This window comes from Megascapheus bottae, chromosome X (assembly GCF_031878675.1).
Source record: "Megascapheus bottae isolate mThoBot1 chromosome X, mThoBot2.hap1, whole genome shotgun sequence".
In the NCBI taxonomy this organism is placed as follows: Eukaryota; Metazoa; Chordata; class Mammalia; order Rodentia; family Geomyidae; genus Megascapheus; species Megascapheus bottae.
This window is the reverse complement of record NC_143547.1, coordinates 57,289,300-57,361,388: the sequence shown is the minus strand read 5'-3', so window position 1 is coordinate 57,361,388 and position 72,089 is coordinate 57,289,300. Positions and strand designations below refer to the sequence as shown.

At 36.7% G+C, this 72,089-nt stretch overlaps 1 long non-coding RNA gene and 2 pseudogenes across 1 annotated transcript; all 3 read left to right on the top strand.

Annotated features, from left to right (window-relative positions):
• Positions 1-5,368: 5,368 nt before the first annotated feature.
• LOC150041144 (uncharacterized) lies at positions 5,369-6,988 on the top strand (annotated as a pseudogene).
• A 4,531-nt stretch (positions 6,989-11,519) lies between these two features.
• LOC150041143 (uncharacterized) lies at positions 11,520-44,416 on the top strand. The gene is made up of 3 exons (XR_016533858.1): positions 11,520-11,559; positions 40,897-40,984; positions 44,355-44,416. It is a non-coding gene; the product is annotated as an uncharacterized LOC150041143 (long non-coding RNA).
• An 18,941-nt stretch (positions 44,417-63,357) lies between these two features.
• Positions 63,358-65,224, top strand: LOC150041142 (DDB1- and CUL4-associated factor 17 pseudogene; annotated as a pseudogene).
• The last annotated feature ends 6,865 nt before the right edge of the window (positions 65,225-72,089 follow it).

Here is a 72,089-nt window from a genome sequence, read left to right as displayed (position 1 = left end):
CACTGGCCATCACCTTGCCAAAAATTAGAGCAACTTCATCATTTGGTTGACCAACAAACCCAGTTGGGACACCTCCATCACTCTCTGAGCTCTTGAAACTCCCCAGTATTTGTGATTAAAAAGCTTAATGGCAAATGGAGATTACTCCAAGATTTGAGAAAAATAAATGAGTGAATGGAACTTTTCGGGACCCCCCCCAAAGGGGGGTGCCCTGGATACCTATCATTCCTAATGACCAATATCTTATAGTCATAGACATCAAAGACTGTTTTGTTCTCTATTCCTCTCCACCCAGAAGATACTGAGAAGTTTGCCTTCTCCCTTCCTTCATTAAATTATAAAGGCCCTGATTTGCGTACTACCTCAAGGTATGGCCAATAGTCCTTCAATATGTCAGGACTATATGTCTAGAGTCTTATCTCCTCTTACTGAGGAGACAGCCTGTTGGGCTACAGCCCATTTTTAGGAGAGAGCTAAACTTGCTATCAGTCATTTTCTTCAATGTTTTGCTACTCTCGGATTGCCAGACCAAATAAAAACCGATAATGGTCCCTGTTTTGTAAGCAAGTCTTTTGATGACTTCTTTAAACAATGGCAAATTACCCATTCTACTGGTATCCCTCATAATCCCAGAGGACAAGCAATAGTAGAAAGATATAACCATGTCCTTAAATCTCAATTAATAAAACAAAAAGGGGAAACACTCACCCCATGATCAGCTAAAGATGGCCTTGTTTATTCTCAATATTTTAAATTTTGCCAAAGGGGAACATCTCTCACCCTTCCAGAAACACTGGACAACCTCTATTCCCTATCGAACTGTCTATGTCCGGTGGAAGGACCCGCTTACTGGGGAATGGATGGGCCCCGATCCCCTCATTATAGCTGGACGAAGATTTGGTTGTGTTTTCCCCACCGATGAAACAAAGCCAAATTGGGTCCTTTCAAGGGATCTTAAATATTGTCCCCAAATAGGAAGGGACCCCAATAATACTGATGCGGACCCAGAAGGCTCTTAGCCTCCTGAGGATATATCGCTCTTTCTCTTCTTTTTCAGAATAAATAATGGACCTTACAGTTCTGATCCTGTTTCTTCTTGGAGTCGAGATACCCATCATCAGTGCAGGGCTGGACAACCCCAGGCAAGCTAGACAATCCTCCAGAAGAAGCTTGCAAACCCATGTGGTAGCGTTTGTGTACATGACACTTCCCCCACCTCAGCATTGCTATTTTTTTCATAACTTTTGCCCAGATGGAAAAAGGGTGGCCACTCTTATGGCTGGAAAGGAGGCTGGGTGCCCTATGCCTGCCCTCACTAATCTTTGCTGGCCAGGCTCAAAGGTCAAGCCTCAGGCACCTGGGGAATCTCCACCCCAGTGCCCTTGCCATGAATTTGGGATACCATACATGCTCGTTGTTATGAGTAAGTTACGTCATGTGTGTCTAGTAATAAAACTTATTGGTATGGCCCATTCATTAAAAGGGCTCCAGGAATTAGTCCCTCCTGTGATAAATTTGGTGATGATAAGCAGGCTTGTTGGTTTGCCCTTCCCACGGTCAGTGTATCTGATTGGGGCAGGGTACAAGATCAAGCTCAAAAACATTTAAATAAAATGTAGTAGATAAAATTATTGAGAACCAGACACCACCAGTCTATCATCCTCTTGCTATACATGAAATAAGAGGCAAGCTGTTTCTTGACCCCGAGACACAATCGATCCTGCAAGCTGCCTTTAATTTGCTTAACATTATAAATCCAAACTTAGCAGGGGACTGTATGAAGCCTGGACCGTTACAGGCCACTGCTATTCTTATTAATTCCTCTCAGTATAATACGCAATGCCCCCTTTTGCCACCGAGGTCTGGATTTTCTTTGTACACCTTTTCTCCCAAGAGCTCATGTTTCAAATCCGACCCATTTCCCAACAGTTCTAGTAATATAGATGTTGGGCATATTCATCATTCAGTTTGTCAAAACAATATTACCATTAATGGTATCTTCCTCTGCCCTCCTAATGGAATGGTGTCTATTTGTGGAGGGGATGCACTCAGTTTCCTACCCAGAAACTGGACTGTGCTCTGTGCCCCTGCTATTGTGCTCCCCGATATTTATGTGGTCCCAAATGATCAAAGTCTCCCTATTGCCACATTTGAGCATATTGAGGGGAGAGCTAAAAGAGCAATCCAAATTATTCCTATGATTATAGGCCTGTGAGTGGCCACTGGGGCCGCTACTGGGGCAGCGGGGCTGGGAACCTCCTTACATTATTATAAAGCTTTATCTCAACAGATGATTAATGATTTACAAGCTGTTGCTAGTACTCTTTTAGATCTCCAGGAACAACTGTACTCACTGGCTGAGGTAGTTCTGCAAAATCGTGAAGGACTCGACCTCATAACCACTGCAAAGGGAAGGCTATGTCTTTTCTTACAAGAGGAATGCTGTTTTTATGCTAATTGATCAGGAATAGTCCAAGACAAGGTTAAACAGCTCCAAGAAGACCTTGAAAGACGCAGGAAAGAGCTACAATCCAACTTCCTCTGGATCGGACTGCACAGATGGCTACCCTATGTCCTACTTTTCTTGGTCCTATACTCTTCTTGCTTTTACTTTTAACTTTTGGGCCCTGTGTTATCGATAAGGCCATACAATTCATGAAAAACAGGATAGAATCCATTCAGTTGATGAATGTATAGGTGCATTGTCAGAGGCTTGCTGCCAAAGCCAATGACCCCTATGACCAATAAGAGCCCTCGACTCCCCTTAAATGTCTCCCCGAGAGCCAATGAAGGATAAGATCTCTGGAGTGGGGACAACCTAAGACAGGCCTGGTGGTGATCAGTACCATGGAACAGAAGGCCACAGAGCACTCAATGATGGGTAAGATCCCCTGAAGGAGACAACCTAAGACAGGGGCTTTGTGTGCTTGTCCTCCCTGTTTTAACAAACAAAAAGGGAAGTTGTTGGGGGCCTGGTGTCCATCTCTGAGGCCTGTTCACCATTCTGGTTCAGTGGCCATTAAAGGACTTTGGCCAGGCATTCCTTGCATACCTCCCTTGAGGTATGTGCATTCCTTGCATACCTCTCTTGAGGTATTTCTGTGTACATGACTCTACTGAACCCCCAGCCCTCGCATGCTTTCCAGCACTGGTTCCGCCCAGTACCTAAAAGTTTGCCCTGACCCTTAGTGATAACACCTCGGCCTTTTTTCTATTGGCTGCATTCCCCTTCCCCATCCCCTCTTTACCCCACATTATATATGTATGTGCCCTAAGAAATAAACCTGAGTCCTGCTGCACTTTCATGGCTGACATAGCTCCTGGCTCAGTGTTGTTTTCTCCATGGTAATTGGAGAAGTGCTGGGTTATTGATACTTGCCATCTCACTCAGCTCCGGAGGACTTCAGGCTGGCCCTGGTGTCCCTCTCATACCCATGTTGCTCAAGATCAGCAACAGTAATTATCAAAATGAACAAATATAGGAAAAACAAGAAGTCAAGCAATTTGCTATCTTCAGACCATATGGTTCAAAAGGTAAGAAAATTAAACACAGAAATTCTACTTATTTTATTTTTAAATATAATTTTCTTGTCAAGACGATTGCAAAGGGGAAACATTTACATACATTAAGATAATGAGTACATTCCTTGTGGAACATTATTACCCCTCTTTTTTTTCTCTCCCTCATTCCCTCCCCCTCCAATTTCCCCTGCTCACAAATTGTAAAGTTATTTCAACATATTGTCTTGTGATTATCACTATTGCATTGGTTCATCCTTTGGCCTTTGTGTCACCATTTTGTTGTTCACTTCTCTTCCCCTATTAAGATAAATGTATATGCAAGACACAAAGGTAAAAACGTCAAATACAATGACAACAGGGGATAAACCAAAGGAAAAAATGAAAAAAAGAAATCATTTCACACAGTACATTAAAAACATATAATTAGTATATGTCTAGAATACTCCCAGAAGAAAATCACCATAGCTAAAATACTATGTACATAGGCCCATATGAAATGATGCCAAGTGAAATGAACTCCAAGAGATGGAAACAAGAGGTTTTTCTTTCTTGTTATTGTTCGCTGTGAAGTTATTTAATTTTTCTACTTATTTATAATACACTGTGGTGGAAGGGATTATTTGAATAATGTTGTTCAGAGAAAAAAATCATGAAAAGAAATTAGAAAAGTCAAGAAATGTGACTGGTCTTGTACCTTGAACCATGTTCCACCAAAAGATGTTAAAGGCCTTATTGTGAAACAGAATCTTCAGATAAGTAAAGATGAGTTCTCTACAAGGAATCTTAATACATGTCCTTATTAAAAAAGAGAAATTAGGCACAGGATGCACACAGAAAGAAGATGCCATTGTGAATACTGGAATCATACTGTTACAAATCAAAGAGCCAGCAGGAATAGGAAAGACACTCCAACACTCCAATAAATTGCTCTTAGTTTCTTTTTTTTTTGCCCGTCCTGGGCTTGAGCTCAGGGCCTGAGCACTGTCCTTGAACTTTTCTCAAGGCTAGAACTCTACCACTTGAGCCCCAGCACCACTTCTGGCTTTTTTTTCTATGTATGTGGTACCGAGGAATCGAACCCGGGTTTTGTGCATGCTAGGCAAGCACTCTACCACTAGGCCAAACTCCCGGTCCCTGCTCTTAGTTTCTTTGTGGCCAGTGTGGCCCTTCCAATGCCTTGGCTTAGTATCTAATCTCAGAAAACAACATGATGTGACATTAAAATTTATAGTTTAAGATACAGAGTTTATGGTGCCTAAAACAGTCTGAAGCAAATGAAATAAATATTAACTAGAACTTTGATGATGCTAAGAAATGATTGTTTAAAACATGGTGGCATTTGTCTTTAATTCTAAATCTTGGGAGAATAAGGCACACACTTGGCTGCATAATAATAAACTACTTCAAACAAAAAAGGAAGTGATTGTTATTAATTCTGGTGTGAATAATTGTCTTTTAGTCACAAAATAAAAGCTTTAACTTTATGACAATTCATATAGAGGTATTTGTACATGTATTCATATCATGTATATTGTTTTTAACATTTATATTAGCATATACTAGTTGTACAAAGGGCTTTCATTGTTACCTTTCCATACATGCATTCAATAAAAATTGGCCAATTTATTCCATTTATGGGGAATCTACTCATTAAAATGAATGACAGGAATGTACTAGTGGCTTTGTGGGGAGGTAAGAGGACAAATGGAGACTGATGAGTATATATATGAGTATATATGAGTATCAAAGTATATATGAGTATCAAAATAAAACAATTAAAACTTGGATTTGTTTAAGAAGAAAAGAAAGGAAGAGAGTGAGTAGGCTTAATTTTAAAATAATTCAAATGAGGGCTTCCCATCCCATCCTCATCTCGGGCTCCGTGCTGACCCGGGGCCCCGGCCGCTGGGCCTCTGCTACCAGCGGGCCTCCCGGCGTGGGGAGGACACCGCAAAACCGGGAGGCGGCCATGGTGAGAATGAGGCAGAGAGTAGAGCAATTCCACATGCCAAATGTAAACTAAGAAGTCAAGATTTTCTCCTGCTGAGTCTGTGACCTTTGATGATTTGTTTGTCAACTTCACCCTGGGGGAGTGGGCTTTGCTCAAGCCTTCCCAACAGCAGCCGTACAGAGATGTGATGGTGGATACTTTCAGGAACCTGGCCTCCATACAAAAAGAACAGGAAAACCAGGCAGTTGAAGAAGTGTGTAAAAGTCCCCAGACATAACCAAGAATTCAGGATTGATGCCCTGTACCAGTAGCTCACACCTGTAATCCTCGGTGCTCAGGAAGCTGAGATCTCTGGCTCCTGATGTGAAGCCAGACCAGCCAGTTAAGTGCATGAGACTTATTTCCAATAAACTCCAAAAAGCCGGGAGTGGCAATGTAGCCCAAATGGTAGAACATTAGCCTTGAACAAAACATTCTCAGCAACAGTACCCAGGCCTTGAGTTCAAGTCCCAGGACTGGAAAAATAAAAAGAAGGTCTTCAAGGTGAAGTCTTTGGTGGTACTCTAGATTCTGTTATCAACATTGAAACCCCTGCTGGAGTGGAAGCGCGTGTCTTTGACATCTTCCTTAGGCATTCATCCTTGAGTATGGCCTTCGGAACTTACACTTGAGTCCAAACTCAATGAGTATGGGGAACTTGAAGAGAAGCCGTGTAAATGCACTGTGTGCGGGAGAGCCTGCAGCAATGCCCTGTGGTTTCAGAATGCCAGAACTCACAAGTGTGAGCAGTGTGGGACTGTCTTCAGTCATCCCACTTCCCGTAGGATATACCGACGCACTCACAGGACACAGGAAAGAAGCCGTACATGTGTCAGCAATGTGGGAAAGCTTTTAGTTCTTCCAGTTACATTAAAATACACGAAAGGACGCACAGTGGGGAGAAGCCTTACATGTGTAGCTTCTGTGGGAAGGCCTTTCGGCAGTCCAGTCACCACATCCGGCATGATAGGACTCACACTGGAGAGAAGCCCTGTGTGTGTGAACAGTTTGGGAAAAGCTTCTATTTCGTGAGTGATGTTCGAAAGCATGAACGGATTCACATTGATGAGAAACCATTTCTGTGTAAGGAATGTGGCCAAGCCTTTAAGTGATTCAAGCTCCTGGCACAAACATAAAATAACTCACACTGAAGAGAAGCCCTATGTATGTAGACAGTGTGGAAAAGCCTTCAGGTCCTATGGTTATCTGACCATCCACAAGAGAACCCACACTGGAGAGAAACCTTATGTCTGTAACCAGTGTGGGAAAGCGTTTGGGCAGTCCAGTCACTGTCTCATCCATAAGAAAACTCACACTGGAGAGAAGCCTTATGTGTGTAAGCAGTGTGGGAAAGCCTTCTTTACCCTGAGTGGTCAACGGAAACATGAACCATCTCACAGTCAAAAGGAACATTTCCTCTGTAACGAATGTGGAGAAGCCTTAGTGATTCCAGTTCCTTACACACACATGAAATAACACACTGGGGAGAAGCTTTGTGCATGTGAGCAATGTGGGAAAGACTTTGATGTTCAAAATCATGAATTTGGAAGCTGGGAGCACAGCCTAGTGGTAGAGTGCTTGCCTGGCATGCATGAAGCCCTGGGTTTTAATTCCTCAATACTATGTAAAGGAAGTCATTAAATAAAAAGACATTGTGAATGAAAAAAAATAATTCAAATGAGGGGAGAGGCAATAATTACTGATTATTAATCCAAGTAAGGGATACCTAAATTTTAATGCAGCATCATATTTCCTTTGCCTTATTTAACACATTTACAATAATATAAGAGAACATAAAGTTAATTTTGTTTTCAAAATAGTCTCCTGCCGTTAATGAAGTTTAAGGATCAATATTTATCTTTTTTTGTGGCTTGGCCCAACCCACTACTTCTTCATATAGTAGAAGGAATGTAAATAATCAAATGAGTTGCATTAATAATAGGGCTTTGTATTTTAGAATAAGCATATTTGATACTGTTCCTGAAAAATCATCATTGTAGAGAAGAGCATAAATGTAGTCCATGATCACGTCAGAAGAATTTTATAGCCAAAAAAAAGATGAGAGAGAGGAAAGAAATGTTCATGTGCCAGTTGTTATAGCATGAAATTTATTGATAGTGTGTGAAACAAAAATAAAGCAAGGCATAAAGTTAAGATAACTATTACTAGTGTGAACCAATGTCTTGCTTATCTCTACAGAAAGCTTTATGTTCCAGACATCCTGGGCCATAAGTAAAGAAGACTGACATGTGTCAGAGCTGAGTAAGTGGATTTAAATAACGATCTTCCCTGTTTCCTTTTACGGTGAGTTCTTACTTTCTATATTAGAATCATTATTGTTTAAAATAGTAGAATCAGAAAACTTTACAATCTGTTATGGAAGATGTCCCTGACAATCCCTGCAATGAACACAACCTTCCTGACCTTCAATACACATAAATAGACTAAATTTCTTATGTTTTATATTCTAAGTAGTTGTATAAAGCTATTTCAATTTTGCATGTCAATTTATAAGTACAGTGTATTTTCTTTTTTTTTTTTTGCCAGTCCTGGGCTTGGGCTCAGGGCTTGAGCACTGTCCTTGGATTTTCTCAAGGCTAGCACTCTACCACTTGACCCTCAGCACCACTTCCGGCTTTTTTCTATGTATGTGGTACCGAGGAATCGAACCCGGGTCTTCATGCATGCTAGGCAAGCACTTTAACCACTAGGCCAAACTCCCGGCCCAACAGTGTATTTTCTTTTTGCCAGTTGTGGGGCATGAACTTAGGGCCTGAGCACTGTCCTTGGACCTTTCTTAAGGCTGGAGCTCTACCACTTGAGCCACAGCACCACTTCCATCTTTTTCTATGTATATGTTACCAAGGAATCAAACCCGGGTCTTTGTGCATGCTAGGCAAGCACTCTAACACTAAGCCAAACTCCCGGCCCAGTACAGTGTATTTTCATGAACATCATCTTTTCCAAAATTATTCTCCATCTCTCCCCCCATCCAAACCCTCAAGTTAACTCATTCTATTTTCGAGTGCATTTTTACTGTGAGATTCTATGCTTACACTGGCTAACGAGAAGAGATGCAAGAATATTCTTTAATATTATGAAGACCACCAGAAGGACTCAAAAGATGGAAATTGTTCCTAGTGGTTTCTGTAGGCAGAATGAGGTTGTAAAATAAGGGTTTTTTCATATTATTTTAATACATTACTTATAATTTTTGTTACTATGTATATTTTGTGTAATAAAGTTTGAGTTAATAAAACTTACAATATGCATATGGTTATACAGACATTTGTGAAATTCTATGCCCATATCAAAATATATTAAGATAGATAACTTAAGAGTCCTATGGTAAAGTAAAAGAGGAACATTACAAAGGAAATGAATTATGTCCGATCACTTATATAAAAACAGAAATGTACGTGGTATAAATGAATACATATTGAAACATATGCATTGATTGTATGTATTTTTTTCTTTTCCTTTTTTTTCTGTTGGTCCTGAGGCTTGACTCTGGGCTTGGTGCTGTACTTGAGTTATTCAACACAAGGCTACCATACTACCCCTTGAACCGAAGTGCCAATTCCAGTTTTATAGTGGTTAATTGGAGATGAGTCTCCTAGTGGCCCCAGGCTGGACCAGAGTGAATTCTGAAGCTCACCAAGACTTCAGAATGAATACAACCTCATCCTCACTCAAGCTATCGAAAACAACCAACTTTCTCCTGCAGGACACATAAATCTCACGGTCCTGCCAGCAAATTAATCTAGGTGAGCTGTTACAGAGTCCCCAACCAAATCTGTAAGGCAGAACTTTTTCTGCCCAATTAGGTAAACTGATAGGAAAAACTATTAAACCCAATTCAAAGGAGAAAAAAGTTTCTTAAAATGTCTGGACCCCAAATTCAGTAGAAACATATTTCCCCACACACAAAAAAACTGAACAACACTTTTCTTTTCTAATCGTACTTTTTTCAAATTTTACTACATTTTATTTCCATTTTTACTTCTTCACGCTATTTTTTTTGCAGTTTACCTCCATCCTCTTTTTTCATTATTATTATTATTATTATTATTATTATTATTATTATTATTATTATTTTAATTCTATTTTTTCCTTCTTTTTCTTTCTGTCATTGTGGCCATTCCTAGAAACATAGTGACAGCATTGTGTACAGACATCTTACAAATTATATTTTTATTGATTCAGTCCCTTGCTTTTTTAATCTGTCAGTTCGTAATTTCTTCTTTAAGGAATCATAATTTTGAGGTGTCTCCTTTTTTATCATTGATCTCGTTCATATATATATTCCTTTTTTCTTTATACATTCTTTGTATTACTCTTTTTATTTTTTATGACTTTTATTTATTTTTCTTTTTTTCTCCTAAATTTTATATTCTTTTCCCTTTTGATCACCGTACGTCAATTATCTTCACTCTGTCCTTTCTCTTCATTACTATAATATTCTTACACTTACATATTACTCTTTTCTTATTTCTCCGCTTGTGTTTCATACTGTTTTTCTATCTCTGATTCTTTATTCCTTTTTCAGTTTTATAATGCGTGGAGCTACCGTTGATTGTTGATGATCAAGACTGTATATGTATGTGTTCAATTGTACGGTAGGTCTAGAGTGACTTAAATATCATAGAGAATGGATTGTGGATTTTTTGGTCATAAAACTGGTGGTGGTGTTAGATTTGTCTGTAAATGCACAAAGAGAGAGAGAGTGGTAATACCAGTATAATTGTGAACTTCTATAGTTTGGGCAGCTATAGAGATGTATGTTGGTTTTATATTAAAATAGTAAACTGTGTGGTATTAGTCTTACTCCATTTTCAAATGGGCATGACAAGAAATTCAAGAAAAATAGAAAATCAAGGAATAGAAACTCCCACCCAATATAAACACGAAATAGAGCAGTCAATGGTAGAGCAAGAAGAGAGTTCTCTAAATGCTATACAAACATGATTAATGAAAAGCTTGAAAACATTCAGAATGATAAATGGAAATGTGAACAATCCATTAAGAAGAACATACATGAACATGAGGAAGCCAATCAAAGATTAATGGATGAATTCATAGAATGCACAAAGAAAAAGCTGACTGAACTCCAGCAAATGTCCAATGAGAGTAAAGCTGCTGAGCTAAAGGACTTCAAAAATACACTCAAATAAATAACAAGGAGGTAACATGACCTAAAACAATAGCTGCAAGGCCTCAAAAATGACCCACTGGATGGAAGGGAGATGATGAACAAAGTAGAAAGTACTGATAGCAGGTTAGACAGGGCAGAAGATAGAATCTCTGGGGCTGAAGATAATCTAGACATTATAGAAAAATACCAGAAAATGGGTCAAAATAAAGGACCAGAGATAGAAAAATAGTATGAAAGACAAGAGAGGGTATAAGAAAAGAGTAATGTAGAATAATATAGTGTAATAATATATATATAGTGTAAGAATAATATAGTAATGAAGGAAAGTCTATGGGAGAGATCAATGAGAAAAAGAATAAAAAAGGACATCTCACAATTAAACAAGAATTACTTTGATTAAGAACTGACATTAAAAAGCAGGGGACTACATCAATAAAAATATACTTTGTAACAAGTCTGTACACAATGCTATCATTAAGTTTCTAGGAGTGAGCACAATTACAGAAAGAAAGAGAAAAGAAAGGAGAAAAATATAGAATAACAGAGATCTGCAGAAAATGGCGGAGCTATCACCAAGATACCAGTTGTAGCATCGTAAGGGAAACTTCATACCTAAAGATCAAACCAAAGTAAGCTTTAGCACCACAGAGATCTCAGTCAGGGAGGAGAAAGACAGGAAACCGGAACAAGAAGACAATGTAGAGTGGAGCCAGCCACTCAGAGCCACCGAGGAGACAAAGCCTCCCTCCGGAACCTGAGTAGACAGCACTTCTCGGCAGCACAGACCTGCCAGCTCCAGACAGAGCCAGAGAGAGCTTGTGTAAGCCCAGAGCCATCACCCAGCCACAGTGTGGACTTGCCTGCTTCATAGAACCAGAAAATCCAGCAATTTGTGAGTAAACTCTGTGAAGAAGTTTCCACTTCTGCTTGAGAAGCAGCATTAGGAAGGAATCACCCTCCCTCCCCCCAGCCGAGAGCAGTGCCATCTTGACTGCTGGAGAGGGAAAATGGGGTCCAAGAAATGGGAAAGGGTATCATTGTTTGTGAAGTAATACATCTTCTGTCTGGTGATTATAATGTAACTCCTTTTTAAATACAATAAAAATATATGAAAAGAAATAGTGGACAATCAAATACTCCTGTCCCCATATCAGACACATAAACCCAGGATGACACACAGTCTTTAGCCTGTGGTAATATGGAAATAAAACTCATCACAATGATTCTCTCTTATGAAATAATGGTTCTTTCAAAGAGACCATTACAAATTGCAAATAAGTATTAATGCCCATAAAAATAACTATGACATTTATTGCCAAAACCTAGCTTGAGGATGTTGATGTATAATGGTGGTCTTCTTGGTGACATTTGGAAATTTTATCTATTATTCATTCAAAGAACATATTAATCATTGAAAAAGACTTGGCTGGAATATTCTTGTGGAATATACCAGTTCTTGTGGGCTGAACTGGAAAATTCTGAGAGATATATTGTAGATGAATACCACAGGCATGAATATATTATTTCTGGAAATTCTTTTCTATCACCTTGTGAATATACCCACATTAATTTTGATATAGCTAATTGTTTATAAAAATTATTTTAGAAGATCAGCAGAAGATGGCAGCAGTTCAGGATGAGTCTGAGCTCTCGCCAAGGTACCAGTTCTGGCGTCATATCAGAAAGTTGATACCTAAAGATCAATTCTAAGTAAGCTTTAGCACCATAGAGATCTCAGAGAGGGGAAAATCAGGCAGCAGGCTCAAGAAGAAAATTTATAGCCCAAATCATTGGCTGTGCCCCGGCAGGGCCCGCCAGCCACTCCCCAAACAAGCTGCAGTGGACACAAAGCCTAACTCTGCAACCAGAGGAGACAGCACTTTTTGGCAGAGCAGACCTGCTGGCTACAGACAGAGCCTGACCGAGCTGTGCACCCATTACTTACCCACAGCATGGTCCTGTCAGCTTCATGGACTCAGACAACCAAGGGAATTGTGCATGCCTCATTAGAGACATTTTTGCTTCTGCTCCCAGAAGGGCTTTTGGAAGTTAGCCCCTCCCCATCACCTGACAGCAGCACCCTCTTGACTACTGGCAAAGACCTGCCATACCAACTGGAGCCTGAGAAGTGGCACTGGCTGCACTACCTTTCAAAAGGGCAACTGTTTTTTCCAGAGTCAGCTTAGCCAAAAATCCACTTTCTGTGTGGTGGGGCCGCTCTCCTGATAAACAAAGCCAGAGGTGGCTCCACACCAGGCTCTCTGCTGAACTGGCTAAAGCTCAAGCTACAGAAAATAGTTAACTTTCTTCTGAGGAACACATGAAGCTTATCACACTGCCAGTAAATTAACCTGGGTGCATTGTCACAGAGTCCCCAAATCAAATTGGTAAGGCAGAACTTTTGCTGCCCAATCAAGCAAACTGATATGAAAAACTAGAAAAGCCAAAACACAGGAGAAAAAGACTTCTTAAAGTGTTTGGATCCCGAATTCAGTAGAGGCACAAGTTCCCGAAGCCTCCTTGCAACACCAAAAAATAAAAATAAAAATCAACTGAAGAATACTAACTTTTTCTAACCATAATGTTTTCAAATTTTTCTACTTTTTCTCATTTGCATTTTTCTTCTTTTTTTGCCATTTTAACTCCATCCTCTTTTTCCCTCTTTTTTAAAAAATATTTTTATTCTGTATTTTTTCCACATATTTTATTGTAATTGTAATTGATAGAAGGCTTACATTGTATTGACCAGATAGAAGGTGCATTACTTCACAAATATTGATAACCTTTCTCATGTTTTTGTCCCCATTTTCCTCCCCCCACCCTTGCCCTTCATCTTTTTTTCCCCCTTTCCCTATCCGATTTCAAATAACCAAAACACATATATACAATATATCAGATAACAAGGTGTAATACTGTAACAATATGAGATAGCTAAGGGACAGCAAAAGAGATGAGAGATAATATAGTACATTAAAGACAACAATCACTCATATATGTTTTTTTTCTATATCCTGGAGGTCTTTTCATTTAGCGTCATACTATATGGCCTTATGTATCTAGGTTTTGTTCTATTGTAAATCTCTACTAGATGAGCCCAAGGTTTTTACTGATTAAGGCAAATGAGGGAAACGATTGAGCCTATTTTCATTTGAGTCTGGCTTACTTCAATTAATATGATGTTTTCTAAGTCTTACCATTTCCTTATAAATGGGGCAATGTCATTCTTTCTCACAGCAGCATAGAATTCCATTGTGTATATATACCACATCTTGTTGATCCACTCATCAACTGAGGGTCATCTGGGTTGTTTCCATATCTTTGCTATGGTAAATCATGCTGCAGTGAACATTGTTGAGCAAGTGGCTATAGTATGTCCTTGTTTCTGAACGATCGGGTAAATGCCATGTAGTGGAATTGCTGGGTCATAGGGGAGCTCTATGTTTAGTCTTTTCAGGAATTGCCATACTGCTTTCCATAGTGGTTGAATCACTTTGCATTCCCACCAACAGTGTAGTAGTGATCCCTCCTGGCCATATCCCCACCAGCATCTGTTTTCATTAGCTTTCTTAATCCTGGCCATTCTAAATGGATGAATCCTGTTTGATCATAGTGTTTAATATTTTTTGACGAGTTGCTGAAGATGGTTGGCCAGTATTTTGTTAAGTTTTGCTACAATGGGTCTATAGTTCTCTTTCTTTGATGAGTTTTTGTCTGGTTTTGGGATGAGTTGTAGTGGCTTCGTATAATGAGTTTTGCAAAGCACCTTCATTTTCAATTTTTTTGAAAATCTTGAGGAGTTTTGGTGTGAGCACTGCTTTGAAGACCTTATAGAATTCAGCTGTGAATCCATCCAGCTCTGGGCTTTTCTTGGATGGGAGGTCTCTCATTGCCATTTCTATTTCAGTGCTTGAAATAAGTCTGTTTAGTTGGACTAGGTCTTCTTGGTTCAATGTGGGTACATTAATATTTGCTAGAAATTCATCCATTTCTTCTAGATTTCCAAATTTGTTGTCATAAAGGTTTGAAAATAGTCCCTCATGGTGCTCTGGATCATGGTAACTTCTGTCGCGCTATTACCATACTCATCTGTGTTTTTGTGTATTTGGGTGTGCTCCCTTCTTTTTTTGGTAAGATTTTCTAAGGGTCTGTCAATTTTGTTAATTTTTTCAGAGAACCAACTCCTTGTTTTGTTGATTCTTTCTATAGTTTTTTTGGGACTCCAATTCATTTAGTTCTGCTTTGATTTTAATAATTTACTTCCTTCTACTTGGATTAGGGCTGGTTTGTTGCTCTTTTTCCAAGAGCTTAATGTGGGACATTAAATGGTTGGTTTGTGATTTTTCTAATTTTTTAATGTAGGCACTCAGAGCTATAAATTTTCCCAAGTACTGCCTTTGCTGTGTCCCAAAGGAGATGGTATTTTGTGTGCTCCTTTTTATTAAATTTCACAAACTGTTGAACCTCTGTTCTGATCTCCTCGATGGCCCATTGGTGATTCAACGATATGTTGTTCAATCTCCATGAGTTACAAGTTTTTCATTGGAGCAGATTGGTGTTCAATTCAAATTTGATGTCCTTGTGGTCTGAAAGAATGCAGGGAATAATTTCAGTGTTTCTGAATCTGCACAGGTGTGTTTTGTGCCTTAAAATGTTGTCTCTTTTTGAGAATGTTCCATGTGTTGCTGAAAAATGTATATTGTGATATTGCTGTGTGGAATAATCTGCAGATGTCTATTAGATCTAGTTAGTCTATACATTTGTTCCGTTTTGATGTTTCTCTGTTGAGTTTTTTTCCTGATTGTTCTGTCCATAGGGGAGAGTGGTGTGTTGAAGTCACCAACAATCACTGTGTTTCAATCAATGTGTGGTATTAGTAAAAGTAAATTTGCTTGATAAAGTTCCATGCTCCAGGACTAGGTGTGTAGATAGATATTTAGGATGGTTATGTCCTCCTGGAGGAGAGATCCTTTTATTAGTGTGTAATAAACATCTTTGTCTTTTCTCCTTAATTTTAGTTTGAAATATAATTCATTTGATGTGAGTATGGCAACTCCAGCCTGTTTAGGGGGTCCGTTAGCTTGATAAATTTTATTCCAACCTCTTACTTCCAAAATATGTTGGTTTTTGCGGGTATGATGTGTCTCTTGAAGACAGCAGAATTATGGATTCTGCTTTTTGATCCAATTAAACAGTCTATGACATTTAATTGGAGAGTTAAGTCCATTGTTATTCAGTGTTAGGATTGAGAAATATTTACTAGTTCCTGCCATTTTTTAAAAGATTTCGTTATGGCCTATGGCTTGTCATTTCTTGCACTAATTAGATGGTATGAGCTTTGGGTGCCATTTCTTTGACAGTACCCCCTTTGTGTTGGTTTTCAATGTGTAGAACATCTTTGAGAATTTTCTGTAATGCTGGTTTGGTTGCTACATAATTTTGCAACTTTTCCTTGGAATGGAAGGTTTTTATTTTTACCTCAGTTATGTGTCTGTCCCGGCAGGAAAGTCCTTGAGATGCTTATCTTTAATTAACCACCAGAGAACAGGAAGTGACACTGTGAATCAAGTGGTAGAGCAGTAATCTTGAGCTGAAGAGCCTAGAGACAGTGCCCACACCCAGAGTGCATGCCTCAGTACTGAAAAACCAAATAAAACAAACCAACAATTCTAGCATGCTGAACTTTGATTTTCAAACTCCAAAACAAAATGTAAAACTACTTTACTGACAAACTATTGTACATAGATAATCCTACCACTTTATTTTACAATACAAGGAATAAATGTTTTGTTCTTAACCTCGAAAATTCAGCATTTTCAATGGGTTACTTTTGAAAAGTAACCTGAAGGTAAAATATATATTAAAAGATCATTTGTTCACTTAATATGATTTTTTCCAAGTCTTTCCATTTTCTTGCAAATGTCCTTGAACTCTTTTGCTTAAGGCTAGCTCACTACCACTATCTCTTCTGGTTTTTAAGTAGTAAGTTGGAGGTAAAAGTAGCTTGGGGTGTTTTCTGCCTGAGTTAGCTTTGAACCCTAATCCTTAGATCTTTGCCTCCTTAATACATGGCATTACAGGTGTGACCCATTGGTGCTTTTCTTTTAGTATTTATTATTTGTGGATGATACTTTACCGATATGTATTTGGAAATACTTTTTTTATATCCTAAAACCACCCCCAGGTTTAATTTTATGACTTTTTTAGTTCAGATAATTGTTGCATTAAGTCATGAGCTGGATTAAGAAATAGCTGAAGATCTAGTAAAGCACAATTTATGAGTACGTTGGACAGACTTCTTCCAAGGAAATTGGCATCAGTTGATGGGCTGAGAGGGGAAGAACTCAAAATCACAAAATATGATGACATCCACTTGCTGGCAGACTGAGAAAGGCAAAGCAATTCTACCTAACTACATATCTCTTCATATTATGTCTCCATGTATTTAAGAAACTTAGAACTGGGGCAGTCTTCCCTTTCTGTCCTTAGACATTTTGGAGATCAGACCTCAAATTGTCTGAACTTTGGACTTTATAAGAGCAGATCCCAAGTGTTTTGTTTTTGTTTATTTTAATATTAGAATTAAACCTAAGGATTAGTCTGGGAGCTATCCCTGGGTTCTTCACCTTAAGGTTAGTGCTCTCTCACCTGAGCCACAATGCCACTTATGGTTTTCTGGTGGATAATTGGAGATAAGAGTCACATAGGCTTTCATTCCAGCCTGGATTTGAACTGCAATTCTCAGAAATGAACCTTCTGGGTAGCTAAGATTACAGGTGTGAGCCATTGGCACCCATCTCAATCTTTTTTAAACTTTGCTATTTTTGACAATAATCATACTATTTTTGCGTAGAATAGAGTTATCATTCTCGTACATCCACCACCTAGGTAGCTGAGATTACAGCCATGATGCTCCTATGCATAAATTCAAGGCCATAATATTTTTCACATATTCTGCTGACTTTCACGTTTGGCATTTGTTATATCATCAATTTGCTTGTTTCCAAAGCCTTTGGATTTGAACCTAGCAATACTACCAGATTATCTGTCTAGGGTAACATACAGTATCATCTAGATATGATAAAGGTAAATGTTGGTATCTTTTCATTGACTAATTTTCTAATGAATTGCTTTACATTTCATTCCAATTAATTTTCAGTTGTCATTGACTCAGACTTGGTTAAATTTAATATTCTCTGTGTAAAGTGCTTAATAATCTACAAATGTTCACTGGAAAATATTAGAGTGACTCTTCTTTAAAATAACCTTACATAAATAGCTATAAGACTTCTATAAAATTTTACTCTTGCCTAATTGTTTTACATTTATTTATACACATAGATATTGATATAGAAATACACTTATAAATGTGTGTATCAATTTACTTATGTATATGCTCATATATACACATATGTCTATGTATATTTGGTTCAGCTTGGATAATTGTCTCATACTTGGTAAACAGTTTTATAACATGCATAAAATGCAAAGCAATAAATATATTAAGAAGCCAGTATGCATATATAAGAATAATTTTGTCCTTTGTTTTTACCAATTTTATTTACTGGTAGATATATTTGAACCCATGTGAAGAAATGTGCAAGTATGCGTGTAAGTACACAGAGATCGTAAGAAAGTAGGAATTGGGAGTATATCTAGGCCTAACATATCTATAGCCTAAGATAGAAATTAAAATAGAAGTTAAATGACTGAGGTTGTGCTGCCTGACCATTGTTGCAAATATACTGGATCTCAATTTAATTTTCAGCAGAATTTCTATTTACTTTCTTCTCTCTCTCTCCCTCTACACTAGATTTCATTTATTTTTTTTTTCAGTATATATTTGTCAAAATGGCTGCCTTTGCATACCAACACAAATTGATGGGTAGATTGTCTGGCTTCCCTTTATTCTTTTTAATTACCACTACTTGACTAGTTCAGATTAGACCCGGCGACTGAGGTATACACTATGTCTTACCACTCATTCATCAAGAGCTGCAAATACAGATTGCAATGTGCAGAGGAGGAGTACCACTAGTAATGGGCCATGGAACCAGGGTAAATGATTGCTATAAGAAATGATTAACAATTTCATTGCAGACTAATCTTAGAAGCAGCACTAATAAAGACATTTCAGTAACAGGAGAAAGGAAGGTTTGATCTGTTATTGGCCTCTGGAAGATATGTTGCTCCACTGGCCTTAATTAAAAAATCACCAAATCCACAATATCAAGGAAAAGGATATTTCCTAGTAACTGGGGAAAATCTTCAGTAGGTATTATAACCCTTAAACAGAATTATTGTACAATTTTTAGTAGTAGATATGCATTTATTTTTCATTGAAACAATTTATTACATTTCATATTTCACTTCCTATAGACCTAGAGCCAGCCTACTTAAAGAGATTAATTTATATCTGTCATGTTCTCATTTTCTATATTTCTCAGTAAAAGGGAATTGCTGTAGACAGTTATTAATGTCCTACTATCCTTTCTAACCCCTTAAGCAAATATATTACACTTTGGAAAATTATGATGGTATTATCGGGTATAATTTATTTTTTCTTGAAAATTGAACATAGAAAACTAATTTTTCTATGTATTCATCACGAAATTACAAACTATAATTTATATACATATAAATTATGACTTAATTTTGCTTCCCTTGTTACAAGAAATAATTCACTTCGGTGGGAAATATAGTAAGCTATTTATCTATTTACACTACTGGAAATAATGCTACCAATATGTTTATTCTGTTCTTGTCCAACACAAATTCATACAATGGCAAATCTTACTAAAGTAAGATAAACTTTTGTGATGAGAGTGTGATATTGAGTAGAAGAGGGAGGAATTGCTTTGATTGATCTTACTAAATTTAGACAGTTTCAGTTGAAACAGTGACCAAAAAAAAGTTTCTCATTTATCAAGTCAGTATGAGTCCCTCAAAGATCACACCAAGGGAAACTACATCCCTCTGTCATTTCTACTGAGTTATTTTATCCTCTACCTCATTCTTCAAGAACAATACATTTGTATTTTACCTTACATATAAAATTATAATAGATATTTGACTCCTTTCCTCACATTGAAATTACTTTGCTTTCAATTTTTTTAATCATTTTCCATGTAATGGCAACTCAAGAAATTAAACCCTTCACATTTGGCTTGGACAAATATGCAATAATTACCTAAATATTAAAGAAGTAACTATTTTAGTTTAAAACTTACTAAATTATTTAATTGTATTCTTAATTTTGTAATAACAATTTTGTGTTAACAATGTATCTAATTTCCAAAAATATTTAAATGTAATTTGTTTTCATGGCCCCATTCGCCATCCCTGTTATGCATATAGGCTACTTAAATTTTAGGTATAGTTTCATGCTTTTTTATGTTTTCTTTGTTTATCAAAGCATCCATCGTATAATGCCCTATCTGACCTATTCTAGGCTCTTGTGTTTTCAGTCCTGATTTTGATAATAATTCCTTTGAATAAACTTCTGGGATACTGCAAAACTAGATGCCTCCTTGATTCTATTAGTGTTTGAGTATAATATTGTGAATGGGATTTTCTTAGTCTCTTCAAATAAGTCCATTTGTTTACTTGAATTTTTAGTCACAGGAATAGTCTCCACACTTGGTAAGCTAGAAGGACATAAGTAAAAGAAAAATATAGTATAGAGAGTTAAAGTACCAGAAAAGAAGTAAAAATCCTAAAGGATGATTTGATGAAATTTAGGAGAAGGCAAACACGAGACAGCAATTAAGAAAACAGGAAAGAAGGAAACAGGGAAGACAGGTAGATAATGGAATTCAATGTTTATAGGAAAGTGATGACTGGTTCATCTACACAATTTTATCCATTTATATTAATTGCAAACACTAAAATACCAACACACAATAAATTAATGGTATATTTCAACCAGTGAAGTGAATACAAGGATCCAGTTTCAGTGTCATTTACATAATCTCGTAAGCTATAAACTTTCCCATAAAGAAATACCATTTAACATAAACACATTGAAGATACTTCTTTGTAATAATTGTACTTTTTATCATATGTATGTTCAACTGAATTTGAATACAATTTATAACTTCTAGGCATCTTGCATAGCAAGAAATTGTTAATTAAAACTTGCTTTTATAATGTTGATTTTTTTTGCCAGTTCTGGGATTGAGCTCAGGGGCTGAGCAGTGTCCTTGGACTTTCTCAGGGCTAGAGCTCTACCACTTGAGCCTCAGCACCACTTCTGGCTTTTTTCTATGTGTATGATACCAAGGAATAGAACCCAGGTCTTCATTCTGGGTAAGCACTCAACCATTGGGTCAAACTCCTGGTCCACATAATGTAGATTTTTGAAACTATAATGAAAGCTCTCCTCAGAAAGTGAAAATACGTACAATGAAAGGCGACAAAGAAACTAATTCTACTCATTAAAATAATATATGCTAACTTTGGAATAAATTGGAAAAGATAAAAATAAACTAAATTAAAAAACTGGCAAACAAGATAAATCAAAATAAAGATCTTATCAATGAATTTCCTGTTAAGTGAAAGGAAATGGAGAGACAAAGGAGGAGCAAACGCAACAGTTTACTCAGTAGATACTATGTTGCTAATGAACTACACAGCTTGTAAGCAGAGATGATAGGAAGGAGAAACTAGGAGAATGTGAAGGAAGGAGTCTCTTTTCTTTTCTTTTTTTTTTTGTCAGCTGTGGTGCTTGAAACTGGCCTGTGCACTGTCCCTGAGCGCTTCAGCTCAAGGATATCAATCTTCCACTTGAGCCACAGCGCCTCTTCTGGTTTTCTGGTTGTTAATAGACATAAGAGTCTCAAGGACTTTAGTGCCCGCCTGAATTTGAACAGCGATCCTCAGATCTCAGCCTCCTGACTAGTAAGTATTTCAGGCGTGTGTCACCACTCCCGGTTAATACTTTTGTGTGTTTGGGGTGGGGGGGCGGATCATGTGGCTTGAACTCAGTCTGAATGCTGTTCCTGAGCTTTTCAGCTCAAGGCTACCACCCTACCCTTGAGCCAAGAGCCACTTCCTGGTTTCTAGAGGTTATGTGGAGATAAGAGTATCAGGTCATTTTGTGCCCGGGCTGGCTCTGAACCTTGATCCTCAGATCTAAACCTCCTTAGTAGCTAGAATTACAGGCATGAGCCACAGAGCATGGCTAATAATATTTCTTTTATAAAAGCAAAAGTGTTATTGTAGAAAGTAAGCTCATATAATTATAGTTTATAAAAGGATTTTATCAAATGAAACATAATAGAAAACAAATTTTCATGATTCTTTTTTATAATTTTTTAACTTTAAGTATTTCTATAAAGGAGGTGCCATATAACAAACCAGTTTATGAATACCATGCATTTTATTCACTGTCATGACCTTTAACATTCTCTCCTCTACTGGCCCAGCCTTTTCCTTACTATTCTTAATTTTGTGATATATACAATGAATTTCTCCTCCCCCAACTACCTTCATTCATCTACACTTTTCCCCTTTGGTTCTACCTCTGCCCTCTTGCATGTACCCAATTCCGATGCTGATTTTCTTGGATTTTAAGTTAATCTTTCTAAAAGATTATAATGTTTGAATTCTCCAGAGTCACTCAGGTTAATATATTTGTAATTACTTGCATACTGTCCAACTGATTTTGTTATAGGTTTATAGGTACATATAATCTACCACAAATGAGTTACATTGTACCTTCTTCATGCAACATCTTAAATATAATAAAAATAGATGAATAAATTTCATTGTGTGTGTGTATATATATATATATGTATCATATTTTCTTGATTCATTGGTCCACTGAGAGGTATATGGGATGATCACTCTAACCCTGTTTGTATTCTATTGGATAAAATGTCAGGATTGGCATTGATGATTCATAGGGAAGTTTGATGTATTTGTTTGCTTGTTTGTTTTGGGGAAACTTTGCTTTTCCTTACTAAAGGTGCAATGGCATTCTTGTTATAGGCAATCTAATTGGGGTGAATTTGAAACTCATTGTTTTGGAGATTTGTATTTCTCTCAGCAAGAAATATTCAACATGTCTTCATGGTGAATATTTCTGAGAAGTCCATTAGCCATTTACCCATGTGTTAGTTGCAGTGTTGGTAATTTAAGAATTCATTTTTTTTCTCAGATGTGCCAAATATTATGCCATTGTCTCATGTAGAACTGGTAAAAATCTTCTCCCATTCTTTGTGCTTTCTATTTATCTCGTTAGTTATGCCCGTTGCCATGCAGAAGATTTTAAGTTTAATTCAATCCAATTTATCTGGAATTAGAAAAGTTCAACCTTTGTCCAGGAGCTTTACCTGTAATGGTTTCATGATTTCGGTATTGCATTGTTTTGTTTTGTTTCTTTTTTAATCCATTTTGAATTGATGCTGCTACAAGGTAATATATGAGGATCTAATTTAAATTTTCTACATGTGGATATCCAGTTTTGTCAGTACCATTTATTCAAGAGGCTGGCCAGGCTATGTTTTGCCTCCTTTCCTTAACAGACATTAGCCTGGTATTGCTCTATGGGTTCTTTTCTGTGTCTCCTGCTCCATTATATTTGTCCTCAGGCCTAATTTGTAATAATGCCAGGCTGTTTTCATTAGTATGGTGGTGTGATAAAATTTGAAATTTGGACTTCATATTCTTCCAGCACTGTTACACTTGATAAGGATTGCAGGCAACCTATAGCTGTCTTTTTTTTTTCATTCTGGTAGGATAAAAAAATCAATGTAAACCTGTTTGTTTAAGTGGTAAAACTCAACTAAGTTTACAAATACAAATACAAAATAGAATAACTTACAAATTATAGAAAGGGAAAGTTACATCTAAATAGGAAGGAAACTTACTTATAGGTATGAAGGCTGACAGAATTTAAGCTTAAGCATTATAACAATTACTCTAAAGCAGATGACACAAAACCTCATTTAGTATCAGATTAAGGGTAAAATAAATCTTTATAAGAAATACTCTATATTTACATGAAACAATATACATTTGTAAGTTTGATATTTAAATAAAAATAATTTGAAAGAGAAGTGAAAAAGTTGTATTCAGAGACAAAATTATTATTTTGGGCAATATTATTTATTGAACTTAGAGAACCATAATTGTTAGGCAGGAACTCTATTATTTGATCAAAGTATCTAACCCAGATGCATTTTTAAATACATCAAAACATATTCCTCTGTAGAATGAAAATATTAATATAACCAAAACTTATTCCTCTGTAGAATGAAAATATTAATATATTATATAATTCAAAATTGTGAATACACTCATTTTCCTGTGTCTTGTCACAAAACCTAATTTAGATTATGCCTAACTTACATTAATTTAGTCATTCTGTAATATATAAATATACCAAATGATACCATGGTGTACTCCATGGTAATTAAAATATTTCAAAGTGTATTTTTTTGTGGGTCATGGAGCTTGAACTCTGGACCTGGGTGCTTTCCCTGAGCTCTTTAACTCAAGATTACTACCCTACATCTGGAGCCACAGCCCCACTTAGCATTTTCGAGGGATTAATTGGCTATGAGTCTCTTACTCTTTTGTGCCAGGGATGGCTTTGAACCTCGATCCTCAGATCTCAGCCTGCTGAGTAGCTAGGATTACAGGATCGAGCCACTGGTCCTAGCTTGAAGTGCGTTTTTTTTTATTTGTGGGTCATGGGGCTTGAGCTCGGTATGGGCGTTGTCCCTGAGCTCTTCAGTTCAAGGCTAGCACCATACCCTTGAGCTCAGACCCACTTCCTATTTTCTAGAGGTTAATTGGAGAAAAGATTCTCAGGTCCTGTTGTGCGAGGGCCGGCTCTAAATCTTGATCCTCACATCTCAGCATCCTGAGTAGCTAGGACTACAGGCATGAGCCAGGGCACCCAGCTTGAAGTGTATCTTTATTTTTTTTCATATATTTTTTATTGAAATTAATAGAAGGGTTACATGATATTTTCTAGATAGAAGGTGCATTAACTCACATACATTGATACCTTTCACATGTCTTGGTCTCCAATTCTCTCCCCCCCACCCCCACCACTGATCTTGTTTTCCCCCTTCCCTATCCAATTTCAAATAACCAAATATAAATATATTCGATATATCAGGTAACAAAGTGAGATACTATAACAATATGAGATAACCAAGGGACAGCAAAAGAGATGAGAGATAATATAGTACCTTAAGGACAACAGTCATTCATTATATGGCTTATGTTTCCATATCCTAGAGATCCTTTCATTTAGTGTCATACTATATGGCCTTGTGTATCAAGGTTTTGCTCTATTGCAAATCTCTGCTTGGAGAGCCCAAGGTTTCTACTGATTATGACCAATAAGGGAAACCATTGAGCCTAAGATCCTTTGAATCTGGCTTACCTCACTTAATACAATTTTTTCTAAATTTTTCCATTTCCTAACAAATGGAGTGATGTCATTCTTTCTGACGGCAGAATAAAAATCCATTGTGTACAAATACCACATCTTGTTGATCCACTCATCAATTGAGGGACATCTAGGTTGATTCCATATCTTTGCTATGGTAAATATTGCTGCAATGAACATTGGTGTGCTGGTAGATTTAGAATGTTCTTGTTTCTGGATGATTGGGTAAATGCCAAGTAGTGGAATAGCTGGGTCATAGGTGAGCTCTATGTTTAGTCTTCTGAGGAACTGTCATACTACTTTCCATAGTGGTTGAACGAGTTTGCACTCCCACCAACAGTGTAGTAGTGATCCCCCTGGACACATCCTCTTCAGCATCTGTTGTTATTAGTTTTATTTATCCTAACCATTTGAACTGGAGTGAGGTTGTATCTTGGAGTTGTTTTGATTTGCATTTCTTTTATGACCAGAGATGTTGAGCATTTCTTCATGTGTCTATAGGTCATTTTTCATTGTTCTTCAGAGAAGACTCTCTTTAAGTCTTTGGCGCATTTTTTAATGGGATGGTTGTTACTTTGGAGATTGGTTTTGGATTGATTCAGTTTTTTGAGCTGTTGATATATTTTAGATATGAGGCCTTTGTCCGTTGTATGGTTGGTGAAGATCTTCTCCCACACTGTAGGGTTCCTAATTAATTTGCTAGCTATTTCCTTTGTCATACAAAAGCTCTACAGTTTAATGCAATCCCAATTATCCAGACTTTCTCTAATTTGTTGTGATTCTTAGTCCTTATTAAGAAAGTTTCGACCTGTGCCAAGGAGGCCTAATGTATTTCCTATTCCTTCTTGTAAAGTTTTCGGTGTGTCAGCTTTTACCTCCAGGTCTTTGATCCATTTGGAGTTAATTCTAGTGTGGGGTGACAAAGAAGGATCCAACTTTAGTTTTCTGCAGGTGCTTAATCAGTTCTGCCAGCACCACTTGTTGAAGAGGCTATCTTTATTCCATTCTATTTTTTTGGATCCCTTGTCAAAGATTAGGTGGCCATAGGTCTGTGGTTTAATATCTGGGTCCTCAGTTCTATTCCATTGGGCTTCAGGTCTGTTCTTGTGCCAGTATCAACCTGTTTTGATAATTATAGCTCTGTAATAGAGTCTAAAGTTTGGTATGGAAATTCCTCCTGTGCTGTTCTTTCTGCTAAGAAGTGTTTTTGCTATATGGGATCTTTTATTATTCCATATGAAATTTTGAATTGCCTCTTCTATTTCTTTATAAAATTCCATTGGGATATTGATAGGTATTGCGTTGAATTTGTAGATAGCCCTTGGCAAGATTGTCATTTTCACAGTGTTGATTCTTCCAATCCAGGAGCATGGAAGGTTTTTCCATTTCCTCAGTTCTGCTTTAATTTCCTTTTTCAGGGTTTTAAACTTTTCATCAAAAAATTCCTTTACATTCTTAGTTAAGGTAATTCCTAGGTACTTTATTTTCTTTGAGGCTATTGCAAAAGGAGTTGCTTTCCTGATTGTTGTCTCATTCCTCTCACTGTTGGCATAGAGGAAGGCAGTTGATTTTTGAGGGTTAATTTTATAGCCTGCTACCCTTCCAAAGTTTTGAATCAGCTCAAGGAGCTTGGATTTAGATTCTATAGGATTCTTTAAATACAGAATCAAGTCATCTGCAAAGAGGGATATTTTTAATGAGTTTGGTAGAGAACCTTCATTTTCAATTTCGTTGAAGAGCTTGAGGAATATTGGTGTGAGCTCTGCTTTGAAGACCTTACAGAATTGAGCTGTGTATCCATCTGGCTCTGGGCTTTTCTTAGTTGGAAAGTCTCTTATTGCCATCTCTATTTCAGTGCTTGAAATAGGCCTGTTTAGTTGGGTTAGTTCTTCTTGGTTCGGTGTGAATATGTTAATATTGGCTGGGAATTCATCCATTTCTTCTAGATTCTCAAATTTGTTGGTGTAAAGGTTTGAGAAGTATTCCCTCATGATACTCTGGATCTTGGTAATTTCTGTTGGGGTATAACCATTTTCGTCTGTGATTTTGGTTATTTCAGTATGCTCCCTTCTTTTTTTGGTAAGATTTGCTAAGGGTTTGTCAATTTTGTTAATTCTTTCACAGAACCAACTCCTTGTTTTGTTGATTCTTTCTATAGTTTTTTTTATTCCAATTCATTTAATTCTGCTTTGATTTTAATAATTTGTTTCCTTCTACTGGGATTAGGGTTGGTTTGTTGCTCTCTTTCCAGGAGCTTAAGGTGACACATTGAATTGTTGGTTTGCAATTTTTCCAATTTGTTATTGTAGGCACTCAGAGCTATAAATTTTCCTCTGAGTACTGCCTTTGCCGTGTCCCAAAGGAGCTGGTATTTTGTGTGGTCCTTTTTGTTAAATTTCATAAACTGTTGGATTTCTGTTGTGATCTCTTCAATGACCCATTGGTGATTCAACAATGTGTTTTTCAATCTCCATGAGTTACAGGATTTTTGTTGGTGGAGACTGGTGTTCAGTTCCAATTTGATGCCCTTGTGGTCTGAGAGAGTGCAGGGAATAATTTCAGTGTTTCTGAATCTATCCAGGTTTGTTTTATGGCCTAAAATGTGGTCTATTTTGGAAAATGTTCCTTGTGCTGCTGAAAAAAACATATATTGTGTTGGTGCTGGGTGGAATAATCTGCAGATGTCTGTTAGATCTAGTTGGTCTATATAGTTGTTGAATTCTAAGGTTTCTCTGTTGAGTTTTTGCGCCAAGAAGCACTGCTGCTCAGATTCAGAAGAGCCGCTTTGTCTCCGCGGCCACTCCGAGTGGCTGTAACTGGTCCCTGCTGTCCTCTTTGTACTGGATTTCTGCCTTTTTCTTCTGTGACTGAGATCTCTGTTTCACTAAAGTTTACTTAGGATCACCTCCAAAAGTGGTATCTTCACGAGAGCTCAGAAAGAGTCAAACTGAACCACTGCCATCTTCTGCCGCCTCCAGGATTCGGATTTCTAACAATAAACACTGCTACATTTTATTAAAAATAAACTAGAAAAGAGGACCTTGAGATCTCCAGCTGTAAAGCAATAAGCAATAATAGAGATGGTAATGCTGATAATCCTGATTTGATTTGTATACAATATACAATGAAATGAAACACAGCATCATTCTCAGTGAACATGTACAATTATTACTTATTATCAGACAGAATAAGTAAAACATAAATAAATGTATTCATACCAATTTGAGATTTTACATTTTAATCCATGAAATTAAATGACAATAGATTTATGAGGCAATCATGTTGCTAAAAAGGAGAAATGTAAGCTTTATGAAAAGTAGGACATTCAAACAAGGATTAGATAATGAAACTTATTCCAAACAAACCAAGGAAAAGGGTATTAGACTTTTTGGGTAAAATGAGGGTGACTACAGTGTGAGTTAGTGTTGTTTTAATACACACAGTTTCCTAGATAAAAGCTACCTGTGGCAATCTTTACCTGATATAGTTAGTAGAGTTTAAATCCCTTCTCATTTTATAAGGCAGATATCAGATTGTAAAAGTCACCTACTTGCATATAATGTATTTGAATTTTCTTTTTCAAAATAATAGATTTTTGTGACTATTTCTCCATCTATAGATTTATGCAGTTGCTCTCAAAATTTAACTCAAAATAGGCAAAGGACACATATTTAAGTGGGGTATTTTATTTTTACATAATTATTACATAGTAGCAAAATGATTAGTAATTACATCATACAGTTAAGTTGACAGTAGGTCTTGTAAGTGATAAGAAGGATGTATACAGTTAAGAAGATTTCTGAGTAAAGTGCTGAGTATCCCTGCTTTCCTCTAACTGCTTATCATAGTGTAAGAAAGAAAATTGAAGTATTGAGGGAAAGAACTATTGAACCAAATTGAACCAACATAGTAGAATTTTGAAAATACTTTCTTGAGGTGGCCAATACGGTAACAGTAAGAAAAATCTATGAGAAGAATGACATAGAAGATTGCTGAGTATGTGTCTCTATAATCCTTTACTTAATTTTTGGGAACATTACAAAATCAAAATGTTCAGTCACACAAAAGAATCATTGAAGAGATTAAGGATATGATCCATATTCTCTCAATCAAACTAAAGAATCTCCAGGCATCTAAAGAACCTTGTCCCCAATCATCTGAGAAAAAGCTAAAACCAAATGAGGAATTATCTTAGAAAAAGGTGTAGAATGTAACTGTAACCCCTCCATACATTACCACAACAATAATTTTTTTAAATGGTGTAGATCACTGGAGTGAAATTCATATTAATTTATCTAATTAAATTATTGATATTCTTATTATCTAAGTAAGTTATATGAATAGAAACATTGCCAGGTAAAGCTAGCAAGTAAAGAAAGAGTATAAAATCAAATATTTTTGTTACTGTATGGGACTTTGGTACCTGGTCTATTGTATATATGTTTGTATACTTGAAAAAGGGAAGGTAAGGGTAAAACAAGATAAATGGGAGGGGGTGGGGATAGGTAAAATGGGAGAAAAATGTGGGAAGGGGTATCAATGTTCAAAAAGTAATGTACCCACTACAATAAAATACAAATACAAGACCGAAATGTAAAGCCAGATGCTAGGTAGGGGAAATTCTGGGGCCCCTATGGACTGACTGAAACTTTGAAGTAAAGATCCACAATCACAACAAAGCAAAGGAAGACTGGATGATGAGGATTACATCAAACTGAAGAGTTTCTGTATGGCAAATGACATAGCTAGCAAGGTAAATAGGCAGCCCACAGAAAGAGAGCATCTTTATTTTTGGAAAAATAATTAGATTACTAGTGTGTGACTACATCTAGGCTTAGCTGGTAAGAGTTTATGAATACTTTCTGGGAATATAGTTTGCAAAGATGCAGCTGCATTTGCTTGAATTGGATAGTGGCCCAAAGCAACCATCAACCATGGAGCTTAGTTTAAAGGCAACTCATAATTCCAAGAAAAAATATTGGTTGCCAGCCCTAGTGTTTGTCATTGTCCAGACCCTTACTGTGTTCATGGGGAACTATTGAGACATTACGACTTACAATATCACAATTATTTGTATGGTTTTTCTGTGTTCCTTTTTAAGGCTGTCTCCTTCACTTATAAACTTTAACAACATACTTTATATCCAAACAAAATAAAATATAATTTTGCAAATTAACTTTGTAAATTCTGTTTTTCTGTATTTCATTTATTTGTTTGTTTTTATTGTAACGGTGGTATGTACAAAGGATTTACATTAACGTACATAAGTTAATGAGTACAACTCTTTTCTTCCCTCATCAATACTAACTTTATTCTTCATACTAAGAAATGGAAATTATATAATTTGACTGAAATTATCACATACTGTCACTTGACACATTATAAGATGCAGTAATTTAATGCATTAAAAAAACCTTTTCCTATTTGGATCCACTTTATACTTGCTTCTTGCCTTATTGCTCTGGCTAGGAATTCTAATACTATGTTAAAGAGGAGTGGAAAGAGTGGGCATCCTTGTCTCGTTCCTGATTTTAGAGGGAATGGGTTTAGCTTTTTGCCATTAAGTATGATGCTAGCTTTGGGTTTGTCATAATCAGCCTTTATTATACTGAGGAATGGTCCATGGATTCCTAGTTTCTCCAGAGCTTTTAGCATAAAGGGGTGATGGATCTTGTCAAATGCTTTTTCTGTGTCTGTTGAGGCAATCATGCCCACCTTTTAATGAGATGGTTGTTTCTTTGAACAGTTTGCTTTTGAGAGATTCAATTTTTTGATGTGTTGATATATTTTTTGATATGAGCCCTTTGTCTGTTGTATGGCTAATGAAGATATTCTTCCTCTCTGTTGGCTTTCTATTGAACTTGCTAGCTATGTCCTTTGCCATACAGAAGCTCTGGAGTTTAATGTATTCCCCTTGCTCCAAACTTTCTCTAATTTGTTGTGTTTCTGGGTCTTTATTAAGAAAATTTCGGATCTGTGCCAAGGACACCTAGTGTATCTCCAATTCCTTCTTGTAAAGTTTTCAAAGTATCTGCTTTTACCTCAAGTTCTTTGATCCATTTGGAATTAATTCTGGTTCAGGGTGATGTATAAGGATCCAATTTGGTTGTCAACACAGGTGGTTAACCAGTTCTGCCTGCACACCTTGTTGAAGAGTCTCTCTTTCTTCCATCCTATTTTTTGGCTCCCATATCAAAGTTTAGGTGGCCATAGGTCTGTAGGTTGATTTCTGGGACTTCACTTCTATTCCATTGGTCCTGAGGCCTGTTCTTATGCCAGTACCAAGCTGTTTTTGTTACTATAGCTCTGTGACAAAGTTGGAAGTTTGGTATTGATGTTTCTCCAACGCTGTTCTTTCTGCTAAGGATTGTTTTTGCTAAAAGAGGTCTTTTATTATTCCATATGAATTATTGGATTGTTTCCTCTGTTTTCTTAAAAGATGACATTGGGAAGAATGATATTGCATTGGATTTGTAGATAGCCCTTGGCAATTTTTCCACTTTCATAATGTTAATCTTTCCAATTCAGGAGCATGGGAAGTTTTTCCACTTCCTCAATTCTGTTTAATTGTCTTTTTCAGGTTTTTAAAGTTTTCATCATAAAAATCCTTTACATCCTTAGAAAAGTTAATTCTTATGTATATTATTTACTTTGAGGCTATTGCCAAAGGAGTTGCTTTCCTGATTTCTGCCTCACTCTACTTGTTGTTGCCATACAGGAAAACAGTCTTTATGTTTTGTTTTGTTGTATTTTTTGCCAGTTCTGGGCTTTGAACTCAGGGCCTAAGCACTGTCCTTGGGATTTCTTCAAGGGTAACACTCTACTATTTGAGCCACAGCACCACTTCTACGTTTTCTCTATGTATGTGGTACTGAGGAATTGAACCCAGGTCTTGGTGCATGAGAGGCAAGCACTCTACCACTAGGCCAAACTCCCAGCCCAAAAGCAGTTGTTTTTTGAGGGTAAATTATATACCCTGCTATTTTGCCAAAGTTTCAAATCAGCACAAGCCACTTAGGAGTGGAGTCTACAGGATTCTTTAAATACAGAATCATTTCATCTGCATACAGGGAAAGTTTCACTTCCTCTTTCACTATTTGTATCATCCTTTGTGCTTGCTTCTTGCCTTATTGTTATGGCTAGGAATTCTAATACTATATTAAGGAAGAATGCAGCCGTGGGCATTCTTGTCTTGTTTGATTTTAGTGGAAATGGCTTGAACTTTTTGCCATTACGTATAATGCTAGCAGTAGGTTTGTCATACACAGCCTTTATTATACTGAGGAATGTTCCATGGATTCCTAGTTTCTCCAGAGCTTTTAGCATAAAGGGGTGCTGGATCTGGATCTTGTCAAATGCTTTTTTTTGCATCTATTTAATCATGTGATTCTTGTCTTTGCTCCTGTTGATGTGATGAATTATATTAATTTACATGTTTATATTGATCCAGTTTGATTCACTGTGATGAATCCTGTTTGATAATAGTGTTTGATTTTTTTGATGAGTTGTTGAAGGTGATTGGCCAGTAGTTTGATTAGAAGTTTTGTATCAATGTTCATCAAATAAATGGGTCTATAGTTCTCTTTCTTTGATGAGCCTCTGTCTGGTTTATTGATGAAAGTTATGCTGGCTTCATATAATGAGTTTGGCGAAGTGCCTTTGCTTTCAATTTCATTGGAGTTTGAGGAGTATTGGTGTGAGCTCTGCTTTGAAGGTCTTATAGAATTCAATTGTGAATCCATCAGTCCCTGGGCTTTTCTCTGATGGGAGGTCTCTTATTGCCATTTCTGTTTCATTGCGTGAACTATGTCTGTTCAGTTGATTTATGTCTTTTTGGTTCAGTTCGTGTATGTTAATATTGGCTAGAAATTCATTCATCTCTTTTAGATTCTTAAATTTGCTGGCATAAAGGCTTGAAAAGTATTCCATTCTGATGCTCTAGTTCTTGGTAATTTCTGTTGTGATAGTTCCATTTTTGTCCAAGATTTTATTTGGATGTGCTCCCTCGGTTTTTTTGGTAAGATATGCTAAGGGTCTGTCAATTCATAATTTTTTTCAAAGAAACAACTCTTCGTTTTGTTGATTCGTTCTCTGATTTTTTTGGACTCTAATTCATTTAATTCTGCTTTTATTTTAATAATTTGCTCCTTCTTCTGGATTTTGGATTGGTTTGTTGTTCTTTTTCCAAGAGCTTAAGGAGCACCATGAAATTGTTTGTTTGAGTTGTCTCCAACTTGTTAATGTTGGCACTCAGAGCTATACATTTTCCTCTGTGTACTGCCTTTGCTGTGTGCCAAGGAGCTGATATTTTTTGAGGTCCTTTTTATTGAATACCATAAAATGTTGAATTTCTGTTCTGATCTCCTCAGTGACCCACCGGTAATTCAACAATGTTTTGTTCAACCTCCATGAGTTACAGGATTTTTATTTGTGGAGATTGGTGTTAAGTTCCAATTTTATGCTGTAGTGATCTGAGAGAATGCAGGAAATAATTTCAGTGTTTTTGAATTTGCACAGGTTTGCTTCATGGCCTAAAATGTGGTCTACTTTAGAAAATGTTCCATGTGCTGCTGGGAAAAACAAACATACACTCTGGGTAGAATTATCTGCAGACTTTTGTTAGGTCTATTTTGTCTATGCACTGTATAATTTAAAAAATACATATATAGTCTGGGTCAACAATAATCAACTCTACATCCATGGACTATGGAAATCAAAGAAGGAGCATAGGACCAGACATAGAATGGTATTATAAAAGGCATGAGGGGGAAATAAGAGAAGAGTAATGTTGGGAAGGAAAGGAATCGAGTGAAGATAACTGTGACCTAAACTGAGAGAATGGGAAAATAAATAAATAAAAAATTTAAAAAAATATTGCCGGGCATAGTGGCTCAGGCCTGTAATCCTAGCTAGTCAGGAGACTGAGATGTGAGAATTATGGTTCAGAAACAGCCTGAACTAAAGTCCTTGAGGCTCTTATCTCCAAATAAGCACTAGAAAACCTATAGTAGGGCTATGACTCTAGGAGTAGGGTAGTAGTCTTAAGCTGAAGAGCTTAGGGAGAGCACTCATGCACAGATTTCATGCCCAATTACTGCCAAAAGAAAATAAAAAAATTAAAAAATAAAAAAGTATATATGAAAGAAAACAAAAAAAATATGAGATCAGTAATTAAAAAAACGCCCTCACAATCATGTACTTAAAGAAGAAATAATAAGATTAAAAACCATAAGCATAAAAAACAGGGGACTGAGTCAATAAAAATATAATCTGAAACATGTATGTACACAATGAAGAAGGACGTGTGCTAATTGCTCTAGCTCTGTTTCTAGGAGTGAACAGATACACAATGAAAAGAAAACAGTTAAAAGAAGAATGGAGAAAATGGCAAAAAATGAACAAATAAAAATGAAAACAATTTAAAAAGTAGTAAAATTTTAAAAATTGTGATTAGAAAAAATATTCTTCAGTTTTTTAGGGGGAAACTTGTGTCTCCACTGAATTCAGCATCCAGTCTCTTTATGAAGTTTCTTTTTTCCTGTGACAATTCCTTTTCCTTTGGCTTAGTTGGTTTTCCCAATCAGTTTGCTTGAGTGGGTAGAAAATGTGAAAATGTTCCCCCTTACAGACTTGGGATCTTTGTGACTTTCCACCCAGGCTAATTTACTGGCAGGGTGATGAGCTTTATTTGTCCTACAGGAGAAAGTTGGCTGTTTATGGTAACTTCAGTGTGAATGGAATTGTATTATATCTGGAGTCAATAGTGACCTCAGAACTCACTCTGATCGAGCCTGGAGCTATTATTGTTTTTTTGCCAATTCAGCTGACAGTGATCTAGGGGTGGGGTTGCCTCTGGCCTTGTTTACCTGGAGAGGAAAGCCGCTCCATCCAAGGTAGAATTGGTCCCTCCGTGGCAGGGAGCCATTTGTCTGGCTAAGTTGACACTAGTCAGATCCCTTTGCCTTTTTGAGAAATAGTGCTAGCGGAGCGGCGCTCGTGCCTGTAATACTAGCTACTCAGGAGGCTGAGATCTGAGGGTCAAGGTTCAAAGCCAGCCCAGACACAAAAGGACCTGAGACTCTGATCTCCAATTAACCCCAGAAAATGGGAAGTGGGGCTTGGCTCAAGGGTAGGGTGGTAACCTTGAGCTGAAGAGCTCAGGGTCAAGGTCAAGCCACATAACTCCTCTCCCCTCATAAAAAAAGAGAAATGGTATTGCCAACACCACTTCTCAGGCTCCAATTTTCTGCTAGTTGGTCTGCAGGGTCTTGGCCAGTGTCCAAGATAGCACTGCTCTTAGCTGGTGGGGGAGTAGCTACCTTTCTAATGCTATGCTGTGTGAAAGAGTGAGAATTGCTTTAGCGAGGTACTCGCACTTAACTTTGGTTTTCAGCTCCTGTAGCTGGCAGTATGATGATTTCCACCCATAGTCACTTGGTCTGTACTGCAGTTAAGTGTTGTGCTGAGAACTCAGGCTCCAGTACCTTTTTCATAACACAGTTGCTCTGCCATGAGGCAGCTGCCACTGCTGCTTCCTCGGCCTCTACAACTGTTGTTGCCACAGTCACTGGTGTGGGCTCAAAACTCTCTTCTTACGCAGGCTTCCTGACTTTTTCCTCTCTGATGGAGATCTCTGTGAATGCAACTAAAGCTTTCTTGGTGTCACTCGTTAGCTATAAACTTTCTGCTAGAATGCTAAAACTATTATCTTGGCAAGAGCTCAGTTAGACCTTCCCTGAACCTTTATTATCTTCCAAGAATCTAGTGTAACTCTTTGTAGGAAAATATGAACAAATGCTTATTATCTTGTTCTATATAAGGTATTTCTTTTTAGTCCATTTGGTACATTTCATTTAATGTTTTCTTTCTAAGATTTTTAAAGTCTTCCCTGTTAATTCCAATAGTCATTAATTTTCTTCATCTTACATGAACTATTAATAATGTGTAAGAAACATATGAGTAATTCATCTATCATTATCCACTTCTTTTTGGCCACAATGGTCAATACCTAATGGTTAACACCTAAATCTTGCAGTGTTTTATCATCATTGGATTCATCACCAGTAATCAAGTCAGTAAATAAGTAAAGAAAAATATAATTTAAGGTGAGTAATCAATGTTTCCATTGAGCACTAGAGGAACTTGCTTCTACAGGACAAAATGAGAGGCATTAGAGAACACAAACCCTATTTTCCCACAACATGGATGAGGGAAATATAAATATTTGTTTATAAATTCTTATTACAGATTAAAACTGGTTTTGGAAAAGAAATGTTAAATTTGTGGAACTTTCACTGTTCTCAGTATAAGAAAAGAATGGAGTATAATGTGAAGAAATATTTTAAGATAATGGTAGATAATTTTTGACAATTGACCCTTGAACAGACCCACAGCAAACTGATAAATGAGAAAGGCATAAACTGCATCGAATATAGTCATAAGATATAGGCCTAAGAATCTATCTATTTTTTCACCAATATTTTTTAGAAACATGAATTATTCATGTGCTCTTTACTGTTCAATTTACATTTCCACATAAAATCACTGAGATTAAATTTATAAGAATATTAAAAAAGAAAACAAAATGTGTCTCAAAAATCCCATTTTCATACTGCAACCTGGACTTCCTTAACAATAACTAACACAGCTAACTTATAGTTAACAGTAACAAAGAGTACTAATAAATCCCTCCTGGAAAAAATAAAGTCTTTGAATGATAAATTAATGTTACACTTAAAATTTTTGATGTCTTACACCACAAAGATTTAGAATGTGCAACATGAATTACTAATTCATGTTGCTGAAGGAAATAATCTAACTCTCGTGTATAACATTTTGACTAAGTCCAGTCACTATATGATCTACAGTATTCTTGGATCTATGTAACAACAAACCCGACTGAATGGGATTCTTAATACACTTTGTATTTTTCTTCAAAAGATGATTTTCCCAAAATAACCCTCATGTTTATCTCTTACCCAGTGATCATTTGCACTAAAAAAAAAACCTCAAAAGAAAAGCAGAAAAAAAAGTAATCACTTGTTTTTGCTGGGGCTTTCATTTCTATCAAAAGATTTTATACAGAAACCAAAGTGGTAAATAATGTAGCAGTTGGATAAACTAAAGAGGATTTTCAGCCAGAGCATTCCTTTGCCTCATCTTTTGATGTGGAGGCAAAGAGGAATAAGATGAGAATTGAGACAGTGTAACAGCCTCACTAAATCTATCTGTAATCAGCAGCATAAAAATACTTTTCTTTGCAATCTCTAAACTTTGCAGTAAGGAAAAGTATGAAAGAATAGAAAAGCAGTAAGAAATTAGATTAGTTGTCCCAGGGAAAGTAGCCTAAGGGGAAGAAGTTTGATTTTTTTCCCCCCACAAATATTCCAAGCACAGAAGATGAAAACAAAGCTACCTGCATTTATAAAAGTGCTTCATGTGAGGATATTTTTAATATTTTGTGAACTTCATAGATATTGGTCTTAAGAAAGAAGTCTGTTGAAACAGAGTATATTTTGGAGTTAATAGTTACTGGTATTTTGAGTGTATCTGGGATAGGCATACAGAAATAATGAAGGAGTTTTAAAGAATAGTAGGTGCATGATGGTCTTTAGGTAGTAGCTGAATTTTGAAATCAACTGGAAGATAAAGTCGGAAATGGATGTTGTCAGTTTTGAAATTCATTTGTATGCATTTTCTGAGATAGAGTGCCTTGCAAAGATGAACTCTTAAATACATAATTATGGGCTCAAATAGATGCAGCATAATAAGACTAAGAATAAGATTATGTTTTTCCTCTTCATGACACAGCGTAACACTTTTTTTGCTGGAAGGCCAAAAACAAACAAATGAAAAAAAAATCTTTATTTTATTACCAGAAGTTGAGTTTTAACATAGGTTTTTCAGTATTTACTCCTAAACATTTGATTATTTGTTCTTTTACCACCTCTCTCACTAACTTATTAAGGCTGAGATCTCAACTCCAAAAGTGAACTCTGAGGGGGGAAATCAAATGATTTCTTGCAATACTGGGCAAAATAGCTTTCAAATAAATTGAAAACTCTGAAAATTGTCTTTCAGTGATGATATTCCATATAAATGAGGCAGCACAACCTCTACTAAAGTAAGTTTCAAAGAATGCAATGTAATGAGAAGAAAAGATAAGGAATAAGATTATTAATACATAAAAATGAAAAGCAAAGAAGTTGCTAATAGATTAAATACAGGTAAAATTAAATATTTCAAGGGAAAAGATGAAAATATTTGTATTTATTCTAAAATTGACTGTGAAAAGGTTATCTGTTTTATTGATATTTTAAAATGTGTTCATGACAAGGTAGACCACTATTTTCTTAAAGTTTGTCATAGTAAAAATGAAAGGCCATCCAGAAAAATAATAGAAATACTCAGATAATATAAAGATAAAATATCAAGGAGAATATTTTACCTAGTCAAAATTCCACTATGGAAGTTAGTGAAAAATTTTATTTTGGAAATTATACACAGGCTTCGACATTACCCATATGTGAATAAAGAGAAATAAAAACATCTGTGCCTAAAAATAATAATGTTGCAAATACAAGTATAATATTCAGAAACAGTACATAAACAGTCAGCCATAAATGTTTACACAATAGAATCAGAAAATAACCAGCCAGATAATAAATATTTTTATTTCCTTAGGCAAAATTTCTTCCTCATAGATCTCTTCAACTCTCACTCAGAACACCCTTTCTACAAGGTCACCAACAATGTATAATCACTTGACTGTAACAAATCCAAAAACATTCTGTAGCCATTTAAACTTGAAGTTCACGTTATATTTGTTTTCAAAGTATCATTTTTATTTTATGTTTTTAGGTTTTTACAAACCTTCATTTCTGACCCATATAAACACCGTGGATTCTGGTCCGTGTACATGTACATAAAACGTAACACATCCCAACAAATATGGATTCCCAGAGGAGCACTTGTCAATTAACCAAAAGCCTAGTTTCCCTTTCCCAGAAATAGTTTCAAAATTTTAAGTTCTCCTTTTTCCTCCCCAGTGGAACTGGTTCCTTGTGGTCAGGGATATGTGAATTTTCTCCCATTTTTGTGAATGAAAAAGCATTCTTAGTTTATTCAAAAAATGGGAGTAAATAAACAACATCTCCACAATTCTTAACATTTCTTTCCAATTTTAGATTTCTTTAGATCATTTTATTTATTTATTTATTTATTTATTTTTGCCAGTCCTGGGCTTGACCTCAGGGCCTGAGCACTGTCCTTGGACTTTCTCAAGGATAGAGCTCTACCACTTGAGCCTCAGCACCACTTCTGGCTTTTTTCTATGTATGTGGTACCAAGGAATTGAACCCGGGTCTTCATGCATGCTAGGCAAGCACTTTAACCACTAAGCCAACCTCCTGGCCCTTTAGATCATTTTAGTATCCATAGTGAGTGAATTTCTTAGTAGAATGATAGGCTTTTTATGCTTTAATAATCTATGATTCCTTTTAGTAGTGCAAGTCATATACTGAGAATTTTATTTTGGTTATACTAAATTATAGTTACTGTTTGTGTACCTATCATTTCCACTTCCAAGTTATTCTTATTTTGTTTTAAGCAGGAATATAATTATTATGGCAGACTTAAATTTTTCATACATTACAATTAGGATAATTGAAGGGAGAAAATTGTCATTGTGATGAAAATTAAATATGCTTCTGTAATCATCGAATTTCAAGTTATAAGTTAGCTTCATTAATTCAGTTTGCATGGACCAAGCTCCTGACACAACATTTCTTTCTGTGAAATGATTCATAACAGTGAAAAAAAAAAGATTCCAGTTCTCATTGTGGGTCTGAGAATTCTTGAAGACAGGATCTTTGCATTGTTTATATCTCTGTCCACATCACATAGCATAGTTACTAACAAATGGCCATAAAATTAATATTGAAAAATAAATGAAAAAATGTCTTTCTTGGTTTTATCAATCATAAATATTTTATGTTGTGCTAGTGCTGCTTATTTGACTTTTGGTGGATGAAGAGTAGTGATCATCTCTTATCATAAATATAGTAACCTATGCTATAAGAAAGAATTTTTGTTTGTCAAATAAATCTAAATAATATTGTTCTTAAAATATTAAGCATGACTTTTAAATACAAGGACTTAGTAAATGGTTAATATGTGATTATTTGATGGTTAAATAATTCTATATCTTATATATGTATATATCTATATATTTAAAAAACATGTTTGGAAAACTGAAACAATTGATACAACACATTCCTAAAACTTAAATTGCATCATGGATATAAAACATACTTGAAATAACATATATAATACATTTTACAACATTTAGCATATTATTAAAACTATGTATCCATTCTGTCTCAATTTTCTCTAAGACAAATATCTATCAATGGATTGTGGCTAATTAATGCACAGCTTCATAGGAAACTGTTTCTGTGGGGCACGTCACATAAGGGAAATGACTTGGGACTGCACCTGGCTGTGATGGTGCCTGCCAAACGGTTGGAAGGTGTGGCTGTGGTTGCATCCTCCCTGGCCCTGCCCACCTTTATGCTGATGTTAGCTGAATGGTCCTCAATGAGAGTATCTCGCCTGGACCTGCCCACCTTTGTGCTGATTGGCTCCTGCATGCTATTTTAGCCAAATGTACTTCCCCAATAAATGAGTTCTTGCCTTGACAAGTCTCCCTGGCACATCTGATTGTCCTCCCTCCGGTGAGGGAGGGCTGGGTGCTGGTATCCAGCTGGCCCTTTCCTTTCTCGGCCTCATCTTTGTTGGGGCATGTTCTCTCTATCCCTCTTGCAGGTTGGGAGGGACGAAGGACTAAAAACCCGGACATTCTGGCGCCCAACGTGGGGCACGAAAAGAACGCTCATCAGAAGCAGAACTGTCGGTGAGTCGAGCCAAGCGGGTTACGAGAGACTCTCCCTGAGAAGATGGGGCAATCTCACACCAAGAATGAAGACCTGGCGCTCAAAGCATCTAGATTTAAAAGCAGAGGTTTGGAGATTTCAGATCTCCAGTCTGAGAAGGTCTGGGAGGCCTTACATGTGCCACTTTCTGGTTACTGGAGGCCAAGCTTTTCAATTGGGCCACTGGGACCGCATAGAGCACAGAGGACGGAGGGAGATTAACTTGGGAGAGGACCCTCCCCTTAGGGTCTACCCGACTCTATCTGCCCTCAAGGCCTACTTTTATCCTGGCTCAGTTAAGGAGACATGTAGGGACAGTGGAGATGCCCCCAAGGCAGCCTCAAAGGGCGACCCAGCTGGGGAAACCTTTACTGAGAAGTGCTCAGGGTCCTGGTGAGTTAGCCCTTCCACTGATCACGAGAGGAAGGGTTTAAAGCCTTCCCCTGAGGAAGGATTTTAGTCCCCTTTGATCCTGGGGTCAGGCCCCTGAGCCCTACACCAAGTGCTCCTGCCCTGGAATTTGCGGCAGGCAATTGGGGTGCGGAGCCACCTCCGCCATTTTACTATCCCTCATCCCCCAAAAACTCTTCACCACCTCGTGTTAAACTGGAAGAGGAGGTTAAGCTGCCATTTTACTCCTCCCCAACATGCTTGGCTTTCCCGGTAAATGCTAACCCTGGGGGCAATAGACCAGCCCTAGGGTATCCCTGTGAGCCCCAAGATTTAAAGGAGCCTTGGAAAGCAGTCTCCGAGGATGGACCTAATTTGCCCTGGGCCAAAACTATCCTCCAAGGCCTGGCTTACCAGCAGTGCACCACCCAAGACTGGAAAAGTTTAACCAAGGCTGTGCTCCCTGGCTCCCTGTACCTAACATGGTGTGCCTTATTTAATGAGGAGTGCCATGCCAAGGCTGAGAGTAACTAGGCTGTTAATCCCCTGGTCCCTGTGACTTATGGGATGCTATCAGAATCCAGTGATCACTTTTCCACAGGCCTCCAGCAGGCTGCTATACCTGCCCCCTACCAAGAACAGGTGGAGGCTTTGGGAGTGGCTGCATGGAAAAAATTGGAAGAAGGATCCTCAGAGCCTCCAAAAATTACTCAGAAGTCTACCGAGGACCTTGCCACCTTTATAGAAAGAGTAGAACGGTGTCTCCAAAGAAAGTTCTCCTTGGGGCCCCTCCAAGATCAGTTTATGGTCTGGGAGGGGATGACTGCAGACCACAAACTGGCCTGTGCAGGAATGAAGAAAAGATCTATGGGGAGGTGGATAGTTGCCACTAAGGATGTAGGCACTCAAGCCCACCAATCACAGATGCTGGTTGCAGCCCTACAAGCCCAAATGGCTTCACTTGCCTAGGTGCTTTCTACTGCCCATACCTCTTTCAATGGGGCTGGAAGAGGAGTTTGTTATGGGTGTGGCCAGCAAGGCCACTTCAAAAGAGATTGCCCTAGGGGATGGATGAACCTGATCCCCCACAGGGACCTCTTTCAGGCCAGACAAAAGGCCTAACTCCACCTAATATAACCTGTCCCTGAGGAACTACTATGTCCTCTCAGGCCTTAAGTTCCCAGTTCCTAGAAACTGTGGCAGCTTCTGGGCATAGCTGGCCTAGAAGCAACTTAGCAAATGGCCCGCCCCCTGTCCTAGCCAGAGCCATTCAGCCACTGTTCTTAAAGAGGACCTGCCCTATAAGCTCTAGGGAGAGAGGATAACTGCATTAGTTATGAAAAAAAAATTGGCATAGAGCTGCTTCCCCAATTTTAGTGGCCACAGTCTAATTGCATGGCCCCCTGTGAGTGGAGCAGTGGCCTATTGGCGGGAAAAACAATTGGAGCTACTACAGGATCAACTTCAGAACTCCCCATATTTGTTATCATAAGGATCATGCAAATACAAGTTTCAAATACAGGTTTTTTTCATGATCTCCCTGCAGTATGCCCATGGGGGACATCTAACCAGGGCTCCAAAGTCTTTCATCAATTCCTAATAATTTGTGTATTTATGCTATTGAGATAAAGGATTGCTTTTTTCTCTAAACAGTGGTTTTCCTTTACTGTCCCCCTTATAACAACCTTTTTTGGAAAAGATGCCCAGGTTTAAAGCAAAGGCCTCTGTAGGTAAGTAAAAGTTGGCTGACCACCCTGTATGTCTGTCTGAAAACTGCACTGTGGGCCAAAAAGCTGGACACAGCAAGCTCTCTAAGGTCTGGGTGGCAAAGGATGCCTTGATCCCCTTCTGGATTTCTTATCAGTAACAGGGCATGACTGAGAGTCTCACCGACAAAACTTGTTGGTGAGAATGTTCATGTTTTTGTGTTAAATGTATCCGATTGTTATAAGTCAATGTCTGGTTCTGTTTGAGAGTAGGTTATGATGGCCTCCGCTGGCCAGCTACCAGGGAATGGAATTTTCTGTAGGGGAGGCGCCCCCTTAGTTCAGGGACCCTTGGTTTTTCTGTCACTCTGGTAGTTTAAGGCCAGGCATGCCGTAAGAAGTTTAGGAGTTTCTTAAAAGTCTCTGCTTCTCTTTCTTCTTCTTGTTTTTCCTTGGGTATCTATTTAATTATTTCTGGAAAGTAAACATTTTGGCCACAGCTGGGGTAGGTCTAGGGCCTGGTATGGCCCCTCCAACTCGGCTGCAGTTGAGGTGAACCGAGGCCAGACAAAGAAGCTGCAGGATTAGTCCAGTTTCCTTTTTCCTAACAATCTGCTGAAGTGACAGTCTGGAGACAGTTGGTGGCAGGACGCAGACTTCAGTCTTAGTTCTCCTATGTTTAAGACTCCCACCCAACTTTCATCTGCAAAAAGTATTATGGTAAAATTGATACCCATCCTAAATATTGATCCTTGCGGTTTGTGTGGGTGTGTGTACGCGAATCCTTTTTAAAATGTACGGCCAATATTAATTTTGTGGGATTTAAGATCTTTGAGTATGAATGGGTGTGTGAATGGGTGTGAGTGAACATGTTCAAGGTTAAATTGAAAGCATCCAAAACAATGGATAAATTCATAATTGAAACACAAAGGCAATTGGGTAAATCTAAGTCTAAATTTCAAGAAAAATATTAGGTTTGAATATTTTCCAATGTTTCAAAGGATTATTGCATTATTTTAAAGAGAAACTGGTTAATAGGAATTTTCTGATTCTAAAATCTGCATTAAAAAATCTGGTATTGTAATGCATAAAACTGTTTACCTTGTAAAAATTGTATCCTGTTTAGTCCAGAGGAATTAGGGAATTTGGAATTTATTTCCTTGAGTTAAAGTTTGGAGATAAGTATCAAAATTTAAATGGAAATTTGTTTATCAGTGTCAGAAGCTTTGCCTTCCTGTCTCCTAAAACTGTTTAGGTAATCAAATGCCAGGAGAAAGGACCGAGAGAACGTAAGATATTCCTGTTGGACCATCTTTGGGGGTGAGAGGTGAACTGGCAAAGGTGCAACTCTGGATAAGATAAGCTGGCACAAAGGCCGGTCAGATGGACTGAGTGGACTGTCTTTGTCCTTCTACTTTGCAGACTGACACTGGAAATCTGATGGTAAAGTGGGTGATATGATTAGTATTTCTTAAACTTGCCCCCTAATGATTAAAGTCAGATCCCTGCCACATAAACGGACTCACTTAAATTGGAGAGAGATGCATCAAAGATTCCCCCTGGTCCCTATAAACACTTAAATTTTTTCAGACTTGGAATATTAAAAAATCAACTAATAAAACAAAAAGGTGGAGGCAACCCCCATGATCAATTGATGACAGCCATGCTTACACTAAATATTTTAAATTTTTCCAAGGATCAACCTCTGACTGCCTTTCAGAGACATTGGTCTAATCAGACACCTTATTTAAAGGTTGAAGTCCGTTGGAGAGATGCTCTTTCTGGATCATGGAGAGTCCTTGATCCCCTCATTAGTGTGGGGTGAGGATTTAGATGTGTCTTCCCAGTGAGAGAACCAAACCCAATTTGGGTACCGGCTAGAGATTTAAAATATTGTGAGCAAACTAAAAAATAATAACCCAAGAGCAACCCCTCTTGAGGTATGATTTTCCTTCTCCCTCTTGTTCACAGGAATGAGGAGACCATACCGGATGCTCTGCTAAGCTGTGGTTGGATTCATCAGTCGCCTTCCTTCTCCTCATCCTGGGCATCATTATTCATGCCGCCCACAAAGACACTAGTTTGGACCTACAATCTCAATTGATTCCCTGGCTGAAGTAGTCCTCCAAAATTGTCGAGGCTTTGGTCTGCTTAAAAAGGCTGTAGGAGGTTCTCAAATGCCTCCAAAATGAACTTGATGCAAACTATCTATGGACTGGACTAAATGGTTGGCTCCCTTACCTTCTCCCCTTGGTGGTCGGGCCCCTTGATTACAGTGGTTTTTGTATTCACATTCAGACCTTGTGTGATCAATAAGCTCCTTCAGTTTCTTAGAGATCAGGATCAGATTAAAGTTGTTCAGCTAATGGTGGTCTGGCAACAATATGCTGTGCTATGAGATGGCAGACTGGGAACCCTATGAGGTTGACCCTGGCCCTTACCAGGATGTGCAGGTATAGAGAAGGGTTTCCTTTACTGATGTTGGCCATCCCCCCCTGTTTAAAATCTCCATTTGGGTCTGCCAACACTACAGGTGAATTGCCTGAAGAGCTAGAGTGGTAGTCAGTGATGGATAAGATCCTTAGAGGGGGACAACCTAAGACAGGCACACTTTCTTGTAAGGCAAGCATCTTCTTAATAAAACAAGGAAAGGGGAGATGTGGGGCACATCACATCAGGGAAATGGCTTGGGAGTGCACCTGGCTGAGATGGTGCCTGCTGCCCGGTTGGAAGGCATGGCTGTGGTTGCATCCTCCCCTGACCCTGCCCACCTTTATGCTGATGTTAGCTGAATGGTCCTCAATGAGAGTACCTCTCCTGGCCCTGCCCACCTTTGTGCTGATTGGCTCCTGCATGCTATATTAGCCAAATGTACTTCCGCAATAAATGAGTTCTTGCCTTGACAAGTCTCCCTGGCACGTCTGATTGTCCTCCCTCCGGTGAGGGAGGGCTGGATGCTGGCGGCCAGATGGCCCTTTCCTTTCTCGGCTTCGTCTTGGTTGGGGCCTATTTTCTCTATCCCTCTTGCAGGTTGGGAGGGACAAAGGACTAAAAACTCCGACAGTTTCTATATCTGTCTGTACTATTTTCATTTTATTTGATGAAGTGTGTCTTTTATGGATGGATTGTTTATCTCATTCTGAGTATAGCAAAGCATAAGGGTTATAGATTCAACACATTACCAAAAAGTGATAATATCCTAAGAATTGTCTTAAAAGGAATTTTTTCACTGAGATCTTAAGATAAAATAGCTATGCCCCAACGAAACTCAGCCCAGCTTATTTATAAAACATACAAAGAACACGCTCTTTTTAAATTTCATTTTGCTCTTACCCTTAGTTATGGAGGCTCACTGGAAAATTTCAAAGTAAAGGGTAAGGAGAAATAATTGGTAAGACAAGCTACTCTCTATGCCAGCAAACATAAAAATGCATTTAAAAACTCACCTGGAGTCCTAATACTTGACATTTAGTCTCATAATGAAGTTTTTGATCAGATATATTCATATTTCTAAAAATGATTTTCCATTTGCCTTTCAACTCATAACTACAATACCACATATAATTGATTTTCAGAACTAAGAATTGCGGTTCTTTAATCCCTGTGTTGTAAATTTACCAAAAGACCAAGAGATCTAGCTCTTAGTGAGTACCACATTTACAATTTTGAATGCTTTGAACACTATTTTCGCACAACTTTTCAACTCTTCTGGAATAAAATGTCTTCTTTCAATATATTTCAATGATAAATGAGATTGGCCTATTTCAGTACACTAAGTTAAGTTAATTTGAAAACATACAATTAGAATTTTCCTTTTATCTGTGGCAACATCCTCCAAGATCATCAGATAATGAGGTCAAAAGATTTCTCTTCAATAACCTTGTCCCCTCAAATCTATAAAAGCAAAGCAATTCTCAGGCTAAAATTTCTTACATGGATATAGACCAAGAAGCATACAATCACGAAATATAAGATAAAACAATCTCAGCTGTATTTGATATTAGTTTTCTGACATCTTATGGTTGAAATAATGAATCAGCTTTTGCCTTTTCAGAGCACTGCAATCATATATGCATTGAGGTTTTAAGCAGAGACAGAGCTATTACAATGGATGGAAGAATAAACGATTGAATGGATGGATGGAGAAAGGAGAGAAAGATATAGAAATAAATGTGAGAGGAGAAGAAGGGAGGGAAGGGCATAAGAACATATGCTAGATAAGAACAATTTTAGGATGGAAGGAAGGAATGAAAAAAGGAGCAAAGGGAGGGAGGATGGGGGAGGGAGGGAGGAAAGAAGGAAGGAGACAGAGATAAACAAAGATGAAAGGTTTGAATTGTTCAATGTAGATTAGCACCAATAAAAAAAACAATTGAATGAGAACTAGAACAGATAATAGATGATCATATTTGGGAAACTAAATCTCAAGATTTCTTGCTACATATAGTGACATAAAATTAGTACCTGGATATCTTATCATCAAGTTATGAATGCTTAAATTTAATCATCATAGTAATCTAGTATGCTTAAAATTCAGTATCTAGTTCTATAATCCCACCAAAATCAAATGAACATATTTTTTAAAAATATTTTGTTCTCCCTAGATCACTAAATTTTTATACTCTGGTTATTGATATGTAAAAAAAACCTCAAAATCTTCTAGGCAATGTACAGTTCAGAAATCCCATGGGTAAGTATAACAATCAATATCTTATTAAATAAAGTGCTTGTTCAATAGGCTCCTTTCACATAGCCTATGTTCTCTTCTTAGGACCTGGCAGGCACCTTTCCCAGAGAGTTCATCCTAAGGTGCATTTGGGGCAGGCACTAAATAGGTCCATTTAGTGTTGTCAGTAAATAATCAGCCTCCCCCCAATTGCCCCTTTGCCTTGGTATTACATTGGGGCAGTCATTACCATATGAAGTAACAAGATTCCCTTAAAATGATCATCAGTCTGGGTAGCTGCAGGCTATTTTGGCAACTGTCATAATCCTAGCCTACTCTGATTAAGTCTCTGGTTCACAAGTCCACACCAGTGTCCCACCCTCTAACTATTTTAGGTTATAAACCTCACCCCAGACAATGACTGGGACGTCTTCTCATTTTGCAAGAAGTGGCCTTGCTGGTCTCTTTTGCTGACAATAAACCTTGATTTTTCTTTATGTGGTTTTCTGGCAGGGCTTAACATAAACACACTAGATAATCTACACATGGATTAACATTTTAGGCATGTGTTGTTTCCTAGATTATATGCTCTTCTCAGATTTTACTACACACTGAAAAATTGTAGTAAAATTTAGGTCTAAATAAGGTAACAACTAGTAAGCAATCATATCAATGATTGCTGGTGGCAAACATATCATCAGATTGAGACCTTCTGTGGAACTGAGAAGATTGTACCTGATAATTTTCCACCTGAGGAATGAGGAAAAATAGTATCTTTTGTATTACTTATTGTATAAAATACTACACAGTTCTTACAAGTTTGATAAAAGAGGGTTCATTAGACTCATTTAGGTATTCCCTACAGTAACTTTAGTAAAAAACTAGGAGTTATATGCTTTACCAAATCCTGATGATTGAGTTTAAGCCTTTGTGGAAGTAATTATCTTAAAAGTTATGATGTTTTAGATTTTCTTTACCATGTTTTACCTCATATGTGCATGTTTGACATAAAATATAAAATTATATGTAAACACAGATTCATTTGTATACTAATATGACCAAACTGGCTGAAGTATGGTATACACAGAAGCAAGATTCTATGGTGTATAACGTCTGAAGTATTCACAATTTAACCAAATGAACACCAGGAAGCTGAAATACATCTTACCTCAGAGAGTGGGTCTAATAGGAAGGGACAGGTGAATGTATAATTGAGATTAAAAATTATATTTCAATGTAGTCCATTTAACCATTCAAAATTTCATGTTTTCAACCAAGTTATATTTTGTTGTGCTGTAAAACTCTGAGAACTGAAAAAATTGTAGGATTTCTAGTAAATACAAAATAGATGAACTTCCCTTTATCTGTTCTCTATTCCATGTACAACTATATATCACCCCCTCAAAAAGAAGAAACTACCAAGGTAGAACTCTGAGAGGTAGTAAGAAAAAGATAAACTTGTTGAGGGTCTGAGTGTTAGAAGTACACTGGTGTAGGAGCTCTTTTTTTTTGCCAGTCCTGGGCTTGAGCTCAGGGCCTGAGCACTGTCCTTGGACTTCTCAAGGCTAAAGCTCTACTACTTGAGCCTCAGCACCACTTCCGGCTTTTTTCTATGTACGTGGTACCAAGGAATCGAACCCGGGTTTTCATGCATGCTAGGCAAGCACTTTAACCACTGGGCCAAACTCCCAGCCACTAGGCCAAACTCCCAGCCTGGTGTAGGAGTTCTTAAACCTCCATTATTTATTTCATCATGACTACCTCTCACTGGCATTTCTTGCACACTAAACCAAGCATAGAGGACTGAATTGGTAGAGTAATTTTGCCAGTTATAGTATCACCAAGAAAATAAACCAAACTACATCATTTTTTGGTAGGATCAGTAGAGATTTAACTGACAATAGACAGCCAGGGAAATACCATCATTTCTCATTAGCATAATGCCTGAGACAGTGCCTCTTTCTTAAGGGGTAGAAGAGTCTTGATAAAACAATGTTTTAGAAGAATAGAATATGGAAATAAAAGATAGAAATGGAAAATAGAATACAGAAATAGAGAAAAAAATATTGTTTGATCTGAGTGAAGGACTGTGAGAAGAGGATTGATAGAGCTATGATAAAACAAGAGAGTTATTTGTGGTAATATAATGTTTTGTATCTTGATTACATAATTCTAACCTCATGACTGTAATTGATTTATTTCTTAAATCTGCATGTAAAAGAAAGGTGTGGTGGAAAAAGCCTATAAATCTCAACTGGCATGTTGAACGAGAAGGTTCACTCACTCAAGGTTAGTCTTGTCTATATAGCAAGACTGCATAAGAAAGTAAAGAAAACAAAAAGAACTGCATGTAAAGATGTTTTTACAAGTTACTAAAACTCTACATAATATTTGAATAGGTAAAATAACAAAGCTTATTTGGTCGAGTAATAACTTAAAATTTGAGTAAGGTTTCTTTAGAATATCTCTTTTTTTCAGTTTACAGTAACAATATTCCTGGTGCTAGTTCTTCATTATTCCTTATGTTTACAATAGATACTGACATTGGGGGTCAGGAGTTTGGCCTAGTGGTAGAGTGTTTGCATAATGTACATGAAGACCTGGATTAGATTCCTCAAAACCACATACATTGAAAAAGCCAGAAGTGGTGCTGTACCTTAAGTGGCGGAGCGCTAGCCTTGAGAAATCCCAAGAACAGTGCCAAGACCTTCAGTTCAAGCAAAAAAGACTGGCAAAAAAAGATATTGACATGATTGTAAAATTAAATTCTAGTACTTTTTCCCTTGACATCTGACCATTATCATCATCTTGTGAAAGAAAATAAAATATTCAATTTGAGGCACTTTGGTTTGAAATACTTAAAATGGAGTCAAAAGGTAAGACAATTGTTAATCAGATCACAGATGTACATAGTTGAGTCTTGGAAAGAACCTTGCTGCCTGATGTATGTTGACCATTGGACTGAGGCAAACTATAATTCACTAACAATTATTGCACATTTCTCAACACCATGACTCGTCTGAACTGCTTACAGATTGAAATAGCACACATTTTTCTCAGACAATTCTTTTTAATACCAATTACAATTTCTAAAAAGAATTATGTACCACTACCTTCCTCATGGCTTTAAATTTTGAGAATTTTCCCTATTTTTTAAAGCCTTGGAATACCCTTTCAAGGCTGTTTCAATCTGTGTTTCTTTGGATTGTGATTCTAATTAGTCAGAATGTAAATGTAATTTTGGGGAGTTCATAACTAGTTGATTTTATTCTCTACAATTTTTTGTTGGTGGTGTTGTTTTCATTAGTTGCTGTTACTTAGAAGTAAAATCTTACCATTTACCCCATATTTGCCTTAACTTCCAGTTTCTCCTCCCTTGGTCTACCATAGCTCTTCTCAGCTGCTATTTTTTTCTTTGACTTTGACTTTTTCTTATTTTATTTATTTATTTGGTCGGTTTGGGGGCTTGAACTTTGGGCCTGGGCACTGTTCTTGACCTCAAGGCTAATGCTTTACCACTTGAACCACAGTGCCACTTCGAGTTTACTGGTGGTCAATTGGTGATGGGTCTCACTGACTTTAGTGCCTGGGTTGGATCTGAAACACGATCCTCAGATCTGAGGCTTACTGAGTAGCTCAGATTTCAGGCATGAACCACTGATGCCCAGTTTTACTTGCTTTTTATGTGTGTTCAATGATTGCTTAAACTTGCTTATTTTTAAGACATATTTTGTTGTTGTATGGTTTGTTGGTTCTGTTTGACCGTGTTTAAGTCTATCTTATTTGAGGAAATTTTTTATGATTGATCTATACACAAAAATTTCTATATTTTGTGAATAACTAGGATTTAATTATTGCATGTATTTTCATGTGTGCTTTCACATTCTCAAGAATGCTCATGTTTCTTTCATGATTCTCCATTATAAATCATTTGGTTCTTGTACACCCTACCCAGCCAGGAAACATTTGACAATGTCTGGAATTATTTGGATTACCTTGACTTCAACCCTAAGGCTAATAGAATACAGTGGATTAAGGCCAGGATGCCGACAAGTGTGGTAAGATTCAAAGAATAGTCATTAACCAAAAGTATGTAGCTTGAAAGTTCAACAGTGTTGTGACTAAGAAAATCTGTCTTTACTTTCTAGCATAATACTGTACCAATGTTTTTCACAAATAAAACATTTTTGTATGCAAAAAAAATTTATAGCTGAATATTTAACAATACTTTTTAGGTATCTCCATTTGGCTATTTACAAATTTGTACAAATTAGTTTTGTGGGAATAAAACTTACTACTTGCTCCTAATATCTGATGCATTTTAATAACAGTTAATTTACTATCACAGAATGGCAGTAGAATGAGTGATGCAGTTTAGCCTCTTATTTACAAAGATAGTGGTTTGTACCTCTTTTACTACAGTTTTAACTTAAGAACTTGGTTTACTCACATTAGTAAGAATAATACACATAGTGAAATTCTTCACCTAGCTTGCACCTAGATTGGGAGCAAGAACATAACTTTAGAAGGATCCAGGTGGCCACTGAATTAGAGGTAGCTAGGAACTGATAGGCATTTGGTAAGTGTAGAGCAATATGAGAGAAAAATCCTCTCCTTTGCCCTCCACTTCTGGATGATGGCAGCAGCACTGAATGTTGAGAATTTTGAGTTTTGGGAAACTTTTATCATTACGTCCTTAGTCTACCGGAGAATGAAATTTAAATTTAATTGTGAAGTCTCACAGTTAGCTAATAAATTCATCTTTTATACAAATATAATGCAGGCTCCATTGTCATTTTAATGTCTTCCCTAAATATTTAGGTCCTTAACACATTTCCTTTCTTTTTTTCCTAGAATTTTGCCCACCCTTACACCTAGAAATTTCTTAGTTATCCTTCAGTAAGTACCACAGTTACTATTTGTATGGGACCTTTCATGGAATCCTCCCTGGAGGTGTCATGACATTTCTCTAACACATATACTTTATGTTTTATTTATCCCTACATCTGTCATGATAATTAGATACTAAAATAACTTTCATTTTTTAATCTCCAGCAGTAGGCACAATTGTTAACATTTTAAATATATAAGACTAGCAGAGAAAGAGAGAGTTCAAAACTATTTACAAGAAATTATGAAGAAAAGCAAACTATACTAAACAATTGAAAAGATCTGAATACTGATGGTACATGCCTGTCATCCTAGCCATCGTTGGCAGACAAATTCAAGAAACTCTTGCCTCAATTTAACCACCAAGCAGCTGGTGGTGGAGCTGTTGTTGAAGTGGAAAAGCCTCAGCCTTGAGCAAAAACAAAAGGGATGATACCCAGGTCCTGTTTTCAATCATCAGTACTAGCACCATAATAATACACAACAACTCAAAAGTGATTGCAAGTCCTGTTCACATTATAAAAGTTGTCTAATGCTAATCTATAGTTATCAGTTCTTAGGTCACTGATTCTCCAATCTCTCCTTATTGGTTAGGAGATGGGAAAAAGAATAGAGCTTGAAATTAAAACAATTTATATATCCTGAACGATTTTCTGGAAAAATTTATCAGTGTACTTGGCTGATGAATTTAGATTATCCTTTGAGGTTAGTCATTCCTATGCCCTAAGATATAGATAATAATATTGAGCCTGATTAATTTCTTTGAAAATAACTATAAAGTATAATTTCCAAATCAAACCTTAGAATAAATTAAGCAATTAGAAACATCAAACATTCGATTAATATGTTTGTAGATTTAGTAATACAGAAGACATAGTCTTCAAGAGTAACTAATCATAGTACTGATTGATACACCTCTACTTTATTTATAGAACCCCCTATCTAAATTCCTATGAAAGTCAACGTATTAATTCATTCATTTCTCTATGAAAGAATTAACTTACATGCTGAGATTTTTGTTTGACAATAGGATTACAAAGATGACTGGTGATCAAGCTTATCCTCAGGAAACACACTGAGTAGAAGAGACACATATGTATAAACAGCCAGCTATGTTTATGAGGAAAAATGAAATCCTGATATTTTAATATCCTAATTAATATTAACAAATACAGGAATATTAGCAATCTTTTGAGGAACTGGTTTAAGAGTTCCACTTCTTGGAATGAGATAATATGCAGCAAGTATGAGAAAGAGTTTTTAAGTTAGAAAAGGGGAAAGAGTCCAGGCAAAATTTAAGACATATCTATTTGTGAAAATAATTAGTCTCAGTGTTTTCCAAGTCTTTTTTTGTTAGATTTGCTCAGTTCTTTTAAAACTGTATAAGTGATAATACTTAGTCTGAAATGAACTAAAAACAAATTCAAGGGAATTGATAGTTCTCATACACAAAAATTAAAGTAAACATTTTTGTATATGTAGGAAATAGAATTATGTCACAAGATTCATGTAAACACACACATGCACACATACAAATGTTTTCTATCATTATTTCTCATTCTCAAAACTCACAAATTCAAGAAGTACTATACACACCAAGAAAGACGAAACAACAGGGAAAAAGTGATAATAGAAGTTTTGTGCATACAAGAATTATAACTTACTTTTATTTTCTTTGTGATGATCCTGGCGCTTGAAGTCAAGGCCAGTATGCTGTCCATAAGCAAATTTTGCTTAAGACTAGCATTTTATATCTTGAGCTCCAGCTCTACCTCTACTTTTTTGTAGTTAAACTCATCAGTTTCATGACCTTTCCAAGTTTTACAGGCTTCATGCCGTGATCCTTATGTCTCAGCCACCTAACTTAGCTAGAGTTGATACATGAAAGAAGCATTGGTTAAATATGAGATTTAAAAAAAAATATTTTCATTGTGATGTATAGAGAGGTTACAGTCATATGTGTATGGTAGTGAGTACAATTCTTCTCTAATATTTTTACCCCTTCCTATGTTTTTCCCCCACTTTCCCTTCCCTCAGGATAAGACCTGATCTCCCACAGGGACCTTTTTCAGGCCAGACAAAAGGCCTAACTCCACCTAATATACCCTGTCCCTGAGGAGCTACTATGTCCTCTCAGGCCTTAAGTTCCCAGTTCCTAGAAACTGTGGCAGCTCCTGGGCATAGCTGGCCTAGAAGCAACTTAGCAAATGGCACGCCCCCTATCCTGGCCAGAGCCATTCAGCCACTGTTCTTAAAGAGGACCTCCCCTATAATCTCTAGGGAGAGAGGATGATTGCATTAGTTATGAAAAAATTGGTATAGAACTGCTTCCCCAATTTTAGTGGCCACAGGCTAATTGCATGGCCCCCTGTGAGTGGAGCAGTGGCCTATTGGTGGGAAAAACAATTGCAGCTACTACAGGAACAGCTTCAGAACTCCCCATATTTGTTATCATAAGGATCAGGCAAATACAAGTTTCAAATACAAGATTTTTCATGATCTCCCTGCTGTATGCCCATGGGGGCATAACATCTCCGGAATTTATTACAGTAATGAAGAAGATTAATACATGTATTCATTGTGGTCTTAAGTGATAGAAAAGAAAACATATATAATAATTGTCAAAGGGAGATTTCATTCTAGAATATTTCATATGAAATAGATGTAGCAATTGTACCACATTGGGGTTTTAAAATCGGACAGTCAGATTTCAACTATTATGATAATAAGGAAAATAAGAATTTATAGCAAAGGGAAAATTACTACTACAGAACTTTCTGGATAAGGGAAATTTCTTGCGAAAACCAAATAACAGGACTCTTTTTTTAAGGATTATAGATGTATGTTTTATTATTCACCAAATAGGGTCATAACTGACACCAAAACGTGGTCTAAAGTCAAGTTTCAGATATGTGGTTATCTCACTTAGAACAACTTTTTGTTGTCATTATTACCTATGGCCTAATGTGTGTAACTAATATGTCCTAGAGGGGAAAATCAGAAGTTAAATATGCTGCTTGCATCTTAAAGTTTTAACTTTTGATTTAATAATGAACTAAAAAAAAACAGGGATTTATAAGTAAACAGTTCAAGATAACATGTCAGAAAAGCCTAAACATAGAGCTCCCCCTATGACCCAGCAATCCCACTCCTTGGCATTTACCCAAATGTCCAGAAACAAGGACATTCTAAAGCCAGTAGCACAATGATGTTCATTGAAGCATTATTTACTATAGCTAAGATATGGAATCAACCCAGATGCCCCCCAGTAAATGAATGGATCAAGAAGATGTGATACGTATACAATGGAATTCTATACTGCCATCAGGATGACATCACCCCATTCCTAAAGAAATGAAAGGACTTGGAAAAAATCATATTAAGTGAAGTAGTCAGACCCAAAGGAACATAGGCTCCGTGGTTTCCCTCATTTGTAATAATCAGGACACATCTAGGACTCTCCTATCAGAGAATTACAATAGTTCAAAAGCTACAAATTCAAAAGGTACGAAGGGTATATAGGATGAGACTAAATGAAATGAACTCTAGGTCATGGTTTATCTTGTGTGATTGCTGTTCTCAATGTACTATGTTATTTCTTTTCTTTTTTGCCCTTATTGTTAATCTCATGTAGTTACTGTATCTGACTTTGTTACCTTGTCTATTGTTTATAAGTTCACTTGTTTATTTGAAATAGGGAAGGGAAGCGGGGAGAACATGATTGGGAGGGAGTGGGTAGAAGGGAATGGGGACAAAAACATGTGTGAGAAGTAATATACTTACTCCCTGACGAATGTAGTTGTAACCCCTCTATACATTATCCTGACAATAAAATTTTTAAAAAGATAGCAAGTCAAAAAGAGACTTTATTATCTGAGTCACTATCTCAGCAGTAATCATGATACTGTACTAGTTATGGAATAGACAAAGATAAGAATCAAGAAACTTGACTCAAATTCTATGCTCCCATCAGAAAGAATGGCATCATCCCATTTGGAAGGAGATAGAACCACTTGGAAAAAATCATATTATGTGAAGTAAGCCAGAACCAGGGAAACATGGACTCCCAGTATGTCTAGGATACTCGTCGAAGAGGTTCAAAATAGCTCAGTAGCTGTATACATATGACCATATAAGATGATGCTAAGCTAAATGAACTTCAAGATATGGAAAGAGAGGTTTTCCATTGTTGTTGCCGTTTTTAATGTAGTGTGTGAAGTTATTTCTTTTTTCTTTCATTTTTGTTTGTTTTATCCCTTGTTGTCACTGTATTTGATTTTGGTATTCTGTGTCTTCTATATACGTTTATCCGATTCAGGGAAGAGAAGAGAATCAACAAAATAGCAAGACAAAGGACAAAAGTCTAACCAATGCAACAGTTATACTCACAAGAAGCATGTTGGAAATGAACTTTATAATGTAATCAGGGAGACTGGAGGGAAGGGAAAGTGGGAGAAAATGAGGAAAGGTGTTACACTTTGACAAGAAATATACTCATTACTCGATATATGTAACTGTAACCCCTCTGTGCATCACCTTTGACAATAAAATTAAATTAAAAAGAAATTTGACCCAGGAAGATGTTTCTGCTTTACAGGCTTTCAAGGACCACTACAGACATATGAGGGAGACTCTGAAGTGTAAATAGACGCTGACCATCTGCTATGAAATCAAAAGCACTTCTTGATTCAGTTGTTCTTTTTTCTTTTTCTCTCTTCTCACTTGTCCTCCTTTCTCTGTTGCCTTTCTTTTCCTCTTTCTCTCTTCCTACCCCTCTCCATCTTCTCTTTCTTTCTCTGTCTCTCTCCATATACTATTTGTACTTCATTTGCATATTTTAGGAGATGACAACATTTTTAATGTCAATATAATACAAACAGCATCTAACCACGAAGTAGTTTCCATCATTAGGCAGAATCTCTACATGGGCATCTTAATGTACTAATTTCCTGAAATAATGCTTGAGCTTCAGGTCAACAATTGAAGGATTTAATTTCAAGAATAACGTCATCTTTATCACTCTTGATGTGAAGTACCACTCCTTAGATGCTTTGTGTATATGAAATGCTTGTGTTCATGGGCCTGCTCTGGGAGTATCCGAGGACTACTCAGGGAGCTTAAAAGATGTTAACACCTGAATCTCTGGAGAACATGGCAACTTTGAACCATCTACTGAAAACATGTAGACCTGATGCTGATGAATGAATATGCAGTCATGTTCTGTCCGGGAGGCTGGCACTGAGAGATCTGCCCACCGCCGAGGCCCACGCTGTGAGAAGAAAGAGACCAACAGGACTCTTTTTAAACACAGTGTAGAATGATCAGACATAACCTGGGGGCTGGTTAAGATAACGTAATCAATATATTACTGAAGGTCATTAGATATTAAAAATGGCACATTTGGTCTAAGCTGATGTAATAAGATTCTTGTTACTATTAAGTGATACAGTAATGAACATACTCTTTTCAAAGTTAATGTACAGTTGAGAAAACTGTCTAGAGGCATAAGATCTAGTACCCATTGGGCTTGTAATTAAAGACACAGCTCTGAAGAATATCAGTGATTGAACAGAATAACTATCCTGTGTCCCTTCTTGAGCAATACTAAGATTTATATAAACAGGAGTTGTTTTGGGGGGAGGGGCAAGGTCATGGGGCTTGATTTCTGGGCCTGGTTACTGTCCTGAGCTTTTCAGCTCAAGGCTACCACCCTACACCTGGAGCCAAAACCCCACTTCTGGTTTTCTAATGATTAATTGGAGACTAGAGTCTCAAGGCCTTTGTGCCCGGGCTGGCCTTGAACCTTGATCCTAAGATTTCAGCCTCCTGACTAGTGAGTATTGCAGTTGTGAGCCACCATACATGGCTAAACTGTAGTTTTAAATGTTTTAGTGTTTTATTATATACTATTCAGTACTAAATAAGAAAAGTTCAATTTCTAATATTATATTGAGATAGAGGATACAAAAATTGCAATACTGTTATGTAATTTATTTGTGCTAATGAAGTTGAAACCCCTTATTTAGTTTCAGTTACTAAGGTTTTTTTTGTTGTTGTTGGTTTGTTTGTTTTGCCAGTCCTGGGGCTTGCTTGAACTCAGGGCTGGAGCATTGTCCTTGGGTTTTTTTTCTCAAGGCTAACACTCTGCCACTTGAGCCACAGAACCACTTTCAGCTTTTATAAGTATGTGGTAAGCACTTTAACAGTAGGTCAAACTCCCGACCTGAGTTGTTTTCTAGTAATCAGTGTAATGCTCTCTCTGTTATGTTCCCGTGCTACAAATTTTATAGTTTTACAAGTTTATTTTATTTTTATTAAAGAATTTATTGACATTGATTTTTACATCATATTCCAAATGACATTTAACAAACAAGGATTCAAGAAGGGAATATCTATATACAATCACTGGCGCTTAGATTTTAGAAAATAATTAAAATTACACAGAGTTTGTATGTCATAGATACATATTAATCTATGTAATAAAACATCATGTCTATAGAGTTGTAAATTTTTTAACCACTTGTATATCCATATTTATTATACCACTATTCATAAGAGCCAAGCTATAGAAACATTTCTGATAGCTTATACCTGATGAATGGATAAAATGTGGCACATATACACAAAGGAGAATAAAATTTTCATTTTCATAGAGGTGAATGGAACTGGAGATCATCATGTTAAGTGAGGTAATACTAGAAGGACAACAGTCACATGTTTTATACCTGGATGTTAAATCTAAAAGACAAATACATAAGAAATCATGTGTACACATATATTTACATATATATACATTAATGGATGTATATATGTACACACACACACACACACACACACACAAAACCTGTTAGTAATTGTTTGAGAGGATTGGGGGTAGAGAGCATTAGAAGGAGAACAGTAGTTAAATACATTGCGCCTGTGAATAATGATAACAAAACAAAACTCACTGAAATATCTCTAAAGGGAACAACTTTAAACATGTAGAGTCATAAATTTATGTCTATGTAGTTGTGTTGATATTTTCAGTACCATGTCCATAGCATTGGGTACTCAAATATTGAGTCATTGCTCTTGTACTGTTTGGATCTAATAGCCACATATTAAGTATACCATGTGCCTTTTGTTCCTTTGGTCTTGAACTACCCACCCCGCCAAAAAGAAACGAGAAATGAGAAAATAGGGTCCTTCGGGGCATGAGTTAACTTGAGCTGTTTTCAAAGCAGCAAGGATAGCAAAGTATCTGAAATACTTACTTTGTGCGACAAATATACCTTCATCAGAGAAATTCCCTTTTCTCATAGTGACCTCCAATCTGTGTCAGAAAAGGGGGGTGACTCTGAATCACAATAGTTAACAACTGAAAAAGCACAGAACAATTTTTCATTGCAAATGTTAATATTGGGTATGAATACATTGATTTTTCCTGGTTCCAGTCCCAGAGCTATTCTTCCTGTTCCCTTTGTTCCTTGTTTTCAGATGTAGACACTGCTTAAAACAAATCCTAAGTTACTTGCTTGAGAGTTTTGTTTCCTGAGTTTTCTCTCATGTATATATGTGATATAAATGTTACAGTATTTCTGTTTTTTTTCTGTTTATTGGCCTTTCATAACAGGATACCCTGCTGCCAACATGAAACAACAGATAGAATTTAAATTTCTTGCTTGACAATGTTTTTCTGTGTGCAAAGTTCAAGCAACATTCATTAGGCATGTTTCATTCCTGTCTGGAAACATTTTATTTAATATACATTTGTTTGAAATGTAAGAACTTACATTGATGGACTAGTGAAAATAAATTACTATTTTGAGTTTATTTTGTGAGATCTTTCACATTAGTCTCAGAAATTCACTTACATGACCAAAGTAGATGGGCTTTACTCTTAGAAGTTGTTTTATAAAAGTTCTTATTAACAAAGGAAACAAAAACCAGGATTTCTTTAATATTCCTGTTCTCCTCTTTAAAACAGCAGTTTTATTTGTGCAACGTTGAAGAGTTTCAACCAACACTGAAATAATTGTCTTGTCTAGCAATAACTCTATTTTAAAAGTTGCTACTGGATACTCTGGTTTCTCTTCAGATAGTATAAATCGTTTGCCTTTTTTTTTTTACAGATTATCAGATAGTCTGATAAGACCAGAGGCATCTTCTCATCACTAGGATCATGAACAAGTCAATGATTAAAAGTTGCCTGCGTATGTTTTGATGAGTAAAGTAACATACAGAATAGGCAATTTTCTTTTCCAAAAAGAAATGGTATTTTCGTCACTTATAGATCCCATATTTTTCCCCAGCTTCAATCAGCATTGCAACTCTCATCTTTCTCACAATGTGTTATTGTTGTAGTACAACTAGTACATTCAGGAATGTAATTGTTTGTAATGTTACTGAAGCATGAGTAGAGATGAACCTTTTGAATTATACAGTTATTAAATGGCAAAAGTAATCAAAAGAAATAACAGAGATACCAAGGTACTTTCAGAAAACATGAAAAGCTAATTTCATCTTAAGAATATGTTACTGATTAATTCTGAAATTTTATTTAAGAATTCAGACCTTTAATGTCAACATTTTCACATCATAATTGTTCATTCACTAAATTCATGTCAATTATTCTGTGTGTTGGTTTGAAAGTTAGAAGAGAGTATTTCTGTTCTGCATTTGAAATGTTTTGCACGAACTTGATTATAGCATTTTAAAGAAAATGTCTTTAAAAATAAAACAGCAGGATCCTCAATAAAGCTTAGCCATTAGAAAAAAATTTGTTTTTAGAAAAGAAAGAGAAGAACATTGTATTATGGTGTAACATAAAATTCATGATTGTATTTTACTTGTACATCTGGGACAAGTTATATAATTTTGTGGCTTTTTTATTTGGAAATTCATGCTCACTGTTTACAGGCATCACCATTCAGTATAATGGTATTCATTTAATATTAAGAAAAATTTTGAATGTGTTTTAAAACATTAAAAGTAAAATAAGTGAAGTACCTTTTAAAAAACCTTGCCTGTATTTGAGTATGTAAATATAAAATTACTTTCTAGTTACAGAATAAAAATGAGAAATCTGGTACTAATGAGCTAATGTTGGTGTAATAAATATCTGAAAATATAGAGCTTACTGCTGAATTCGGCAATGGTAAGAAACTGGATGAAAGTGGAAGAACTTTTAAGAAAAAGGTTATAGTATAAATTGAAGATTAATGTTGTTACTGCTTAGGAGAAAAGAAGACAACTCAATTTTGGAAATTTTTACAGATTATTTATGTCAACATAAATGGGTTGATGACAGGAACGTATAGTAAAAGCCTTTCTGGTAAGCTTTCAGAGAGAAATCAAGAACGAAGATTTGAAACTTGAAAAAAGATCACTTATGCTGTCCATGTGCAAAGAAGCATGTGTCATAATATGTGTATTCCTCAGAATGGTGTTGTAGGCAAACTCTCACAATGGGATAGAACATATAACAGAAGAAATATCTCAGAATTCAGGCTGAAAATAATATCTCAGTATTCATAAATATATTAGCATTCAGGCAGCATCTATGTGCATATAATATACATTGCATTGGATGTATGCCTCAGAGTTTTATTATTGTCTGACTCTGAAAATGAGCTGGTATGTATAGCAGAATAATATTTCAACATTAAGACTGCTTTCGGGCTATTTAATTGTATTTAATAAGGCGCAAATTATCGAAAAGTGGAATTCAGGGTTTCTTTTTTCTTTCTCTTTTTTTTTTAGTCATGGGGCTTGAACTCTGGACTTGACTGCTGTCCCTGAGCTATTCAGCTCATGGCTACTGCCCTAACCTTGGAGCCACAACCCCATTTCCCCTTTTCTAGTGCTTATTGGAGATAAGAGTCTCACCTTCTTGAGTGCCTGGGTTGTCTTTCAATTATGATCCTCAGATCTCAGCCTCCTCAGTAGCTAGGATTCCAGGCGTGAGCTACCACACGGCAGGAATTCATTTTTTAAAAGAAAAAAGAATGGAATATTTTGAAAAATATATGCTTGCGGGAGAATACAATGCACAGCAGGGAATGTACAAAATCTGTCAGCATGATGTAAGAAGCTAGTAGTTTTTTTGTTTTTGTTTTTTTAAAGTAACATAATTCAAAAAGAAATGAAGTATCTATTTCCTTTAATTGCTTATATTAATATCTATTTTATTTAATTCAGTATAGAAGTACAGTATGAAAATTCTCTAGCTGTTTAATTATTTGGCCTTTGATTTTGTTGCAGCCACATTTGATACCTATTTTGTGACACTTCAACCATACAGCCTCTCCTACTCTTGATCATTAGATGTTTCCAGGAGGAGGAGGAGAATCACAACACAAAGTCTGAGTTTTTAAGGTTTTTTGAATATAATTGACAAATATTTTTGGTATTTATACTCTTTTTATTAAAGAATTTATTAACATTGATTTTTACATCATATTTCAAATGTCATATTTAACAAACAAGTGTTCAAAAAGGGAATCTCTATATACAATCACTCACATAGAATATAATTAAAACTAGGCTGAGGTTTTGTACTCTACTTTTGAAAATCAGCTTACCATCACTTTTAGTGTTCTCAATCCTGTTTACATCTTTGTGCCAGCAACAAACTACTATTGTTTGAATATAAAATATGCCTCAAAGGTTCATAGTCTAGGGGCTTAATTCCAGCCAGCTGCCTCTGTGAAGTAATTAGATCATGAGGCCTCTGATCTTAGCAATGTATTCTTTGATGGATACTATTATGGCATTAATGGGAAGTTGCAGAAGGTAAAGGTGAGACCTAGCTGGAATAATAGAGCATTGGGGGCTTTCCCTCAAAAGCCACTTGCTACTTCTCTCCTCTGCTTCCTATCCATCTAAACAGAAAGGGTTCCTCCTCCCTGTCCTGCTTCCAAGATAGTCTTGCCTTGCCATAGGCCCAGACAAAGGAATCCAACTGAAACCTCAGCAATCATAAGCCAAAATAAACCTTTCCTCTTTTAAATTGCTTCTCTAAAGTAATTAATTGACAAATATTTTAAATAATAGATTTAATTAGAACTATAAAGCCTTAACTGAGAATTAAGATTATATATTCAATCATAGAAGTTGTATGGTTTGAGACCAAAGTGTATATATGTGTCATTATTTAATCTATAGAGAATGACTCCCTTTCTTGCAAATCATCATCTCCCATGGTTCCACAGATTATAGGCTGTGGTACTGTGAGTATTTGCAATTCCTAGGTATTATGGCCCATTAGAGACTCTGAAATTACAGGTTCACGGTCAATTCAGAAATCATAGGAATAAAATAAAACATTTGAGTCGGTGAGCGCTCAGCTTCTTCTTTCGCGATGCGGGCGTCGGGCTGAGGATGAACCTGAGCATCCTGAGGGAGCTCGTGTGCCAGAAGAGCACTACATTTAGGAATGTATGGACAACTCATTCCAAGACACCGATAGCCTATGAGAGGGGAAGAATATATTTTAACAATTATCGATGCTGTGTCAGCAATGTTGCAACAGAGCCAAGGAAACTTTTTGAAATGCCAAAATGTCCCAAATCAGAAAAGATACAGGATGCTTTGTTATGGGAATGCCCAGTGGGAGAAGTACTTGCCAAGCCGTCTGATTATAAGTCCTCCCTCATAGCCCTGACTGCACATAATTGGCTACTTCGTATATCAACAGCTAATGGGAAAATTCTGGAGGAAGTATATTTTGCTTTTTACTGCAAATTCAGGTACTTGAGTTGGGACACTCCTCAAGAAATCATTGCAGTCAAGTCAGCTCAGAACAAAAGCTCAGCAGTTGCCTGGCAGGCAGGCATTCAGCAGTCAGTTTTGTTGTACCTTGCTGTGTTCCATGTTCTGCCATTTTCACTTATAGGAATTCTAGAAATAAACAAGAAGGTATATTTGCCTTTCCCTGCAGATTTTTGGGAATGTTACAGATGCAACTTTGTCTCATGGAATATTGATTGTGATGTACAGCTCAGGACTAATCCGACTATAGCTTCCAAGCTATCACTGAACAGTTCATGCAATAGAAACTTGACTTAGGTTGTGCATGCAGATGGGGTGGGACTACTGGAACTGTAGGAGAGGCTCCTTTTGGCATTCCTTGTAATATTAAAATCACAGAATTGCCACCACTGCTCTTTGAGTTCTCATCCCTGGAAAATGCATTTCAGATCGGAGGCCATTCTTGGCACTACATTATTACACCTAATAAGAACAAACAGAAAGGTGTTTTCCACATCTGTGCTCTCAAAGATAACTCCTTGGCAAAAAATGGAATCCAAGAAATGGAGTGCTGTTCTCTAGAATCTGACTGGATCTATTTCCATCCTGATGCATCTGGAAGAATAATACATGTTGGCCCTGATCAGGTCAAAATTCTAAAACTAAGTGAAGTAGAAAATAATAGTTTTCAGCATCAGATTTCTGAAGATTTTGTCATCTGGGCCAATAGGGAAAACAAAAATGAAAACTTATTTACTGTTATAGCTTCTGGACAGGTAGTAAAAAGAAATGTTAACCTCTGGATGATGACCCAGAGCAAGAGACTTTCAAAATTGTGAACTATGAAGATGAGTTGGATTTGCTTTCTCTGGTAGCTGTTACTCAGATAGATGTTGAGGGAAGAGCTTGCCTGGATTTCCACTGTAATGAACATGGAACTTTACTTAAAAGCATTCCGCTAGTGGAGTCATGGGATGTGACCTATAGCCATGAAGTCTACTTTGACAGAGACTTGGTACTACATATAGAACAGAAACCTAATCGGGTCTTCAGTTTATATGTTTACCAGATGATATGTGATCCTGGGGAGGAGGAAGAAGAAGCAGACGCAATAGAAGAAATCCTAAATAGAAGTTGCTCAAAAAAAGTGAGATAATTGTAACTTACAAAACTTTTAGCCAAACACCCCAGTAGCTGCTTATAATGTACATAGCACATTCCACAGTATTTTCCAAAAAAGGTCTTATGTTAATTCAGATGATTAAAACAATAAACTACATTTTATGTAATTTTTTTGAGTGCTGTCCCAAGAGATCTAACCTTTTGAAGCTTTTATTTGCCAGGTGTTAATGTAAATATAAAACACAGTCTTTATATAAAAGACAGTTGTTGAGAATTAATCAACAGAGGTATTTAACATGGTTCTTAAAAGATGATGTGAAATTTTGATTGCTAATATCAGGACAGAGACAAAAATAAAGATATAAAATTTTTTATCCTCTACCATTCTTCTTTAAAAATGAGATATGTTTTTATGAAAGCATACTTTGAGCCAAAAATGTGCTGTAGATTTTTTTTAATGGGTCATGGGGCTTGAACTCTGCCTGGATGCTGTCCCTGAGCTCTTCAGCTCAAGGCTACCACCCTACCGTTGAACTAAGCCTAACTTCCCATTTTCTAGAAATTAATTGGAGGTAAGATTCTCCTTTTGTGCCCTGGATGGCTTTGAACCTTGATCCTCAGATCTCAGCCTCCTGAGTAGCTAGGATTATAGGCATGAGCCACCATACCCGGCTTTAAAAATCTTTTGTATGTATATATGTCTTATGTTTGTATGTGCTATCAAGAATTGGTTTTACTTCCAAATTTTCCTTCCACTGTTTTAGTCCCTTGATTTGATGTTCTCGTTGAGTATTTGTGTTTCTAGTATAGATGTATGTGAAATATTCCAAGCAAACCGTAAATAAACTTTTTTATCTGAAAAAAATAAAACATTTCAATTTAACAGAACCAGATATTGAATATAGATTAGTTAACTAAATTGAACAACAGATTTATACAAAATTATTATCAGTAAAGCAGGAAAATACCAGTTCCTGCAGATACTGGAATACAGAAAATATATACACACATACAGTAAAATAATAATTTAAATTCTACTTTTATCTTTTAGTTGTACAAGGTATTACGATTCAACAAATCAATTTAAAAGTAAAATGCATCTTGATCTATATCATATCTTGTATCATTCTCCCCATCCCTCCCAAACCAAATGCTGCCCTCAATTTTCATAGTTTCATAGGCCATGTATTTAAATAGTATGACATTAGTATTACTTTGTGAGAAATATGAAAATACAGGCACATTGTATTCCTACAGAAAAATAGATAATTGTAACTAAATTGTTTTCATGTTTAGGAAAGCCCAAGGTGTCTACTGATTATGACCAATGAAGAAAACCATCGAGCCTATGTTCCTTAGAGTCTGGCTTACTTCACTTAATATGATTTTTTTTCTAAGTCTTTGCATTTCCTTAGAAATGGGGGAATATCATTTTTTCTGACAGCAGCATAGAATTCCATTGTGAATAAATACCACATCTTGTTGATCCACTCATAAACTGAGGGACATCTAGGTTGGTTCCATATTTTTGCTATGGTAAATAGTGCTGCAATGAACATCGTTGTGCTAGTGGATTTGGAATGTCCTTGTTTCTGGACGATTGGGTAAATGCCAAGTAGTGGAATTGCTGGGTCATAGGGGATTTCTATGTTTAGTCTTTTCAGGAACTGCCATACTGCTTTCCATAGTGGTTGAATGTGCTTGCACTCCCACCAACAGTGTAGTAGTGATCCCTCCTGGCCACATCCCCTCCAGAATCAGTTGTTATTACATTTCTTGATTATGACCATTCTTACTGGAGTGAGGTGGAATCTCAGAGTTGTTTTGATTTGCATTTATTTTATGGCCAGAGATGTCATGTGTCTATAGGACATTCTTATTTCTTTTTCAGAGAAGACTCTCTTTAAGTCTTTGGCCCATTTTTAAATGAGATGGTTGTTTCTTGGGAGATTAGTTCTACAGTGATTCTATTTTTTAAGCTGTTGATATATTTTAGATATGAGGCCTTTGTGTATTGTATGGTTAGTGAAGACCTTCTTCCTACTCTGTAGACTTTCGTACCTATGTCCTTTGCTGTAAAGAAGTTCTAAGTTTAATACAGTTCCACTTATCCAGACTTTCTCTGATTTGTTGTGTTTCTTGTTTCTTATTAAGAATGTTTCGACCTGTGCCATGGAGACCTAGTGTATCTCCTATTCTTTCTTCTAAAGTTTTCACTGTATCTGCTTTTCCCTCGAGGTCTTTGATCCATTTGGAGTTAATCCTAGTGCAGGGTGAAAAAGAAGGATCTAAGTATAATTTTCTGCATGTGCTTAACCAGTTCTACCAGTACCAATTATTGAAGAGGCTGTCTTTCTTCCATTCTATTTTTTTTGGCTCCCTTATCAAAGATTAGGTGGCCATAGGTCTGTGGGTTAATATTTAGGTCCTCAGTTATTCCATTGGTCTTCAGGCCCTATTTGGATCCCCTTCATGTTTGCTTCTTGCCTTATTGCTCAGGCTAGGAATACTAATACTATTATAAGGAGGATTGGAGAGTGGGCATGCTTGTCTCGTTCCTCATTTTATAAGGAATGGCTTTAGCTTTTCGCCATTAAGTATAATGCTAGCTGTGGGTTTATCATACACAGCCTCTATTATACTGAGGAATGTTCCATGGATTCCTAGTTTTTCCAGAGCTTTTAGCATAAAGGAGTGTTGGATCTTGTCACAAGCCATTTTTGCAGCTATTGAGATAATCATGTGATTTTTGTCCTTGCTCCTGTTGATTTGTTGAATTATATTAATTGATTTGCGTATGTTGAACCTGATTTGTATCCCTGTGATGTATCCTGTTTGATCATAATGTATAATTTTTTTGATGAGTTGCTGAAGACGGTTGGGTCTATAGTTCTTCTTTGATGAATCTCTGTCTGAATTTGGGTTGAGAACTCTAGTGGCTTTGGAGAATGAGTTTGAGCAAGAGCCTTCTTTTTCAATTTCGTTGAAGAGCTTGAGGAGTATTGGTGTGAGCTGTGCTTTGAAGACCTTATAGAATTCAGCTGTGAATCCATCTGCCCCTGGGCTTTTCTTAGGAGGAAGGTCTCTTATTGCCATTTCTATTTCAGTGCTTGAAATATGTCTGTTTAGTTGGATTAGGTCTTTTTGGTTTAGTGTGGGTATGTTAATATTGGCTAGAAATTCATCCATTTCTTCCATATCCTCAAATTCATTGGTATAAATTTTTGAAAAGTATCACCTCATGATGCTCTATATCTTGGTAGTTTCTTTCGTGCTATTATCATTGTCATCTGTAGTTTGTTTATTTGGGTATGCTAGCTTCTTTTTTTGGTAAGATTTGCTAAGGGTTTGTCAATTTTGTTAATTTTTTCCAAGAATCAGCTCCTTGTTTTATTCATTCTTTGTATAGTTTTTATGGATTCCAATTCATTTAATTCTGCTTTGATTTTAATAAGTTGCTTCCTTCTACTGGCATTAGAATTAGTTTGTTGCTCTTTTTCCAGGATCTTAAGGTGCGATATTAAATTGTTGGTTTGTGATTCTTTTTTTTGCCAGTCCTGGGCTTAGGCCCAGGGCTTGATCACTGTCCTTGGACTTTCTCAAGGCTAGCACTCTACCACTTGAGCCTCAGCACCACTTCTGGCTTTTTCCTATGTATGTGGTACCGAGGAATCGAACCTGGGTCTTTGTGCATGCTACACAAGCACTCTACCACTAGGCCAAACTCCCGTCCAGGTGTGCAATTTTTTAAATTTGTTAATGGAAGTGCTCAGACCTATCAATGTTCGTATGAGTACTGCCTTTGATATGTCCCAAAGGAGCTGGTATTTTGTGTGCTCCTTTTTGTTAAATTTCATAATCTGTTGGATTTCTATTCTGATCTTCTCGATCACCCTTTGGTGATTCAACAATTTGTTGATCAATCTCCATGATTTACAGGGTTGTCATTGGTGGAGATTGGTGTTTAGTTCCAATTTGATGCCCTTGTGGTCTGAGAGAATGCAGGGAATAATTTCAGTGTTTCTGAATCTGCCCAGGTTTGTTTTATGCCTTAAAATGTGGTCTACTTTGGAAAATGTTCCATGTGCTGCTGAAAAAAAACATATATTTTGATGTTGCTGGGTGAAGTAATATGCAGATCTCTGTTAGATCTAGTTGGTCTCTACAGTTGTTCAGTTCTGAGGTTTCTCTTTTGAGTTTTTGCCTGGTTGATCTGTCCATATGTGAGAGTGGTGTGTTAAAGTCACCAACAGTCACTGTGTTTGGATCTATGTGTGATTTTAATGAATTTAAAGTTTGCTTGATGAAGTTCGGTGCTCCGGGATTAGGTGTGTAGATATTTAGGATGGTTATGTCCTCATGGATGAGAGATCCCTTATATTAGTATGTGGTAATCTTCTTTGTCTTTTCTCACTAATTTTAGTATGAAGTCTATTTTATCTAATATGAGGATGGCAACTTCAGCCTGTTTATGGGGGCTAGTAGCTTGATAACTTCATTCCAGCCTCTCACTTTCAAAAAACATTGTTTTGCGGGGGGCAAGATGTGTCTCTTGGAGACAGCAAAACAGTAGATCTTACTATTTGATGTAAGTAGACAGTCTATGCCATTTAATTGGATAGTTAATTCTATTGATATTGAGGGTTAGGATTGAAAAATATTTGCTAGTTCGTGCCATTTTTAAAAGTTTTTGTTAGGGCCTGTGGCTTGACAGTCCTTGCAATACATATCTGGCATGATTTTTAGGCGCCATTTCTTTGTCAGTATCATGTTTGTGTTTGTTTTTAATGTGTAGAACTTCCTTGAGAATTTTCTGTATTGCTGGTTTGGTTACTACATAATTTTGCAACTTTTTTTTGGAATGGAAGGTTTTTATTGTTCCCTCAGTTATGAATGAGAGCATAGCTGGGTACAGAGTCCTTGGTTGGTAGTTTTTTGTCTTAAGGCCATGACATATATTCTTCCAATCTCTTCTTGCTTGCATGGTCTTTGCTGAGAAATCTGTGGTCATTCTGCTTGGTTTTACTTTGTAGGTGATTGTTCTCTTCTCTCAGGCTGCTTTTAGGATCTTTTCTTTGGTTTCTATTGATCCTGTTTGGATCATAATGTGGTGGTGGTATGTCCTTTTCTTGTTAGGTCTGTTTGGGGTTCTAAAAGTTTTTTGTTTTTTTTTTATCTGGATGGGCCTGCCCTTCTGGATATTTGGGAAGTTCTCTGAGATGATTCCCTGAAGTATATTTCCAATACCATTGAATTCTTTCATGAGGCCTTCCTCAATACCAATTAGCCTTAAATTAGGTTTCCTAATTGTATCTTGGACCTCCTGAAGCATTCTCTCATATTTCCTAGATTTGATTTGACTCATTTTCTGTTCTTTCTCTATAAAAACTAGATTATTTTCAACCCCGGAAATTCTCTCCTCTGCATTGTCTGAACTGCTATCAAAATTTTCTACTTTATTCTTCATTTCCCTCCCTTCTAATTGCTCATTTTTGATGCCTTGCAGCTCTTTTTTTATATTCTGTATGGACTTCTTTATCTCCTTGATTTCAATTTGATTGATTAACTCAAGAGCTTTACTCTCATTACACATTTGTTGGAGTTGGGTCAGCTTTTTGTTTGTGGATTCTATGATTTCATCCATTTTTCTCTGTAAATCCTTTATTATGGCCTCTTTTATGGCTTCCTCGAGTTCACATATCACCTTGTTTATGGTTTCATCTCTGGTAGATATGGCTTCCTCATGTAAGTTTCAAACATTTCATTAATCATGTATATCAGTTGCATTTGTATAGCATATAGAGGACTCTCCTCTAGTTTTAAAACTGACTGTTCCATTGCCTCTTTATATTGGGTGGGAGATGCTATTCCTTGATTTGCCATTTTTCTTGAGTTTCATGCTCTGCCCATTTGAGAACAGGAGCAAGATTGATACTGAAGCAGATTACAATTACAATTAGCCAGCCAAATATTAGATATTCACAATTTCAGATTGGTAATATCACTTTCTATCTCTCTTTTTGTGCACTTACGGACAAATCTAACTCCACCATGAATCATTGTTTTATGACCAAAAAAATAAACCCCTCAATCAAGTCTCTATTGTATTTAAGTCCCTCTGGACTTAAAGATGTGCTACACATAGAAAATCAACACAAATGTAATACAGAGAAAGAAATGACACCTAAAATCATACCATCTAAGAACCACAAGAACTGTCAAGACACAGGCCCTAACGACAGCTTTTAAAACTGGTAGGAACTAATAAATATTTCTCAATCCTAATTGTCAATATCAATGCACTTAACACTCCAATTAAATGGCATAGATTGTCTAGTTGGATCAAAAAGCAAGATCCATCATTCTGCTGTCTTCAAGAGAAATATCTTGCTCAAAAAATCAAACAGTTTTTGAAAGTGAGAGGTTAAAACAAATTATCAGGCTAACGGCCCACATAAACAGGCTGGAGATGCCATCCTCATACCAGATAAATAGATTTCAAACTAAATTTAGTGAAAAAAAGACAAAAAGGTTACTACATACCACTAAAGGGATCTTTCCTCCAGGAGGACATAACCATCC